Consider the following 52,701-nt stretch of genomic DNA (forward strand, 5'->3'; position numbering starts at 1 on the left):
ACATTAACTGAAATAGATAATTAGATAATTTTAGCTTACACCGTCCGTTATACATTAAACGCGCAGGCGAAAACGTATTCTGCATTTGCGCACACGCATACGCGCAGTAGTCAAGGTCTTACGCGCACGCGTAAAACGCCTGTGCAGAAAGTTTTTAGCTTTGAGGTCCGGATTATGGGTGTCCGAATTAACGACTTTTGACTGTATTATACCTATTTTCAGGCATCCTGTAATTTATTGTTGTAATTTTATACCTTGTTGCATATTTTGCTCCATTCATGTATGTCTATATACATCTAGGTATATATATATATATAATTTATTTCCTAAACAATATTGATAACTTATTTTGTAATCTTCTATGTTTATTTCTACTTTACTTTGAATTCTATTTCATAATGACAATTTCCAATGTTTAATTTTTACAAATAATATAGAACTCAAATGCATAAACATGAGGGTGTCGGGGACGGTTACTCGAGTTTTTTCGGATTTCTCTACAGAAATTGCTTTTTACTCCAAATTGATTCGGCTAAAATGCTTCATAAGAATAATTCTTTGAGTATCAGCATTGGTTCGTAATCCCTTCTATTCGCGGAAATATTTGGCTTGACTAGAATTGCCGGTTTGGCTTTACCTTATAACTCGAGTAAAGACGAAACACCTTCGTATTTACATATTTTTATTAATTATTGTTCATTGAACGGGAGTTGGTCTGTTCCCCTTGAAAAGTCAACTAATTTCCGATCAACGACAATGATTACATGTTTTTAATTTAATTACACCGGTCATGCTTTTGGCCCCGTCTGTTGCAATAGAGCTAATTTTTATAGTATAGAATCATAGAGGTAAGAAAGGAAAAATTGGCCAACTCCACTACAAGTGAAGCACTGATCGGAGGCTTTGGTCTCCAGATGGGGTGTTTTTTGTTTACATTCAGAAACTCCCTTAAAAGCGCCTTGATAGTATTTCGACACACGAGTTCAATACAAATCGGAAAACGGGATACTTCCGCATAAAAGAAACATTCTTTGTGTGATGGATAATAGCAGGTTGTATAGTTTAATGATATTTTTGCAAAAATCACATCTTGGTTATTTTTAGATAACTAGCGAGAGCAATTTTGATGATGAATTTGTTTTGTAAAATTCTAAGCTGTTGAACTACAAAAATATAGATTTTTGCAAAAATGTTATGCTTAAAGAATGAAAAATACCTTACGGTACTTTAAAATTGTATATGTATTTCGATATCCTTGACAAAGTATTCACTACTTTTATTTTATGTTCCAAACGGCAAATTTCCCCCCCCCGTCATTGTTTATATTATTGCGACATGTACTTTTTGAAAATTTTTAGAGGAGAGGCTTTATAGTTGCTCATTTTACACTTATCATTTTAGTTTTATATAACTGAAAAATAATCACTTTGGGTTTACACTTTTTACTTATTTGGGTTAATTAAAAAATAAAACTACCACTAAATGCTGCAATCCTCATCAGAATTAATAAATATAGACACAGATATGCCAATAAGTGAACTTTTCCTTGATTTGTAACCACATATTTGTGTAAAGTGTGTGAAACAGAAGACGGATACATTTGAGAACTCGGCGAATGAAGCAATATTATACGGAGTAAGGCAATCAAGATTGTGATCTGATGACAATGCGGTTAATGTTTAAATGTGAAATGGATAGTTATTATAATCAGAGAATAATTAAATTGGGTAAAATAAAAAAAAGAGGTATTGAGTGCTCTGCCAAAATATATTTACTTGAAGATTTGAATTTAATAATGAATGTGTACATAACGTGTTTAAAGTCAAAAGTTTGAAACTTGAGGTTAAATGTAATTATAAAAGTATGCATGTTAAAATATTTGTAATTAGGCACATACTTCAGGTTAAGTTTAAGTAAGGCATGCCAAGGGCTATCCGCCTAAAGGCAGAGATGCCATCATGGAGGAATTTCGGAGGAAAACGTACCTTTTAGTGGGTATTAAAAGTAGTGCATGTAATTCTTATTCAAATTATATTTATACATATTTCTTATGTAAAAACTTTCGAGTATATGCTAAATTATTGTAAATTACTTTACTTGAAAAATATAGTGAATACAGAGAAATTAAAGATTTGCACATGCCGGAAATGAAAAATATGAAATATGTACGGGTCTTTATGCATATGCTTGCAAAAAGCATGTATCTGCCTTTAACAAAATACGTAAATATTTACTAAATTATTTATAAATGTATTTGAAATGAAGGAGTTATTCATCCATAAACTCCTGTGAAAGTTACTGTGAAGAGATCTAATTATTAAATACATCTAAATTTATAATGATTATATATATTATCTAAATATATAATAATCTTAACATTGTAAACATAAATTGAAATCCTGTTGACAATTACGCTTATAAAACTATTTAAGCACAAATTGTTCATACTAGAAAGCAATCTGTTAAAAGGTATTTTGAAGCAAATTCTATGAGATGCATATTTAAGTAATAAAGAAGAAATTTAGAATACTGTTGAAGTTAAGGGTAAAAAAAATCTGGTAAGAAAGTTAAGCACATGAAAATGAGCACCCACATTTAACGTACTTTCACTATTAAAATAAAAGGTGCTCTAATTAGAAATGCATCGAATAGAGCATTAATTATAAACTGACTTAGATTTTTCGATTTAAAAGATGCCTCAAAAGCTAAAAAATCATATTATATTTGAGAAAGTATTTTAGAAAGAAGCTCTATAAACAGAAAAGAAATAATGCATAATTTTAATATTAATAATACAATAAACTTTGATCTTAATTTTTGTAATCCTTAACCGAATGAAATTGAGTTACCTTAGAAAAATTTTCTAATGTAATTAACGAAAACTTGTGAAAATATTTCATTCAAACTAAACTATTCTGTAAAAAGTATAGCATTTAATTCCGTTCAGAATAAAATATTGCTTTAAAATGTATTCTTTTCACATACTTAGGACTCTGAAATATTGTAAAAAAAAAGAAAGAAAATATATACATTTATATGTATATTTACATCCGATCATGTAAAACCCATTGATCTTAATGGTAAAACACTGAATATTTCGGTCACCATGAAGGGATTGCCAGTGCTTCAAAGCAGTATGTGGGAGGAAACCAGTTAGGGTCTCTCCTTACTTCCTACCTCCATGGGTAGAATATGGTCTTCCAATGCAACTAATTACAGCATTTTCTGAATCCTCTCCATGTGTCTGACCTTGTATTAAGTACTAAATAACACATGTTTAGTTGTGAACTGTCTCTCCGCATTTGATTTCTTATAATTAGCCACTTTTTCCTGACAAATAAGACAGGTTGGAAGAAGCACTATCTTCGGACCTCTTATGTACATAAGAACCCTGACGGGACTCACTAAAGTATATGGAAAGAGCTGGAATAGACCATTTCTTGTTGTATATCAGAATATCCACAAAAGTACCAAAGAGGCAAGGACATAATCGAATGCTGATATCATTGTTATTCTTGTTGGTACAATTGGTACTTAAATCCGTTGTTTCCATGCTTGTGTAAAGTTTGACAGCCTATGTGTTGTATTTTCAAGATTTTCTTGCTTTTACATGCACAAGACCGGATTTGCTATTCTGTGGAAGAGCCACAGTTTGCCGACCTCTGGTGTAAGAAAATACAGTGCCTGAGTAGTGTACAGGCAAATAAAAAAAATCCCATTTTACGGCATCCGAACTGTGTTCCAGCAAAACAGTTAAGTGGTTAAAGTAGAGAAATCATTACTTACAAATTCTCGCATTCTTAATTTGTACCCTTTTCTAGATAATGAGGATGTTTTGAAAAACTGGTTAGGTATATAATAGGTTAGGTATTTATAACTTATAGATGTATTGAAGTTGTACCTCCCTAAAAGAAAGATTTACATTGCTTTATGAGTATTTCCTGTTCATAAAGCTTCTTGTTTTGTGAAAGCATACACATTTGAGGACAAAGTTTTTGCTGTACGAAGAATTTACAGTGCAAAAACAAGAATAACTTCAGGTGTACCATTTTCAAATATATTCTTGTAAGCACTGCCATGGCTATGAGATTAACTACTGCACAGGAATTAAAAATAAGTTTAATGTGCACATTAAATAATGTTACGTTTATATGTGTACATATTTGTGTACATAATTGTAATTAGAGTACATATTGTAATTACAGTTGCAACTATAATTAACTAATTTAATTATAGTTGCAAGTGTAATTAAATTTTACAATTACAGAGTAACTGCAATTAAATTTTGCAATTTCAATGTATGTAATTACAAAGTAATTTCAATTACGTGCTCCAATTTATAATTGTAAATGCCATTTATAATTGTTTTCAACTCTGTTTTCAACCTGATTTTTTATCGTATACTTTTTTTTAGTAAACTATTTTGTAGCGATTTACAACCATAATGTCAAACAATAAAATGATTAAGATTTAAAAAATTAAAATATTGTATTTCAGCAAAATAATCACTTGATACAAATATACATAGAAAGGAATTAACAATCTGTTTTTCATATTAACCAGTATTAAATACACAACAGAAAACACTTTGTCACCTTGTCATTTAAAAATAAACATCTTCCTTAATCATTTTTTTTATACATCCTGAAATATGAAATATTGTTCCTTTCATTATAATCTAATCAGGTAAACTGGTTCCGTTTTAATAGATATTGTTGATTCAATCAAGAATGAATTATAGCCACATATTCTTTTGCTGGATTCCAAAAATCTTACTAAACCTTCTGCAAAAATATCCTTAAACATTTCAATAAATGCTTGTGTTTATTTTCTCAGAAAATATTTTAATATGTTTTGGTGCATTCTTGAAAATCTTAAAATTAAATCTGTTACTTTTCTTTCCCCATTTCAAGTGAAAAGACTTCAAGAATTATGATGCATCTTTGCAGAATGTAAAACTAAATCGGGTGGATCTGAGTGTTGTTTTCTTTTACAGGATTCAAAAAATCTCACTATGCTTTCAGCATTGTTAAGTCCTTCATTTTCTTGTAAAAAAGTCCTTAAACTTTTCATTAAGTGGCAATCATCTTTACTTTCAAAGAACACTTTTAGCATGTTCTGATACATTCTCGAGAAACGTACAATTAAATCTTTTGTTTGCTCATCTGTCATGTTTTCTTCCTCTGTTTGAAAAGATGCGATGAACTTGTTTTTCTTTTTTTTCCTAAAATTACCTTCTTTCCTTTTGTGTGTTTCAATGGTGCTAATTAATGAATTTTCTTCCTCTGTTTTAATAGAAGTGATTAAAGAATTACCATGTACTATTCTTTCTGTATTAGGGGTGATTAAAGAGTTCTGATGAGTACTTGGAAAAAGTGAAGTTAAATCAGGTTCTACATTTTCTTCCTTTATAAGAATGGATGTAATTAAAGGATTATCTTGCTGTTGTTCTTGTGCTTTGATAGTAGTGATTAATGAATCAGTTTCATTCTTTACTCTAGAAAGAAAAAAAAAATGAAATTAGAGAAATAAAGAATATTTTTAATGAGATGACGGAAGGAAGAAATTTACTTACACCAATTTCGTTCTTTGTCCACAGTTCTATAATAGCCATTAGTTCATGACTGGCAACAAAAGTTAATTTTTATCATTCTGCTTTTTAAGGATCCATAAAAATGATACCAGTTTCTTATACGTGGAAAAAGATGCTTTAAGAGAGAGAGATGAATGCAAATTTAAAGTTTATTCTAACAAATAAGAACTTACTTAAGAAATTCTTAAAAAAGTATTTAAAAAAACAAATGAAATACCTCAAAGTGTCACAATATACCACATAAAATGTTTTTAACTACCGTATATTCCACCGTATAACGCGCACCTATAATTTCAAACTACATTTTTTAGTTTCTTGGTATATTCGCCACATACGCAACCTTTTCTTTATGGAGAAATCTGAAAGATAACAGTGTGATGCTTTTATTTTTTGAAGTCGTTCATTTAAAGATTTTTCCCAGGCTTTCGAATAATGAATTTGAACTGAGCGATAAGGGAAGCAATATGTGTGTGCATGTGAGGGGGAGGGGGAATGCATGAGGATGTAAATAGTTCTGAAAAGAGGGTGATTTGTATTCAATTTGTGCACAAGAATGTTATTCTAGGGTTTCGGACATTACTTGAGGTAAGAATGCACTTCTGATCGGAATGAATATACGAAATTAGCAGTTAAACGTTTTTTTCTCTTTCTGTAGTCATTTGAAGTCAGCATCAACGGCAAGGAAGGAAAAGGAGGCCAAATGCGACGCATGCGCAGAAAGTTTGTAGCTTTGAGGTCCGGATTATGGGTGTCCGAATTAACAACTTTTGACTGTATAACAGTTTTAATAGCTATCAGTATGTAAACCACATAATGTAACACCATAAAAGAAAAACATAAGTCATGACATTTTAATTTTGCCATAGAGAAATACATATTTAACCCAAAAGAGAGCTTGTATTTCTACCTTCTACATCAGAATCAATAACTGAAATGTCCAGACCAGAACCAAGAAGAAAAGAACTATAATTAGTTTAATTAAGATACAATAACATGCCGACCAAGTATTAATTTAGAAGTCAAACAACAAAAATTAGCATCATATTTTGAAATATTCACTATTTGAAAATATAACGTTGATTTTGGTTGCTTGACTTCTAAATTAATATATAATTAGTTTGCCATAATTAAGTAACTGTAAGAGTTTGAATATCAGGCACAGCTAATATCTATTTTAGAAATAAACCAACTTACCTCATGAAAGCCTGGTTTGTCTTAGGAACATTAGCTGTAACTTCTGGCATAGAAAAGTCAAATTTTTCATTTCCAGACCTAAGAATGAAAGAAATAAACTGCTATAATATAATTAAAAAAACATGAATAAATAAAACAAATTTAAACAAATAAACAAACACATAACAAAACACATAACAAATTTAAGCATTAAGCTATGTATGACTACCACCCATCTCAGAAAGTGCGAGAGATATTGCTGTATACTGTTTCGCCATACCTTGTGTAGCTATTATATCATGCTGTATAACCACAGTTTAGAAAAATTACAAAGTGTGTTATTTATATCTATCTAAAATGGTACATTACATGATTTGTAAGAATAAATTAGAGGGCTCTGCGAATGAAATTCCTTCCAATTAAAAAATGTAGGAATAAAGAAAATGCAAGAATTGCAAATGCAGAAATGAAAAAGGGATTATATTTTTTGCACGGAATCCAGATGACATAGTTTTCAACATGTAAGAAATTTCACAGGAAGCATGCCAAATGTAGGACCTACGACTACAACAATTATATGGATTTAATTCATCCATGCTCATAAACAAATGAAAAGAAAATACAATAATCAAAACCACACAAATGTTATTTCTTTGCTCACTGAAATAATTGCATTCACAGAGTCTAGAAGCATCATTTATATATTCACTACAAGATTAACAATATTTGCTGATAATGAGTTACAATTGTTATAACAATAAGGTTTTTGACTTTATCTATAGTGTTTACTTACAGCTTGAAGCAATTCAAATAGCAAATCATGCAGTAATGAATACAAACATGAAAAAAGGAAGCTCCCACTTAAAATATTAGGCCCCTAAAAGCAGAATATATTTTTTAAATGTTCAGACAATCTTCCTATGAGAAGAATTCCTTTGAGAAGTACACATCTGAACCACAATTAAAAAACATGTACAAGAACAGAGCTTAGGACTGCTGTTTGCAGAAAGTCCATCACATAACATATGAAAAGTTTCTTATTGGTAGATTATTGATCAGACAGATATTTTATTGTTATACAGAGAAAGCATTCATTCCCTTTCTACTAGAGATAATTCAATTTGGACAATGGCAAAACGGCTAGAAAAGCAAGCATGAGCGTATTGGTCCCATTCTTGGCACTAATATGGTTTACGCTCAAAATACACAGCAGATATTTTCTGATTACCTGCATCCCAATATCACTTCAACTTTTGGTGTAATTTACCATTTGTGACATATTTTTCAAAAACTACACTTCACAACATGCATACATGACAAATACACAGAACCATAAATAAACAAGCAATAATATAAATTTTACTAAATGATCATAAAATGTTCCAAAGCTAAAAGAAAGTTTCAACATTCAAGTAAATGCCATAATAAAAAAAAAAGCAAGTTGAACAGCCAGCACATAAATGAAATGTGCATACACCTGTAAAAATAAAACCACAGGTAACTGACAAAGCATTTTGTAGCAAACGTATGACTATAAAATTTCCAATAATACCATGTAATGATGGTGAATTCAATTTAGATCGCAAGAACATGCTCATACTTTTGAAATGATTCAATTACTTCAGCAATTCCTTGTGAATTGAAATTTACCCTTTCAATATTTCCCAACAATTTAGTGTGAATGGAGGAATAAATTGTTATAACAGGTTTGAACAATTATTAGCATCCCCTCATACACACACACACACACACACACAAAAAAAAAAAAAAAAAAAAAAAAAAGAAAACATTACTTTGGAAAAAAATCATCCGGGCAATGATTCTCCTTTGACACAAATGCAGTTGTATCAACAATTTCTGACCTTCAATAAAAAAAAAAAGTACGCATATTTTACTTCGGAATTAACTTACTATGAAATCATAAACACGAGGTAGTCGATATAAGGAATAAATTATTTCTCACCTTTCGAAAACATCCGCTTGTTTGGAATCTTCCACATCTTGGGAATTTAATTCCATATTTATTTCTTGAGCTCGACATTGTCTCTGAGCTCTAGATCTTCCTTGATATTTTCGCATTTTTTTGCTAACTGACCACAGTACAAATAAATGTAAACAAATCGAGTGCAGAATAGCAATGCAATAGTGTTGCCGTAAACGTCGTTCCGCTGACAGCTGACACTGTTTAGTGAAAACTGTGTATAAAGGAATATATGAAATGCTTCTAAATATTATTTAGATAAAAATATGATTTATAACTTGTATCAAAATCAATTACTTCGTGAATTTTTGCAGAAATAAGATTACAATGCTAAATTTTAACTCATAGCGCCATCTATTGGCGGCTTTCCAAGCTACACATTAAAATTACGTATTTCAAACTAATTTTTTTTAATATAATATTTAAGTAAATTTCATTTCAAACTTGATTCTAACTTTACATTCCAAAACTGACCTATTGCTTTATATTTCTGCCACATTTCACGAAACATAGTTTCTTAATTAGTGATTATAAGTGTAAACAAATTTTTAGTATCGTAATGCTACTGTAGTAGACCACCTTAAGAGCGTTTAATACCCCTTTCTCATGTCGATTTTTAATAACAGATGGCGCTACGAACGTTGAGCGATAAAGACTCAAATCTGTAAGACTACTTACAGCCTGGTTACTATGGCAACGACACTTCCCTTCCTCCTGACTCATTTGGCAGGAAAGTGAGTAAGCCATAAAACACTTAAACACATCCCCTCAGTTGAACAAAAGACCTGCTGAACAGGAATAGAACTTTTCCACTTTTGAACAGGAATAGAACTTTTCCACTTTTGTGTTGAATGAAAGATATCTGCGAGATACGTACAGCAGTCGCTATTTCTTTTCGCAAAATTTGTTCATCACGCTTTTCAATGTTGCGTAATGTTTCATAATTTGCCGTTATTTCTGCGGAAGAAAACAGTTTTTAAAAATACAGTCAAAAGTCGTTAATTCGGACACCCATAATCCGGACCTCAAAGCTACAAACTTTCTGCGCATGCGTCGCGTACACGCATGCGCACAGGCGTTTACGAGAGTGCATAAGACCCTTACAGCTGCGAAAATGTTTGTGCGCATGCGCGTTTAATGTGTAACGGAGTTATACGCTAAGCTAAAGTTATCTAATTCAGTTAATGTTGCAGATTGCGTTGTTCCTTAATCTTCGAATTGGATCCGGCTTATTATTTTTTGCAGACTGTTAGAGCAATTTTATAAAAGTAAGCTTGAACTTTCCATTATGTCAAATACAATTTCCGATATATATTTACTACAAAGCGAAAGTATGTTTTGAAATCCGAAATCTGTTTATCAATTTCACGCTGCTCTGCAGCAGAGGGGGGGGCAGAAACGTCATTATTAGATTATGATAGATTAGAAAGATTATGTCAAATAGAATTTCCGATATATATTTATTAATATGTAATTTGTATCTACAAAGCGAAAGTATGTTTTGAAATCCGAAATCTGTTTATCAATTTCACGCTGCAGATTGGAAGTTGATCTGTCAGCACTATCCTTTTCTTCAGAGCAGATGTTTTTATTTTATTTGGTTTATAATTCCGTACTAAGTGTACAGCGGAACTTTGTAACTAAACAAGAAATTATGTCTGTTTAATAGAATTAAAGAGAAAGTATTATCACATGAAACGAAGCAACTTACATTGAAGGAAATATTTAATAAAGTAAACAAATAAATATTAAGCTTTTTCTTTTTGTAAATTTTGATACCCTTTAGATCATAATTGTTCTTTATTTCATAAATTACGGTTTCATATTTTTAATTTTGTAATTTCTGCATGCCATCTTACCAGATTTAAACTGATGATCTATAATCCGGAAAAATCGATAATCCGGAATCGCCGAAGTCCCGACGAGTCCGGATTAACGACTTTTGACTGTACTAGATTTTTAAGCATTTCGGTAATTTCATCGCGACATAAAAATTATATATAAATGATTTTATACTTGATGATATGTGTATACATAGCATGCACATAATATTCCATTTACTCATCCATCCATAATATTTCATAAACATGTTTTAGCACTTTCCAAAGCTTTATATATATATTTTACTTGTATTATAAAATCGTATAACACTCCTATTATTTTTTTACTTCAAAAGTGGATAAATCATTATGAAATTTTTCTAGTACATAGAGAAATGGTCTATGTATCCATACACATAAACGTAGTAAAAGATACTATTCTTGATTGAATATCTTTGGCAGCAATATCAAGATGCAACGAAAATTCGAAATCAATTAATAACATGCATTTTATTACAAAAACACTAGCAAGACATATTATTTGCACAAAAAACTTAGTGTGGAAATAATTTGCGGCACATTATCTGAGATCCACTTTGAATGAAAACTACATAAAGTGTTATAATAAACAATCAGTTTCAAGATTTCACTTGATACTGAAATGCATAAAATCAAATTGTGTTTCTATGTTTCAGGTTTATAAAATACAGCTGATAATTGAAGGGGTAAAGTACAAGCTGATAATACATGATAAAGGGGAAGAAATTTCTAAATTACAAAATTGAGTATTATATTTTAGTAAAGTAAAATGATACATATTATAGATACATCCTAAAAAACGATAATATATATATATATTGTATATCGTATATATATATATTATATATTTATATGTACTCTTTTCCGGATGCAACTGTAATTACGTACTGAGCTGGTTTATCATCTTCCTGTAGCGATGCATTTGGATTTGCTGTGTATGAATTTGTTTCATTGAACAGGAACAAATAGGAAACAGAATATTGAAAATTGAATTTGTTTTGAGCATTATTAATTTATATATGTTAGATTGACTAAAAAGAGTATATTCATGCATAACGTATAAAGAAGCGAAGTGAATACTTTTTGACAATCACCTTTCTGGGATGATCATTTTTGAAAATAACCAGTACTGTTGATAACATAAACACCAGTATGATCTATCTCCCTAAGGGAAAGGATGCCTTCGTGGAAGACTTTCTCAGGGAAATTGACTCCTATACATGTTACACAGGGTAAAACCATGAAAGCACAGCCAGTCGGACCGAGCTACTGGTATTCAGCTACTTTACTGCTTCGTGCCTCATTTCAGAGCGGATTCGCTATATATGAAACAGACCAATGTGCTGTTACCGTATTTAGCAGCCTGCCTTTTTCCTTGACCTACCATAAAAAAAATAAAATAGCAAAATTATAACAGCGTTTCTAAAAAGATGCTGTGCTATATTCTCATTAAATCTTTATCATTCTGCGCTACTGAAAATGAAGTACGATTATTTCAAATTCAAAATTTTATAACATTACTTTACAGAAAGTGATCTCATGTCTTCTAAAAATGAAACCCCACATCTGTTTCTATCCCAGCGCTTATTTTCTAGACAAAGTAATTTCAGTGTAACATATGTTCAGTTTTATCTAACTTTGAATGAAAAAAAATATATATATACATAACAGGCAAAGATATTAACAGCACATAAATTTACTCAATTATATTGGATTACCAGAGGAGAAAAAAGTAATCCGATGAGATAATTCTCTGAAAATTCATAAACACTAAATTAAGAATAAATTTTATAAAATGTTTGCTAATGAATACATGTATTTGCATAGTAAGTTTCCTTTTTTTTTAAATTTTTCCATCTTTATCACGTTTATCGGAGTGTCGTATTTAACTTCACAATTATGCTCCGAAATTTCATTGCTGTAGATTGGATGATTACCAATATATAATCCTACTAGTAACCAGGGCCAGTATTAGAGGTTTTTGCTGCTCACTACAATATCTGTGGCTCTTACTTCTGCCACGCGCCGCCAGTGGCTGAGTGGTTAAGAATATTGATTACTGGAAGTTAGACCTGGTTTCGGTTCGATCCCAGGCAAATCAGCTGGCTGCATGGTTTGTTTTCCTGTTGTGCAACATGAATACAAACCAGTTTCCTTCAGCAATTAGGCTCACCCGCGCCCGAGCGGTTAAATCGCTGAACACTGGTAGTTCCGACCTGGGTTCGAATCAAGGCGAATGGGCTGGCTACATGGACGTTTTCATAATCTTCCCCATGTGTAACGTGTATGGGAAGCTTTGCTATAAACTAAACTAAGCCTTCAGAAACTTCAGAATTTACCATGTGTGACATATTTTTCAAAAACTACACTTCACAACATGCATACATGACAAATACACAGAACCATAAATAAACAAGCAATAATATATATTTATATATAAATTTTACTAAATGAAATGATCATAAAATGTTCCAACGCTAAAAGAAAGTTTTAACATTCAAGTAAATGACATAATAAAAAAAAGCAAGTTGAACTGCGAGCACATGAATGAAATGTGCATACACCTGTAAAAATATACCATAGGTAACTGAAAAAGCATTTCGTAGCAAACATATGACTATAAAATTTCCTATAATACCTTGTAATGATGGTGAATTCAATTTAGATCGCAAGAACCTGCTCATACTTTTGAAAAGATTCAATTATTTCAGCAATTCTTTGTGAATTGGAATTTATCCTTTCAATATTTCCCAACAATTTAGAGTGAATGGAGGAATAAATTGTTATAACAGAAATGAACAATTATTAGCATCCCCTCATACACACACACACACACACACACATACAAAAAAAAAAAAAAAAAAAAAAACTTATTTTGTAAAAAAATCATCTGGGCAATGATTCTCCTTTGACACAGATGCAGTTGTATCAATAATTTCTGACCTTCAATAAAAAAAATACGCATATTTTACTTCGGAATTAACTTACTACGAAATCATAAACACGAGGTAGTCGATATAAAGAATAAATTATTTCTCACCTTTCGAAAACATCCGCTTGTTCGGAATCTTCCACATCTCGGGAATTTAATTTCATATTTTTTTCTTGAGCTCGACGTTTTCGCTGAATTCTGGATCTTTTATTAAAACCAGGATGTTTTTTCGGTCGTCCTTGATATTTTCGCATACTTTTGGCTAACAATAAATGTAAACAAAACGAGTGCGGAATAGCAATGCAATAGGGTTGCCGTAAACGTCATTCCGCTGACAGCTGACACTGTTTAGTGAAAACTGTGTATAAAGGAATATATGAAACGCTTCTAAATATTATTTAGAAAAAAATATGATTTATAACTGATATCAAAATCAATTACTTCGTGAATTTTTGCAGAAATAAGATTACAATGCTAAATTTTAACTCGTAGCGTCATCTATTGATGGCTTCCCAAACTACACATTAAAATTACGTATTTCAAACTAATTTTTTTAAAATATAATATTTAAGTAAATTTCATTCCAAACCTGATTCTAACATTTTGATTCCAAAACTGACCTATTGCTTTATATTTCTGCCAAATTTCACGCAACATAGTTTCTTAATTAGCGATTCTGCGCGTAAACAAATTTCTAGTATTGTAATGCTGCTGTAGTAGACCACCTTAAAAACACCGTATCTATAACAATCTAGATGGAACAGAAGATGATTATTTATTCACGGATCAGAATAACAATGATGGTAAATATTCTCTAATTCATATAGAATACTAATATTTCTATTAAAAGTGTCTTTTTTCACTATTAAGTACTTTGCCTGTTGATTGATGTATTTCGGTAAGAGCCATGCCCATGTAATAAATTTATGAATGCATGAACTTTAATACATCCATTTTACATGGTTTTAAGTTTTTTTTTTTTTTTTTTTTTTTTTTTTTTTAAGTTATTTGCATACAGCTTAAAGCATTTTACGTTGAAACAAATACCTATCCTTTTTCATAATATATTTCACAATACAAATAACTTTCAACAGTAATCAAATTTTCTTCAGTAGCATTTTTAAAAAAACTAGAACTTTATACATTTTAAAATTATTATAGGAGTTGGAAACCTCATGGTTCTGCGTGCTTACAGCTGTTAATAATGAATAACATAACGTGAACGGCCATGTTACAAATTAGCATTCGCCCCTCCCGCCATAATTTCTTCCTTTGATCCCGAACTGACGACCCGAGAACCGGCATCTTTCGACGAAAACTTCTTTAATTATGCGAAAATATTTCTATCTATTCGTTGTTAAAAAATTCAGAAAAAATAATAATAAATAAGAGAAAAATATAAATATCCAAATGCGAACAACGACAACCTTCGCATAAGCGAATAGGATGAACTAACTAAGTTACCAGGTTTGAACTATTATCGCCAAAGTTGGCGATGTTTATATTTACCGGGTTCTCTGCAGAAGTGCTTCCAAAATACATATAAATATATTGTAAACGTAAGTATAAGAATACTAATTGTTATTTTTTAAATGAATTTTTACTTCCCGTTATGTTTAATACATTGTTTTCTGTGCTAACTTGAATTTAATACAAATTTATTTTCGTATATCACGTTTAACCTGTTAGTTTTACATCTACATACTTATTATCTGTGAATTTTTACTACCATTGTCTGCTAACTTGAATTTACATCACTAAAACCCACATTTACAAAATATCACGCTTATGGCTCGGCTCATCCGCTAGTGAAACTACAACGGCGCCAACGGGTTCTTTCCCGAAGCGCCAACGGGTTCTCTGCGGATGAAAACTCGAAAAAGGAAATCTTCCTCCTAAGTTGAAAATTCACCCCCCCCCATCAACCCAAAAAGTTGTGGCGCCCTCTACTTTCCAATATTGATACTAATCTGAAAACACTAAAAAAAGCCAAAAGTGATATTTGGCAAATATTTATTAATAATATAATAAAGTATAACTTTTTTTTAATTCAGCAGAATTTTGAGGATGTATTCTATGTAGCAGGAACCCTTTTTAAGTACTTCACTGTTTTTGTTTGTGATAAGATACCGCTAAATTTGCTTATGTTAAAAGAAGAGGCAGACATTTGTCAACAAACCGCCTTAATTTCTAAATTTAATTTTCAGCTACATTTTTCCTCAAAATATTTTATATAAACTATTTCAAAGCGATGTGCTTCTTGAATTTCATTATGCGTATTACATTTAGAAATAAATAAAATTCTGGCAAAAAAATCATTTCTTAAAATAAAATCAATAATTCGGGAATGAATTAATGACCCCATCTATTGGTTAAAACTATACTGAAAATCGAAAATTATATTTTAGGCAATATTTATTTTTAATATGACATAATATGCATTTTTAAATTATGGGCAGATAATTTTTTAATTCTAGTGCATAATAAATTAAAATTTGCCAGCGTCAATGTTTTGTCTACGCAGATATTCAGAGAATCTATTTTGCTTCTACAGATGTAATAAATTTCTTATTATTATATTATTTCTGTTCACCACGCAAATGAATTTTGCTTATTACTATTAACCTAAAGCAATGTTTTAGTCTCGCAATGGCCATATATATAGTTCCGCTGGGAAAAAATAAAAGAGGGAAGGAAATCCTACGAGAAAATAGTATATTAATGAAGTAATTATAAATTAAAGGTCAATAAAATGTAAAACACAATTATGAGTACATGTATGCCTTTGTGCTTCGTAACTTTTCACAACCTACATTTAGGAAGTATTGATCTCAAGGACTGAAATATTCGGCCAAATGGTAATGTAACCCAATGTCTTTTCGAGATTTATGTTTATTTACCTAGAAAATATTTAATTTTTTGTAATAAAAATGAATTTTCTCTTTGAAGCAAATCTTTCAAAAAATTGTATGTATTTCTAATGCAGTTAACTTCATATCCTTAGTCGAAAATATATATACAAGTACTGAGACCAATTTCCCCCGAAAGTGCCTAACGTTGTTTTGAAACGATAATGCTCGGCTAATGTTCATTTTTTGCCTAGTTTTAAATAGATCTATTAAGTAATGCAATTACTGGGAGCAAAATGTAAAAATAAATTATTAAAAAACTTCCAGAAATAGTATCGAAAGTGAAACAAAAAACAAAAAAAAAGATATCCGGGGAATCGAACGCCAGTCGCGTGATGGCGGGGAAAGTCTCCATTATACTACCGAAGATATGTATTTTGCCAAATACCTGAGATCGAACCAGGAATCACTACACGCTCAGTCTAACGCTCTCCCAACTGAGCTATTTCGGCACGTTTATTTATAAAACAAACTTATCATGCAAACAATTTCTTTTTTTATTTTGTTTACATGTGTTATCTTATCGCAATAGTTGTTAAAATACAGTGAATTTCCTCGTGTAAAACAGTGTGAGCAGATGAAATAAGCAGATGATGACGGTGTCGTCATCAAATGGTTAAGTCAGTGCTATCATTGCGTTATTTTACTTTCATTTCCGTGTTTCAGAATTGCATTATTAGTATTTCGATTTTTTAAAATCGCGCGTTATTTTGCATTTTTAGCGTTCAAATTTAGTTGACTCGCTTTAATTTTTTATGAATATGGCGACTTGTTGGCCACATTACAGGCAGCTGCAATTTATAAGTGATTATAAATCTTTACCAATGTTATGGGATGTTAATAATGCAGCTTACAGGAATCGTGATGAAAGAACACTTGCATATAGAATGCTTGCTGACAAATATATGATTACTCTTTTGGATGTTGAAAAGAAAATTAAATGTTTAAGAATGATATTTAGACGAGAGCATATTAAAGTGTTACACAAAAATGCAATTGGTGAAAAGTACAAACCATTGTGGTTTGGGTATGAGGCAATGCTTCGGAAATAGATAATAAACTTGATAAAGGTTACCATTCTGAAAATGCTCCTGAGTCAGAAACACAGTTAATAAAGCGTGTGAGTATTTCCGGTACTTGTCCATCTCATTATTTTTAATTTTTCAGCACAACTTCATGAAAATTAATTCTTTCTTCCTAATCAATATTACTGCTGTGATAAATGAAGCAAATATTAATATATTATTACATTTATGTTGTTAACATAGATGTTCAAATTATTAGAGACATTAAAAAAAAAATCTGTCAAATAAAGATTCAGTAAATTTTTATTTTCAATTCATTAAACTGTAGCATTTAATCATTTTTTAAAGTTTGTCTACCAACATACTTTTATACATATGTATCATGACACCCCTTGTAAGAGTGGATTCTACCAGTGATGTTAACCTTATAGCCTATAGAATAAAAGAAATTAGATAAGTTCATAATCATTAAAATTTTTTGTACCTATGGGTAAAGACATCTCATACGAAAGAAGGCTCAGGGCTAGCGTAGCACAAGGGTCAATCTTAGGACCTGTACTGTACCTTTTCTATGTCTCTGATTTTACTAAAGTACAAGATGGAATTAATAATTTCTTAGGCTGCTATGCGAATGACATGGCTTTAGCCATTAAATCCCTTAGCCCTGCATTAGCTATCAAGAAACTTCAAGATATGATGCCACACATCGAGCACTGGTGCGTTAAATGGCACATTGTGATCAACGCCAATAAATCACAGCTCCTTGTTATTAGTAGAAATAAACGTTCCAGATCGCAAATTGATGCTAAACTGAAACTTTTCAATACAAAAATTCCCAAACTTTTCAATAAAAAAAATAAAAAATGAGTCAATAAAGCAAAATATTTACGTGTCATTTCGACAGTAAGCTTACCTAGACCGACCACATAAATAATATTAGGAATAAAGCAATGGGAAATATGAAAAATCTCATGCTGCTTCTAGGCAAGTACTCCTAATTAGACTTAAAGAGAAAATGTCGCATTTACATTGCCATTATTCGTCCTCTATTATGCTATACATCCCCTGCATGGGCTGACGTAAAGAAAAAAGACCTTAATAAAATGCAAATTGTGCAGAATAAGTATTTACGACTTATTACAAATGCACATTATTTTGTCTCAAATGCGACTCTATATAAGGACCTGAAAACTGAGTACATCAGAGGATTTTATTCAGAAATCAAATGAAAATTTCTTCAACAAAGCAATTGATTGTCCTTTTATGAGCAATTTTCAAGTATTTAATTAGATTATACTGCAAGAGGACAGAGATCTAAGACCTTTAGTGGTCCACCTCTGTGACTCAAATTTTCCGACATTAATTTCCTGTACTATATATTTTGTATTATACCATTTTATTTTATTTATTCTACTTTACTGTAATCGAGTAACTATTTAATGAAGTATTTTATTGTATATATTCATTTTATTATTTCCTGTATTCTTCTGTATTTGTATTTATTTTCTTGTATTTTATTATCTTGCTTATTTATGTGTATGTTCTTACCAATTTTGAGATTCCACCTCATATGTCAGGACTAATTAATTATCATAGCTATACTCCGTCTTGCCTCAAGTAGTCTATGGTCTGGTTTTCCATCCTTGTGAGGCATGGTCACCTTCTTTCCCCCCTTTAATTCAGATCCTCCTTTACCACCCGTTAACAACACTCAACTGCCAGGTTCCATTGTGACAAACTTATCAGGAGCCAATAATGTCACGTTTACTAGTGACAATTCGGCAATATTTATATGGACTGTACTGGATATAATCATTATTTCAAAATTAAAAAAAAAAAAGGTTACAATGGGAGGAAAGTGTAAGCTAAAATCATTGGTGCGGAAAGTCTGTTTGGAAAATTTCTGCAATGTTTGGAATATCCCCTTTTAATGTACATGATGTTATCATGAAGTGCAGAGGTTACAACTCTGCAACAAAGATCTTGTAGACCATATTGTCTTGTAGACAGGAACCGTAGAGCACCGCAAAGAGTTCCGAAAGTCGATCAAATAAAATCAGTATGAATTCCGAGAGACCTCCGAATGCAATATCAGCACAATGACAGTTTGTTATGAATTTCAAACTCTTGGTTTTCATGGCAGAGCTGCTGCTTGTAAACCAAATGTTAATGCTATTAATGCAAAGCATCACTGTCAGTGGTGCAAGCATCAACAACATTGGAGCCTTGAGCAATGGGCATCACATGTTATGGAGTGATGAATCAAGGTATATATATACTATCTGGCAATCTGATAGTAGAATTTGGATGTGGAGATTCCTGGGAAAACGCATTTGTGTCCTGAGTGAAATTTATAGGTGGAAGCATAATCATTTGAGGCTGTTTTTCTTGGTTTGCTATGGGTTGTTTGGTTCATGTTCAAGGAACTTTCAAGACAGAAGCTTACATGGGCATTTTGGACAATTCTGTGCTGCCTACATTGTGACAGTAATTCGGAGAGAATCTGTTCCTGTTTCAACATGATCTTGTTCATGTCCATGCTGCATAGCATGTTCAGAGATTGTTTGTGATGTGGGAGTTAAAGAATTAGACTGGCCTGCTCAAAGCCCAGACTTGAATCCATAGAGCACATACAAAGTACAGTCAAAAGTCTTTAATCCGAACTTGTCGGGACTTCGGCGATTCCAGATTATCGGTTTTTCCAGATTATAGATCATCAATTTAAATCTGGTAAGATGGCATGCAGAAATTATAAAATTAAAAATATGAAACCGTAATTTATGAAATAAAGAGCAATTATGATCTAAAGAGTATCAAAATTTACAATAAAAAAAGCTTTATATTTATTTGTTTACTTTATTAGACATTTCTTTCAACGCGCGCATGGATAAAACATACATTACGCACAGTCGAAATTAGAAAATTGCAACCAGAAAACTATTTGATGTGTATTCGTGATGTTTATAATGACGAGGAAATTAATTTAAATCATATCAAAGACAGAATATAAAGAGATGAAGTACTACACTTAGTAAGGAATTATAAGCCAAATAAAATAAAAACATCTGCCCTGAAGATAAGGATAGTGCTGACAGATCAACTTCCAGTTCATTGCACGCTGCATCGTCCCCCCTCCCACACAGAGCAGCATGAAATTGATAAACATATTTTGGAATAATTAGAGAATCAAAGGATATGCCTTTATCCATTTTTTGCAGCAATTCCACTTTTTGTTTGATGGACATCGAAACATGCTTTCACATTGTAGATCCTTTAGTAGCTCCAGAATCGGAAATTCTTTTTGACATAATCAAAAGTTCAAGCTTACTTTTATAAAATTGCTCTAACAGTCTGCCAAAAATAATTAGCCGGATCCAATTAGAAGTTTAAGGAACAACGCAGTCTGCAACATTAATTGAAATAGATAATTAGATAATATTAGCTTAGCTTATGCCATTCGTTATACAATAAATGTGCATGCGTAGACGCAAAGGTATGTGTATGCGTTAATGCATTATGTGTTGACGCATGCGCAGAAAGTTTTTAGCTTTGAGGTCTGGTAATAGATCATTCCGGATTTTGGACATCCGTATTAAAGACTTTTGACTGTATACCAGAACAGTGACTGCAATCTAGGCTACATCACTCAAAGTCAGTGACAAAACTGACCAGTGTTCTGCAATAATATTGTGTAGTTCCTGCTAAAACCTTTTTTTTTTTTTTAAACTAGAGAGCCTTTCCCAGAGAGTGGCAGTTTATTGCAGGAAAAGGTAGTCCAACCGTACATTTATTTTTCACTTATCTTCAAGAGAAACAAAACATACAGATATCTGGATATTTGTTATCATATACAGTACAAAGTCTTTAATCCGGAATGATCTATAATCCGAACCTCAAAGCTACAAACTTTCTGCGCATGCGTAATGTTTACGCATGCACGTAATACCTTTACACATGCGCATAATACGTTTATGCATGCGTGTTTAATGTATAACGGACGGTATAAGATAGGCTAAAATTATATAATTATTTATTTCAGTTAATGTTGCAGATTGTGTTGTTCCTTAATCTTCTAATTGGATCTGGCTTATTATTTTTTTGCAGACTGTTAGAGCAATTTTATAAAATGTAAGCTTAAACTTTCGATTATCTTAAAAAGAGTTTCCGATTCTGGAGCTGCCAAAGGATCTACAAAGCGAAAGCATGTTTCAATGTCCATCAAACAAAAAGTGGAATTGCTGCAAAAAATGGATAAAGGCATGAAGAAAATGACAAAGAGGTTAGTGAAAACGAAAAAATTTTGATTGACAAGTTAGTCGCTATTCTCGGCACAGCAATTACGGGACTTGAACAACGGAACTTTGTAACTGAACAAGAAATTATGTCTGTTTATAGAATTAAAGAGAAAGTATTATCGCATAAAACGAAACAACTTACATTGAAAGAAATGTTTAATAAAGTAAACAAATAAATATTAAGTTTTTTTTTTTTTTTTTTTAATTTTGATACCTTTTAGATCATAATTGCTCTTTATTTCATAAATTATGGTTTCATATTTTTAATTTTATAATTTCTGCATGCCATCTTACCAGATTTAAATTGATGATCTATAATCCGGAATCGCCGAAGTTCCGACGAGTCCGGATTAAAGACTTCGTACTGTACTGATTTCCTCAGTTTCTTATTTGTAAGTTTTATTATTTACAATTTTCTTACAAAGTAGATTTTCTTCTGGTGCTGTTTTATTATTGATAACTGCCTGTGGTGCTAAATATCTTTATGCATCCCTGACTAAAAGAAAATAGACAATTTGTTCATAAGCCAGTAGTTGGATTTTAAAATGCTTTACTCCATTATACATGTTACTGGCATCATATGAAATAGCAGGCATTCTGTAAAAAATCTCAGCATATATAGAATACACTGCATTGTTAAGTAAAATAATGAAATGTTGGAATTAATGTTTCATTAATCTAAAAAATATGTTATTCCTGCATATCATTTTTAGATATTAATAACTGTCCGTGCTTGGAATTGTTGATTTAAATTTTAATCGTATTTTAATTTTCAACTCATCGTGTAAAACCTCTTTATGTGAAGCATTATTTTTTAGTTTTTAAAGCTTCACTCCACTGTTTTTTCATCAATCAGATATCAAATTGGAAGTTGACCTACTATCAAATAGTCAAGAGCAGAAATAAAAGACATTATAGCTCAAAATTGAATAGATCAATCAAAGATAAAAGTCTTATTTCATCATTGAAAAATTATTTAGGAAATGACTTGCTGAAACATGCTGCACAATTTCATCTTTGACAAAGTAACTAAGGTGAATTTGTGAAGATCCCATATTAATAATACGACTGCATACCTGTTTCTATTGCTTTCTTATATAGAGGGTTTTACACATTTTTAATGATTTCAAAGCCATTTAATTAATGTTTAAAAAATGTAAAAAGCACTTTTTGAAATGCTTGTTCCGACAGACTTTTTCTGTACTATGTCTGCATTGTGATTTCCATGTTAGAACAGCTTTTCATAAAATTTCCAGGGATATTGATTTCCATTCCTCTTCCTCTACTTTCTGAAACCATTAATCATGTTCGGTTTGCCCTTAGAAAGAGCTCTTTTCAAGATACCAAAGGCACAACAGTCCACAGGTGAAATGTCAGAGAACTTCATAAGAATACATTGAAAAAGTATATAGGCAATACCTTTATCAGTCTACATTTTTTCAAGGAATGCAGTGGTACTTTTCGAACTATGACCTATTGCTTTGTCTTGATGAAGTTTCATTTTTTGAAAGTCATTGGGATAAGTACATTGAGTTAATTTTTAATATTTTCCCCCACTCTTGTTATTTTTAATTTCCCATTATAAGAGAACCCTACAACAATCATAAACCTCTTATTGAAACTTTCTTTACATTGACAGGACCAGGTTTATATATATATTTTTTTTTCTTTTCAATTTGGATAATAATAGATCTTTTGCAATCATCTAGGTAAACTCCTACTTCATCAAGAGTTACAATGTATTTCCATTTATCTCCTGCTGAATAGTTTTCATACAAGGCTGCACAAATTGTTCTGCGTTTAGTCGCATGTCCCATTATAAGAGAACCCTACAACAATCATAAACCTCTTATTGAAACTTTCTTTACATTGACAGGACCAGGTTTATATATATATATTTTTCTTTTCAATTTGGATAATAAATAGATCTTTTGCAATCATCTAGGTAAACTCCTACTTCATTAAGAGTTACAATGTATTTCCATTTATCTCCTGCTGAATAGTTTTCATACAAGGCTGCACAAATTGTTCTGCGTTTAGCCGCATGTGTTGGCAAAAGCTGGTGAACACTGTGTTTTCTTTTTTAAGGTGTAAATCTTGTTTTAATATTTGTTATTTTATTTGTTGTTGCTACAGATATATTTAAGGACTTTGCAGTTGATTTCTGTATCATATGGGAGGTGGACTTCACACGTAAAGGTTCCCTGTCTCTTATACTCTGATTTGGCTTGCACCACTTGATTTGTTAGCTGTACATTCCTGCTTCGGCTCGATTCGCTGCTGCTATGCCTAACGAGCATCGCTCAGTCGTCATTGGCCAGACTTATGCGATTTGGAGGTGCTCATGAAAATGATACGTAATCTAATCAAGAATTATGGAAGGCTCTGCAAATTGTTGATGAGTTGCAGATTCAACTTAGAGAAAGCAAGTCAGTGAAGGCTGCATTAAGGAAAACTGAAAATATTTTCTGGGCTATTATCAATCAAGAACATGAAGCTCGAGAACAATTCTATGATAGAAATTTTCTGAAGGATTTTGGTAGAAATCATCCCATAGTTAAGGAACTCAATGAGAGAATAAAAGAATGACCTAGAAGACGAGCTGAAAAAATGCAGAATTCTGCTGCTGCTTTTCAGAAAGATGTCCATACCACTTCTAAATCGACTGATGAAGAAGGTTGGATTACTCCCACCAAAACTGCCAAGATTTACTTGACTCCCGCTCCGGAAGCTAAGAATCCTACTAAAACGACTCCCGCGAGAGATGTTGCTAAAGTGATTAGTACGACAAATAACTTCGAAGTCCTGACATCTGTTCCTACTGCCGCCGAGCCCATAGACTGCATTAACGAGACGGAAATAGATAAAAATCACTCGAATTCTGTTCCTGTCACTGACTCAATAAAGGAAAGACTGCCACCCACATTTTACCCCAGATCTGAGGTAGAATGGAATGAGTTACGAAGACTCCTCTCAAAAAATGGAGTGAAAAGTTTCACTGGTATGCTGGCGAAAGATAGAATTACTCTATTCTTCGACTCCTCAGATCATCGTGATAGAGCGCTCGCCATTCTTATGAAAGACGAAGTGCAATTTAGCACTTTCAGCAGTAAGAAGGATTCCCCTCTCAAAGTAGTTATCCACGTACTTTCAGAAGACTCCCCGATTGAAGGTATTGTAGCGGAGCTAAAAAATGATGGTTTTCCAATGTTAAATGTCACTTAATTCACCCAAAAAACTGATGGAATTACGACTAAACTACCAGTTTTCTACACCTCATTCAAGCGAGATGATAAAAGCCAAAGGATTTACCGCAAAAAAGACTTTAATTGACCTACGTGTTAATTTTAGAAGATATCGATGCAATCAGAGAACATTAATGTGCTTTAGATGTCAACGCTATGGCCATGGACAGACCTTTTGTAATAAAATACCAAGATATCTAAAGTGTGGGCAAATGCATCTGACCTACACTTGTAAATTGAGAAAGATGAAAAGCCTACTTGTGTGCACTGCAAGACGAATAACACCGCGTCCTCGAAGTCATGCCAATTCAGACCCAAGATTTGTGAAAGAAAGATTGCTAAGAAGTTCCCTCAAGCTCCCAAGCCACAAAAATCTGATATAATCCCGCTGGTGCCTGAGAAAGCTGTGAAAAATGATGATGTTTCTCATCCAAGTTCACAACCTGATGCTGCAAATTTCATCCCAGCAGATTTCAAATTGGATGAAAATGTTAAACTCCTAGTCTGCAAGTGTATTGAATTTGTAGAAAAGTGCAAAAGAATTAACTTGCCCCAAGAAAAAGTTCTTCTTGCTCTGGGCGTCATGTAACAGATGGTGAAAATGGACTTTTAAGTTTGCTACTCTTAGTAAGATGAATGCTTTGAACTTAATTGTTTTTACTTTCTAGCGATCTAGGGCTCCCAAGAGGGCATCACTTGATGGACTCTGTATTTCTGCAGCACCCCCTGAGTTAGTTCTAGGAGGTGTTGGTTCCTGCATCTACTGCTACCTGTCACAATTGGACTTCTCTCTCTCTCTGCCTTTCACGTCATAGGTTCCTCCTCCCTGCCAAGCCTACTTTCGTCTGGACTCTCTGCCGTCATGCGCCTTACGGCATTATTTATCATCGAGTCGGAAACATCGCATCACAACAGCGATTCTCCGGCAATACCAGCATTGATTGATTGATTGATTTCTGTATTGTTAGATTTTTTTCTTGTTATGAACAATATAACTTTAGAAACAGTACATATCTTTTTCTGGAGTCTATTTGGATTTATCTTTCCACGTAGAAGTAATTATTGATGGTTTTCATCTTTCGGACTAATAATGTTGCTTATTTTGCACTTAGAAATTTTAATACCATACATTTCACAGTGTTTGTGAATTATAAAATAGGAATATATTTCTTTGGCAAGCTCAAAATTGTATCTTTCAATCCACAGCTTTTTTACGTCCAACATTTTGAAAGAAGAATAAATTTAAAGATAATATTTCTCATTTCAAATAAGCTATTGCCAGAAATTTTTATTCCAAAACATTTGCTGTTTTAAATGTTTGTTGAAATTGTTCTAAAAATGTGTAAACACCCTCTACATAAGTTCTTTTAAATGCAATATATGATTAAAAGATGTGTTACTCCAGAGGATGCTTTTAGTAATGCATTTATTTTCAGACACAAGATGCTTTAAAATATTTTCTTTATTGTGTTATTATTGACACAAGAATGAATAGATACCATATTAGAAACGACTTTTTTCAATTGCATTAAAAAAACTCAAAATGAAAGTTCGGATATTTTTTTAGCCATTTCACTTTGGTATTTTGTGTTGATTCAGTATAAATGGCAAATCACTTTTTAAATTGTTGCCACCAAATATTAGAGCCCTATATTATATTTAAAGAAATTAGATAATGAAGAATCTGCATAAATATATGTATGTTTCTCGCATTGTGATAAAACAATGGTATCTAGAACCATCAAATTTTGAATAATGTACATCTCCATCCAAATTTGGAATTAGTTTTATTATCTATTACATATTTTGTAAAGCAGTTACAAATTTCTGATTAAGAAATTCAACAATTTCAAAGTGAGCAATGGAAACACTGTATGGGGGGGGGACATTTTTATTTACAGTGCACGAGACTGTGTATCAGAATTCTAAAGATATGCTCCTGTAAATAGTTTTTGATATTGCTGTTGAATTGAATTTTATGTTTAATTGTGAAGAACATGATATTTAATAATTATACGTAACAAACAAAACGTTAAAAAAACGCCCGTTTGGGTGTAATATAAAATCTGAAAACTTTCTCTTTTTTTTTAATCTGCACAACCATGCTATCAATGTTATTTTTTATTTTATTTATTTATTTATTTTAAATTCTAAATGCAGGGGGGTGAAGACTTGATACAAGTTGTTTGTTTGTGTAGCAAGTATTCCAAGTAAGCAAAAACATTATTTTCAGTTTTTTTTTTAAGTTTATTTTTAAGAGTAATCTCAAATAAATATTTGCCTCAATAAAACAGTGATCCTTCATTCATAATCATATTGCATATTCATATTTAAAAATATCCTATGCTGCTTTGGTTAGTTATGTACGTAGGCTATGTTTTTTTCCAACCTCCAATGGGCTCTGAAGAAAAGACGAGTGAATATACAAAGAAAATTTTATTACCAAAAGTAATGTACAATACAGGTTATTTCTCTGCATAATCGCTTTGACGATTAAAGCATTTGTCATATCTGTGAACAAACTCTGCAATACCCTTTTCATAAAATGGTCCCGCCAGTGACTGGAAGTGAGTTGTGATGGTTTCTTTGAGCTTCATGTCATTTTGGAAGCACTGCCCCCCTCAAGCCACTGCAGTTCAGGGAAAAGATGAAAGTTTTTCAGCGCTAGTTCGGGACTATGTGGTGGATGTTTGAAAATGTCCCACTGAAATTGCTGAAGGAGCCATTGGGTTGCATGAGTGTCGCGAGGGCAGGCATTGTCATGTATCAGAACTATTTCAGAAGTCAACATGCCTCATCATTTGTTTTGAATAGCTCTCCATAAGCATCGCAAAGTTTCACAGTATGAATCTGCATTAATTGTTGTTCCAGGCTGCATAAACTTCACAAGTAGCACATCTTTTCGGTCCCAAAAAACTGTTGCCATAACCTTATGGTTGTTGAAATTTCGTTTGAATTTTGTTGGTCTCTTTGGAGAATTTGTATACGTCCATTGCTGTGATTGTCATTTCATTTCGTGCGTGTTATGTTGAACCCATGTCTCATCGTCTGTCACAATGGATTTTAAAAAATCTTCTCCCTCAGTATTGCAACAGCCAAGAAACTCCGCCGCTGCAGCCATTCGGCAAGTTTTGTGGTCATCAGTCAACATCTGTGGGACCCAACGAGCACAAAATTTTCTGTAGCGCAACTGTTCAGTAACAATACAGTACAGTGAAGATCTTGAAACTTCCGGAAATTTCATCGATAATTTACTTATGATGAACCTTCGATTTTCCTTAACCGTTTGGTCAACTCATTGAACAGTGACATCTGTAGCGACAGACTTGCGTCCTTGATCCCCTTCATCATGCACATCAATTTGGCCATCTTTAAACTTTCAACACCATTCACGAACAATGCCATCACTCATAAAACTGTCTCCATACACTCGACTCATTCTTCAATAAATTTCCGCTGCAATGTTTCCTTCTGCCTGCAAGAAACGAATAACAGCTCGCAATTCATACTTAACTGGAGAGTCAATAGTGATAGCCATGTTTAAATGGCTGCAACTCAACAGGAAATGGTGTGTTGAACTCGACAGTGACAGAGCATGTGGAGAGGGAGATGCGCAGTCACCTACTATGCACACCAACCACCTGCCGCATGCCTGGGCATCATACTGTGCGATCAGAGGTTGAACAAAAAACAACCCTCATAATTTGTTTCATAAAACCCAAATAATATTCTTTTGATGAGTCTTAATCAAAAGACTTATGCATCAAGAATAACAATTATGCAACTTTAGTGTTCCTTATAATTTTTATCTGTGAATTCCAAAATTTAAAATTTTTATATGAATCTATGCATAAAAAATTTATTTTTATTTAACCAGCAAAAAATAATTTGATTTTAACTCTCAGTAATTTTTCCTTTTTTAGATAAAGCAAGAGCCAACAACATCGACGCAGTATGAAGAAGTGCCTGTTATTAATTCAGTATCTAATGAAACAAACTTTGAAGAAAATGATGAACTGATTTCAGAAGATGGATTTAATTTAGATGATACTTTGAAAGAAATTGAAGTTGCAAGTTTATGTGGTTTTTCCAGCTCTTCAAAGAAACAGAAAAATTATAGTTTTACTTCATCTAGTCTAAGCAAGACATCACTTGCAAGCAAAAAATCTGAAGACACTGATGTTAGAAAAAAGGATGAATGTGATATATTTGGAGAATATATTGCATGTAAACTGCGCAGAATTAGCAGTCCACGTGCTAAATCCATAGTTGAACATTTAATTAACAATATAATTTTTCAAGCTGAAATGGGAAGGTATGATGATTAGTCTGTGAATAGATAATTATATGTCTATACTAGATGAATATATCTTGTTGTAAAAAGAATAGAATTTTTTATTTATTTTACAGAGCTTAATTTATCTATCAGGATAGAATGTGATTAATAATTGGAGTTTGCTGTTCTATTTATTAGTACTTAAGTCATAATATATCATTCCATTAAATGTTTACGTGACTGATTGTGATAATCAGTATTGTTCCTATATAATGTTCCTATAAAACATTAAGAAGTTATATTAATTCTACGGTACTTATGTATTAACGCCACCGCAGCTTCAAATTTGGCGGTTTTTAAGTGCTGCCAATCTACACCTAAAATTTTGTGACAAATCATAAATTAAAACACTTTATTTAAAATCAAAGTAGTCAATTGGTTTTCGGTGGAAAATGGGCCGATATAGAGTTTAACATAGATTTAAAACAGTCTCTATTTTCTTTCACCTGATTATGTTGCCATATGAACTCTGCTAAATAAGTTCTAAATGATGTCTTGCTGTCCCCCTATGTCTCTTGTTCCTCCATTTAGCACTACCCCACATTCTCTCAACTGTTTCTGTATGAACTCCTGTATCAGGATCAATAAAATTGTATTTATGATTAACTTTAGTTTGTGGGAATCCTTCTTTTCCTAGTCTATTTGTTTGCTAACCTTTCCAACTGTTATAATAAATTGTGCTACCATCTGCAATGTTTTCAATAATTTTATTAAGGGTAGAGCCAGTTCTATTTGGAACAGTGACAACAAACGAATCTTTTGTTTCTCTACATACCCACTGTTCGGTTAATACTCGACCACAATTATTTTTACTCTTAGTTAACAAATTTCATCAATTTCCACAATGCAGTCTAGTCCACCTACCTTCTTGTTTGGTTTATTCTCCATATCCAAGACACATAATTTATGCATGTAATTGTTCCAATCTATAACAGTTTTATTCGATAAATCAAGTTGCTTTTCACAAAATGTAATCGACATCAACTCCTCGCACAAACAGTATATGAATCTTAAAGCTGAACAAAATGGAATTCTTCTTCCTTCAAACCAGTTGTCTTTTCTAAGTCCCACTTGCTGATCACACTGTCTTAAATTACATTTCCGAAACGTACGTTTACCAAAATAAAGTTTCATATCATGCGAATTGGTACCGTTTTGTTTTTTTGGTAAAATATTTCTCTCCTGAAAAATTAAAATTGCATCTTCTTCTGTGTTTGGCAAATCCCAAAGACGCATTTTCAGAGTACTAAAAAATTGCGTCAAAAATCAGCAAACATCAAGGCAAAAAGGAATCCAAAAGATAACTGCATGCGAAAAACAGGATTGTTCTTTATTGGCGTATCAATGCAACTTCTGCTGCGGTAGCGTTAATACGTAAGTGCGGTGGCGTTAATATGCAAGTACCAATTCTACTCCCAATATTGAAATATTCCAATTTGATGTTTGACAATTAAGTTTGAGTATTTTGTTATGTGAACATTGGTTGGTAATAACAAGAGACTTTTCAAAAACCTTAAAATAATTTAGTTAATTAGTCAAAAGAGCAAATTTGAAGTTCATGAAGATTTTTGTTATTTCATGGCCTTTTTTATAATTAACATATATGTAATGTGGACTTGTAATTAAGACACATGCTTATGGCTCATCTTGCTGCGTAACTTATGTACAACCTTTTCTTAGCTTCCCTTTCTTTGGAATGGGTCTATATGGTAGATAGGTGGGGCATAATTATAATGGATCATTCAAAACATTCTTCATTTTTTCATTTCCATTTAGTTGTCCTGCCTATTTTTTATTGCTGCTAATAAAGAATTAATTTATTTTAGTTGATAAGTATAAATGGTTTTTCCTACTTGTATTTCACTTGTGTGTGACATTATTTTCTTTTCAGTACATGTCAAAAATAGAGAGTCAAACCTTTATTGTATTCTTTTATATCAAAAAAAAAAAAAAGATTAGAACAACTTATAAAATTTGGAAAGTATTTTGAGAATTTGTTCTTTCTGATGACACAGTTTGAGAAATTAAAATTTAGAAATTTCAATCTCGGAGTTAATGCCTGATCCGGATGTCCTTCATCTTTAATTAAATATCTGCTGAAGAAGTCATTGTTGTATTATAAGAACTTTATAATGAACCTCTTATAATAAACAACCTGCTTATAATAAACCTCTAAATTGTGTCATTTCAAAATTAATTTTGTTCTTTTTGTCGTATGATGCAGGCATATACGTAAGGCTTCAGCCAATGATTTAGTTCAGATTAAGCTGATGGTGACATCTGAACTAAATCACTTTGAACCAAGCCATAATCTGGAACACATCATGTGTTTGGCTTTGCTTTTCTAATTTGCTAATGCACACTGCTGCTTCAAATAGACTTAAAAAGTCTGTGAGGTACCAATTTAATCAATAAGGAAGGGGTATGCTTTTCACACCAAGTTATTTGTAGCAAATGTCCAAAAAAAAAAAAAAAAAAAAAGTTCAAACAGCCTCATTGACTGCCAATATTTTTATGCTTCAGTGTCTAAATCATCACATGTTATTTGCTCAGTGTTGAATTTATATTCAAATTGAAGTTATTTAAAGCACATTTTTTCTATATTCAATTTAAAAATTTTCTCTTTTAAATCATTTAAAGGAATAATATGCATTTGTAATTATAAAATATCTCTTACATTTTCTATTTTTATGATGATTATCATTCTTTGCCAACTTTATAATATCTAAAATTAAATAGCATCACATTAAAAATTAATAATGTATCATGAATATTTAACAAAAACAAATGCATGATTTAAAAAAATTACACACAAATTAAAAGAAAAGAAATGCTCATGATAATTTATAAATAATTTTAGAATTTATTGGGGATATTTAATTAATTTTAAGTGTCTTGTTTTAGACTTCTTTTTCTAGAATATTATCAAATTCATTGGCAGTCTACTGTCAGATTTGCAGAAAGATTAACGAAAATTCAGATGAATCACAGATCACATTTTTAAAAAAAATATACTGGAATCTCCTGCTTTTTTGGGAGGTGTGACTTAGTTTTCTCTGTTTTAGTGAAATCTTGCGATGCATATCCGCAAAGACATGAAGAATTTTATTTTTATTAGCTGTTTCCACTGAAGAGTTGTTTTTTCTTCGAGTGTAAATGATTAACAAAATTAAATTTTGCAAGCTGTTTTCGAAGTATACAGTCAACAGTCGTTAATTCGGACACCCATAATTCGGAATGATCTATAATCCGGATCTCAAAACTAAAAACTTTCTGCGCATGCGCCGCGTTGACACATGCGCATAGGCGTTTACGCGTGCGCGTAAGACCTTTTACGACTGCGCATATGAGTGTGCGCAAGTGCAGAATACGTTTTCGCGTGCGCGTTTTATGTATAATGGACGTATAAGCTAAAATTATCTAATTATCTATTTCAGTTAATGTTGATGATTGCGTGGTTCCTTAATTTTCGAATTGGATCCGGCTTATTATTTTTTGCAGACTGTAAGAGCAATTTTATAAAAGTAAGCTTAAACTTTCGATTATATCAAATAGAATTTCCGATATATATTTGTTAATATGTAAAGGATCTAAAGCGAAAGTATGTTTTGAAATCCGAAATCTGTTTATCAATTTCACGCTGCTCGGCGGGGGGGATCGCCGCGGCGGGCGCGTAATGAATTGGAAGTTGATCTGTCAACACTATCCTTATCTTCAGCGCAGATGTTTTTATTTTATTTGGCTTATAATTCCTTACCAAATGTAGTATTTCATCTCGATATGCTCCGTCTTTGATATGATTTAAAACAAGTTCCTCGTCCTTATAATTCGCTTTCGATAGCGAAGAAAGTGACAGAGGTTATTGAAAACGAAAAAATTTCGATTGGCAAATTAATCGGTGTTCTAGACACAGCAATTATAGGACTTGAACAGCGGAATTTTGTAACTGAACAAGAAATTATGTCTGTTTAATAGAATTAAAGAGAAAGTATTATCACATGAAACGAAGCAAAACTTAAACAACTTACATTGAAAGAAATGTTTAATAAAGTAAACAAATAAATATTAAGCTTTTTCTTTTTGCAAATTTTGATACCCTTTAGATCATAATTGTTCTTTATTTCATAAATTACGGTTTCATATTTTTAATTTTAGAATTTCTGCATGCCATCTTACGAGATTTAAACTGATGATCTATAATCCGGAATCGCCGAAGTCCCGACGAGTCCGGATTAACGACTTTTGACTGTATTTGGTGTAAAAAATTAAATGGAAAAAAAAAAAAAACGCCGAAGAAAGAAACTGATACTAAATGTACTTTTTTATTTGAAATGTCTCCTTTATGTACTTAACTTCTGTAACCTATGACGACCATACAGTTAAAATTTCATGTAGCCTAATGGATAAATTGATATTTATTAGATTTCATTAAAATTGTTGGGATGTTTCATAACTAATGTAATTTTGTGGAACTCTGTATTATAAAGTCGGTGACTACAATCCAACATAATAAAGACTTATCAGTAAATACAGTCAACATACATAAGATATTAAAAAATTTTTCGAAATTATCTTGAAGCTGCAAATTCAGAAATATAATGACATGTAATGAATTTAATTCTAAAAGCAGATCACTGGAAACAAAAGTTCAATAGAAGGCCATGTGGAGACTTCTGAAAATATGCACAAATCACTGTTAGTTGAATTTTGACTGCAAGTCCGTTTGAAATAATATGCATATGGTCGGACCATAGATCCCGAACTTTATTTTGAAACAACTAGAGAAAATAGATGGATTAATTGATGGAAGCATCAACTGTTCTTCAGTTTAACTACATTTGACCTCACACCTGTAGGATAGCTTTCTAGACAACAGGGGATCTCAGTGGCATTGAAATTTTATATACAGTACAAAGTCTTTAATCGGGGCTTCGGCGATTCCGGATTAGGGGTTTTTCCGGATTATAGATCATCAATTTAAATCTGGTAAGATGGCATGCAGAAATTATACAATTAAAAATATGAAACCGTAATTTATGAAATAAAGAGCAATTATGATCTAAAGGATATCAAATTTTACAAAAAAAAAGCTTAATATTTATTTGTTTACTTTATTAAACATTTCTTTCAACGCGCGCATGGGTAAAGCATACATTACGCATGGTCGAAATTAGAAAATTGCAGCCAGAAAACTATTTGATGTGTATTCGTGATATTTATAATGACGAGGAAATTGATTTAAATCATATCAAAGACGGAATACAACGAGATGAAATACTACATTTAGTAAGGAATTATAAGCCGAATAAAATAAAAACATCTGCCCCGAAGATGAGGATAGTGCTGACAGATCAACATTCAGTTCATTGCGCGTCGCGACGTTCTCCCCTCCCCCGCAGAGCAGCGTGAAATTTATAAACAGATTTCAGAATGGTTAAAAAAACAAATCATTAAGCCAAGCTGTTCTGATTACTCATGTAATATCTTGCTAAGTAGAAAAAATGCGGTTCATTTAGATTATGTCTGGACTTAAACGACACTTAAAACCTGGTGAATTTCTTTCCGAATATTTAATTGCCATGCGTAAAATAGCCAGTCGCGGTTCTGTTGATGATTCATTAATTCTTAATTATGTAATCAATGGAATACCCGATCATTATTATTTCATCAAATTATTTTGTTTAGGTGTAAAACTATTTCTGAATTCAAAGAGAAATTAACAATGAGAAAATCCGCGTTCCAGATACGAAGAATAAGGGTTATTCAAGTACTAACACACAAAAAAAAGCACGCGCTATACCTAATAAAAGTAACCAACCAAGATGTTATAACTGTGGAAGTATAGGGCGCGTAATGTATGCGCATGCGTAAAGCATACAAAAAAAAAGTTTGTGGTTTTAAGGTCCGGATAATGGACGCCTGGATAACGGACTTAGTACTGTATATATATATATATGTTTATATATATATATATTGTTTGCAAAAGAGATCAGCTAAAAAGTGTTCTGTAAATTTTAACGACATTCCTTGACTTAGTTTTACGTGTTATAATAAAGAACTTTATTGAAAAATGAGCAAAAGAATACCAAAATTACAGCCATACGCGAACACACACACATACATGTGTGTACATGTGTTTGGCTGTAATGATGCAAGTCAGAAATAAATTATTTGTTGGCCCAAAGAGGCGGTAGCTCAGGAGGGCTATAAGTTTTGAAACAGCATTTGGTATTGTTTCATTATAAATGTTCGTTTCCCTTTTTAAATTATTGCCACCAAATCTTATCACACTGTATTGTATTTAAAGAAATTAAATAATGAAGAATCTGCATGAATGTATGTATGCTTCTCGCATTGTGAAAAAATGATGGTACCTAGAGCCGTCAAATTTTGAATAACGTAATACTCCACCCTAACATGGGCACCTGGGCGCCCGAGTTTCGAATCTGTTTTATTATCTATTTCACATTTTGTTTAACTTTAACGGATATTTGATTAACAAACTCAACGATTTCAAAGCGAGCAATGGCAACACTGTACTGGAAAGTACATTTTTATCTCCAGCGTGCGAGATTATCCGTCGGAAATTCTAAAGGTATGCTATTTTTAAATATTTTGCAACATTGCTGTTGAATTGAAATTTATGTGGTTTAAGTAAAGAACATGATACTTAATACATAAAGGTGACACACAAAACATAAACATAAAAAAAAAAAAAAAAAAAAAAAAACCACTTTGGGCATACTATAGCTGAAAGCTTTCAGATTTTATTAATTTTTATTGATTTATTTTAAACAATGTACGTGCATTTAAATTAAATTACAAATTTGAATTTTGAAATAAAATTGAATGTGAGCAATGATTGTATTTATTTAGTAATACGAGAAAAATCTGTTTGATGCCCTCTGTTATTGTAATCAGAAGGTCTGGTTCTAACTCTAATTTATTTTTGTATTTTATTTTAATTGTTGAGATGCAGTCAAAAGATGATCTATTTTTAGATTTTCAGCCAATGAGTTCATGACCCATTGAAACTCTGTTTTAATACTAAGAAGATTTGTAAAAAGGTTACAAAATTCTTTCTCCAAAATGTTTAAGTGTATAGACCTAAGACTTTAAATTTGTTCCACATTTACTTCATTTTTAGAAGCACACTAACACAATGATGGAAACATATTTATAAAGATTCCTTATCTTAAATTCTCCCACCTGATCTCGATTTTCTTTGGAAATGTAGTTACTTTCTCAATCATTGTTAAAATGTCACCTTTTCAATGAAAAAATAGATGATCATGTTTGCTTTTTCAAAAATATCACTTAAGTAGCATACTATGAAAAGTCACTTATCATCACTGAAAAAAACAGGCAAATTTACCTCGCCCTCACGTGATACACGATCATGCACTAAGCAAGCATTCGTGAGCCTACTTCTTTGGCATATCTCCAAGTACAGTGAAAAGTCTTTAATTCGGACTTGTCGGGACTTTGGCGATTCCGGATTATCGGTTTTTCCGGATTATAGATCATCAATTTAAATCTGGTAAGACGGCATGCAGAAATTATAAAATTAAAAATATGAAAGCGTAATTTATGAAATAAAGAGCAATTATGATCTAAAGGGTATCAAAATTTACAAAAAAAAAAAAAAAGCTTTATATTTATTTGTTTACTTTATTAAACATTTCTTTCAATGCGCGCATTCGTAAAGCATACATTATGCTTACATAGTCGAAATTGGAAAATTGCAACCAGAAAACTATTTGAAGTGTATTCGTGATATTTATAATGACGAGGAATTTTATTTAAATCGTATCAAAGACTGAATACATCGAGATGAAATACTACATTTAGTAAGGAATTATAAGCCGAATAAACATCTGCCCTGAAGATAAGGATAATGCTCACAGATCAACTTCTAGTTCATTGCCCGCCGCGATGTATGTCCCCCCCACCCCCGCAGAGCAGCGTGAAATTGATAAACAGATTTCGGAATGGTTAGAAAAAAAGGATATGCCTTTATCTATTTTTTTGCAGCAATTCCACTTTTTGTTTGATGGACATCGAAACATGCTTTCATTTTGTAGATCCTTTGGCAGCTCCAGAATCGGAAATTCTTTTTGACATAATCGAAAGTTCAAGCTTACTTTTATAAAATTGCTCTAACAGTCTGCAAAAAATAACAAGCCGAATCCAATTAGAAAACTAAGGAACAACGCAATCTGCAACATTAACTGAAATAGATAATTTTAGCTTAGCTTATACCGTCCGTTATACATTAGACGCGCATGCGTAAACGTATTATGCGCATGCGTAATCGCATTATGCGTTTACGAAGTGCAGAAGGTTTTTAGCTTTGATGTCCGGATTATAGATCATTCCGAATTATGGACGTCCGGATTAAAGACTTTTGACTGTATCACTTTGGAGACCACTGTTTTAAAACATGAAATTGGCGGGAGGTAATGTGCGGCCACATCAGCCTTTTTACTTTGTTTTCACAATATTCTTTATGTGTAATTTATTTACTTTTTTGTATATTGCTCTCGGATAGCATGTTTTTACTTGTTTAATTTGTCTCTATATTACTCATGATTTTATTTATCTATGCTGCATATAATTTTAGATTGTATAACTTAATTACTATTTTATATATTCCACTTGACCCACCAGGTGCTGAGCGGTAAACTCGCTGAACACTGGTAGTAATTCGGTCCGAGGTTTGAATTACGCGAACGGGCTGGTTGCATGGGCCTTTTCTTGGTTTTCCCCAAGGTTTCGTGGTTTTTGTTGTTGTTGTGTTCATATTATATAGAACAATGGTTGCCAAAGTCTACTTCAAAGAGAGGTTGGACTTTTATTTTCGACCCCAATGTTGAAAGAAGCTGCTCGAGTATATGTTAAAGTAGTAAAAAAGGCTGTTCAAGAATATGATTGAAACAAATCAAGAGGAAATGAAAAGAGAAATTACCTGCGTAATAGAAAACAAATTGGAGGCTACGGAAGACAGAATTGAAGCTGTTGAAAATATAGTGGGACACAATGAAGAAAGAGTTTCTTTTGTAAAAGAACAAATAGAAGAAAGAGTTTCATCTGTAAAAGAACAAATACAAGAGAGAGTTTCTGCCATAGAATAACAAATTGATGACAGGGTTACTGTCATAAAAGAAGTCCCCCCCCGGGTGTTGACTCAGGCGAACGCCTGGAAATTACTGGTTAGGATCTGTACCTAGGCAGTCTCAACCACGGGGGCATAATAACAGACTTCACAGAAGGCCTGATGGCTCTCGGGACAGAGTAAGGCTCAACAGGGACCGTACTGGTGCTGCCTTGTCTGCCCTTGTTATGCAGGGTCGCAACATTGTGGATTGATCCAGGGCGGGGCAGCATTTAATTCCGATAGGCGCCTATTAGGCCGCATTAGGACTGTCATAAAAGAAGTAACTCCCACCCCTCTCCCCTTCCACCAAACCACACGACAGGACTTTCGGTTCGCCGCATATTTAGAGTGCTCCTATGCCGCACGGACACTATGCATTTACAAACATCCATGTCTTCTCTGGAATTCGAATTCGGGCTTTTCAGTACCGCAGTAGGGTCCCCTAACCACTATATCGTATGGGTGACTTTTCGTGGTTTCTTCAAAGTGTATAAGACCCAGTTTCCCGTAGAAGGTTCTCTACGAAGGCATCCCTGCCCTTAGGCAGATAGCCCCCGAGTGCTTTGCCATAATTAAATAAACTATATACAGCTCGTGGATAATGCGATTTTATTTGTTTACTGTGTTTTTACCCTATTTTTAGTTTGTTCGTCGCCCTTAAATAATATTATTGTATTTGAACTTTGCTTTTATATTACTCTTAGATAGCAAGAGTTTACTTACTTATTTAATTTGTATATTATTCCTAATTTGTAAAAGAGTTAACTTTAATTAATTTTTTGTTTGTATACTTCTCTGCATCATTCTTACTCGTAGATAGCATGATTTTATTTATTTACCACGTTTGTAGGTAATAAAAAATTATCATCTTTTCTTAAATAGTATGTTATTTATTCACTCTGCTTATATATCACTCTTATCTAGCAAGATTTTTTGTTTATTTATTTTGTCTCTATATTACTCCTATTTTGTAGGTTACTCTAAAATGGTATGTTTTTTATTTATTTGCTTTGTTTGTTAATGAGTAGTAATGAAATTAATTTTTATTTATTTACATTAATCTGTGTCGGATTTATTTATTTGTCTGTTTGTGTACATTCCTTCTTTGTACATTCTCCTTAGATAGTGGGGTTTTATTTATTTGCTTTGTTTAAATAAGTTGTAAACAGAATGATTTTATTTATTCACTTTGATATTAGATATATAATTTATTTATTTATCTGTTTGTATATTTCTTCTTCTTTCTACATGGCTCTGAGATATCATGATTTTATTTATTTTGCTTTTTTCGTTTTGTAGACTTAGTATATAATTTTTAGATATTCTGAACAATATTTTATTTCAAAAACAAAAAGTCAATTTTAGACCAAAGAAATGGAAAAAAATCAGCGGGCATTTTCTACCAATTCCCTTTCTTCTGCAATTACGTAATCGGCATCAGTGTTCCAGCGAATCGAGGCTATGATTGAATGGAGGAGCCAAGAATGCGTAATCAGCCAGTAGCAAATCTGGAAAAGTAATGAGATGCACAGTCGCTAGACGAAAAATGATACTATGTCCAAACACATAACAACTAATATTTTATGAATTAATGTACAAATTGCATTATTTCATTGGAGGAGAAACAAGTTGAAGCTATTTTTTCATAAACTCAGTTATTTGAAATAGGTTTTTGTTGAAAGAGGGTTCCATATTTCATTGATTTCCCTCTAAAATGTTAATTATTCCTTCCACTTTTTACAAAAGTGTTTAGTTTCTAAAGAAGAGGAATTGATTTAGAATTATGGCCCAATTTTCTATGAACTATATTAGAGATCTTTCGCAGAATTCTACAAAATTTTGATATAGCTTCTACACAGTTATGTAGAGAGATTCTGTAGAGATATAAGTAAATATTTTATGGGGATCTGTGGACAGATTCTTTTAAAATTTGCACAGTTCTTAAAGATTTTACGTAGGGAATTTTATGTAAAATGTGTCGAATGAATTAATATAATTTTATTTAAAATATGAGATCCAGTTTATAGAAAATTATACCATCATTCTAAAAAAATTCTAAACAAGTGTCCTTGCTTCTTTTGGAATTAAATAAAATAAATTAAATTTCATTTTTAAATGGAATTTTTAGTATTGTGTAAATTTTGAAATCATGTATGGAGTGATGGAATGAAAATTTTCAGAACTGGCGCTATTTATTTATTATAAAATATTTCAATATCATACTAATTCTCAAAAAATACTGAATTAGAGATAAGTAGATTTTAAATTATAGCTAAGTTTCGTTAAAATTAAGGAATCATTTTTCTAATCAGTTCTACATATATAATGTTACGAAATGCACAGCCGCGGTAAGATAGCTTCCCCGAAAAGCGGTTTTAGGGCAGAAAAGGCAGGGCTGCCATATTTGCGTGAAATCACCCACTTGGCGAAAAAATTGGCGATATGACATAGACGGATGGAGAAGCTTCCGGAACGAATTCTTACCGGTTTGGCACAAAATGTTCTCGAACACAGGCAGGCCAAAAGCTATATAAATCCTGCTGTTACTCGGAGAGTCAGTCAGTGCCTAATCTAGCAAGTTGATGGTCAGTCTAGTGTGTCTCGTCAGAGTCTCTTAATCGATCACGAATGTCTCGTATTTTATCCACTTTTATCATCAGTCTACTGTCGAGTTGGTGCATCGTTGAGTGTATCGCGAGTTGTAGGGTGGAGTGTCTCGAGAGTACGTTAAGTTCTGAGAGCGACCGAACCGAGTCGGCAGCTGTACTCTGGTGCTTTGCCGTGAAGCTGTTTTCACCCTTATAGCCTGAGAGCGTGAAGCCTACGTTGCTGATTGTTTCAGCGCGTTTGTCGTAGTTTTTCGACGATTGTAAACGTGTTTTTGGAGCTTTCCTGAGTAATACCGGCTAATAAATTGTGTTTCCATTCTTCATCAAGGTGTTGTCGTTAATCACTTAAAATCCACATACAGAAACGCAACAAATAGTGTAGGCTTTGCCAGTAAATGCCATGGCAGAGGAAACGAAAACTTTGATGGACTTGTTAGTTTAGATAAAAGCCGGGCGAGAAGAGAAAGCAGAACAAGAAGAAGTAAAAGCTGCAAGAGAAATTCGAAAAGATGGACGTGAAACAAAATAAGATTAAAAGCGATATCGTGGGACTTAGAGAGGAAACTAGAGCAAAAATAGCAGCTGTGGAGAAAAGATTTGAAGAAAATTGAGAAAGTTCCGGAAAGTAGATGTTTCGAAAGAAAACTGGACTGAACCCAAGAACGAATTTGAAGATTTCAAGGTTCCCCCAATTCCTTCTCATACGGTTATCAAACCAAGTATCTACAATGAAAAATCATCATGGAGTGTACATAAGACCTAGTTTTCGATCGTGGCGGAAACTAACAAGTCGGACTCCCACATGAAGGATTCGCAGTTGACTGCATTACTCCGAGGAGATGCTGCAGACATCTTAGGAGTCCTCTCCGAAGACCAGAGTTTAAACTTCAATGCCCTCTCGAATGCGCTGTAACTGAGATTTGGTGAAAAGTGCGCAAAGGACTGTAATCGCCTGCAGTTGAAAATTCGGCAGCAAAAAATCACGGAAAGCTTTCAAGAACTGGTGACTGATATCGAGAGGTTGACGCATCAAGCATATCCAGAGTGTTAATCTGATGTCCGCGAAAATCTGGCTCTGATGCGTTTCGTCGATGCAGTCAAGGATGTGGAAATTCAGAATTCTCCGATTGGCGGATCTGAAAGACCTAAAATACGCCTTGGTCTACGCCATGAAGTTCGAGTCGGTTCAATAAGCGATTCGAAAAGATCGCATTCTATTAGAGCGGCTCAAATAGAAGATCCAAATTTTGACACCAAAAAACAGAGAAGAAATAAGAGATTCGGGAGGCGTTAAGAGGGCCAATCAAATGCTGGAACTGCAGGTTGGAAGGACATCTCCGCAGGAACTGTCTCGTGAATCAAGACTGGGAGACAGCTCCCGCAAAGGAAAATCAGAGAAACTAAAATGCGGCAATTACCCGAGGAGGATGTTGCGAGGCAGAGATACAGCTTCTCTGAAAGTTCAATGAGCGGCGGAGATAACTTACTGTTCGTCGAAGGGCACGTGAATAAGTATCCTTGTAAGATGATCATAGATACGGGAGCAAATGTAACCATCGTTAGAACAGATGTAGCTCGGGATTTGAACGAAACGTTGCGCTGGACTCCACCTTGTTGGACTTTACAAACAGTGACAGGTGATAAGATTCCGATTGAAGGTAAAATTGTCATCACCGTTACCTTCAGAAGTGAGACCTACCAGCAATTGGCTTTTCGTCGTTAACATCTCGGACGAATAAGTAGTCGGACTGGACTTTCTGCGGAAGTACGACTTTAAACTAGACTTAAAACATAATGAGATGCACTCTGCAAAAGAAGATATAATTGTGTTTGAAATGAAAAACAGCATTCCTTCAGCTCACCAAGTAACAACAAAAAAAAGACGTTACCATCCCTCCGATGACAGAATTATTAATAACCGGCTCCACAGAAAACAATAGCTTCAGATTTGGAATAATTGAATACCTGAAAATAAACCAAAAGATGTATTAGTCACCTCTTAACATTAGCAGACCTTTCGAGAGACTTCATTCATGTGAGATCGGCGAATGTTAGCCACATACCGAGAACCATCCAAAAGGGTGAAGTACTGGCAGCATCCGCTCCAGTTACTCCCGTTTACAAAGCCCCACCTGAAATTCCGACTGAGGCAATTGGGAAATTAATTTAAGAACTTCTGCAGAGTGCAAACTTAACCTACGAACAAAGACGTACGGCAGAGAAAACAATTAAATTTGAATATCTATTTTCTAGAACATCCAGCTATGTTGTTAGCCGCACAAAAAAAGGTTTTGTGCGGCTAACATCCTTGGATGTTGACAATCCAGCGACAACATCGCTGGACACAGCATCGAGTTGATACGAGGGATCACTCTCCGATCAAGCAACATCCCAGAAGTCTGCCATTCGCAAAACAGGAAGAGGTTGGAAATCTTCTGAAGGAGATGCAAGAAAATGACATCATCGAACCATCCACAAGTCGATGGGCATTACCTATAGTTCTCGTCCGGAAGAAAGGCGGTTCGATAAGATTTTCTGTCGGCAACGAGACACTAAATAATGTCACTTAGAAAGACAGTTACTCTCTTCCTAGAATTGACGATACTCTAGATACCCAATTAGGACAAAAGTGGTTTTCCACTCTGGATCTCAAGAGCGGATACTGGCAAGTGAAAATTCATCCCTATGATAGACAGAAAACTGCGTTCACTACCGGCCAAGGAATCTGGCAGTTTAAAGTTATGCCATTACGAATCCTGTTTGGTCTACCTAGATGATATTGTTGCGTGCGTACGGATTCGTTACTAAATGAATGCACAAGTCCGATGAAAAATGAACAAAAATTTATTATTATCACAACAAAAATGCTTAAATTTTCTCAAATTATCATGCAGTATTACAATATCTCACAGTAGTTATCTTTTAACTACTCAAATGTCCATTAGAACGTAATTCAAAACAGCTAAAGAACGCTAATCCGCGAATTCGCTACAATCAACAAGAGCAGTTTTCTAAACAACAATAAATTAAGCAGCAACTACTACAAACTGAGATGTTTTCCTCCTTTTATAAGATTTTAAAATCACGCGCTAGAATTTTCCAGCACTTTCTCGAAATCAAAAAGAGATATTTATTTATTTAACGCACGCGCTCTTGTATTTTTAATTTTTCCGGCTTAGCTTTCTTTTAATATTCGTCACGCGCTGCACTGAGCGAGAAATAAAACCATTTAATTTATAATTGAACTAACATTAGCTTTTTAAATACCAAATTCGTAACACTGCCCCCTTCCCAAGGACTGCACGTCCCGGGCAGTACAATCCCTGGACAGGAAGCTAAACTTACAACTGTGGCATAAACATTACATTACAATATCAAACAATATAAACAATAAATGCAATAACTAACTTAAACAAATCAAATACTAAATGCAAATCAAATACTAAATACAAATCAAATCAAATACACATTTATAAACAAAAAGGACCATGGTCTGATACTATTTACAATTATTTACATTACGTACTATGGCCATAGTAATGAGCTAACCTGTCGTAATGAACGACTTTAGGTTTAGAGTTCGAAGACTTACGAATCCGAACCACGACGTCATTCAGCCTTTTTAGGACTGTATACGGGCCATCCCAAGGTGACTGTAATTTCGGACAAAGTCCTTTCCGTCGAGTCGTATTCCACAACCACACGTTGTCTCCTTCGTGGAACTGATGTTCAGTAGCTCTTGTGTCGTAGCGGGTCTTCATCTTCTCCGTCGCCAAGTTGACTCGCTCTCGTGCAAAGTTGTGCATCACTTCAAACCGGGCCTGGAGATCTTGAATATATCCCTCAGACGATGAAGGAGCATCCGGAGGGCGGCCAAACAATAGATCACAAGGCAGACGAAGGTCACGACCGAAGAGCATCTGTGATGGAGAATAGCCGGTAGTCTCGTGGACAGCACTGCGGTAAGCCAGTAAAAAGAGTGGTAATTTCTTGTCCCAGTCCTGTTGGTTTCTGGAAACCACTAATGAGAGGTTATTAAGGATGGTTCGATTGAACCTCTCTACCATGCCGTCCGACTGGGGATGCAATGGCGTCGTTTGAGTTTTGTCAATGCCGAGTAGTTTGCATAGTTCTTTGATTACTGCCGAGGCAAAATTCCTTCCCTGATCGGAATGTAACTGAAGAGGCACTCCGAACCTGGAAATCCAGTGCTGTATCATTACCTCAGTTACTGTGACAGCCTCTTGATCAGGAATAGGATAAGCTTCAGGCCACTTGGTGAAGTAATCAACGACAACGAGTATGTATTTGTTGCCATCAGCAGTTCGTGGCAGAGGTCCCAGGATGTCAAAGGCGATACGTTCAAAAGGCGCCCCTACGTTGTAACGTTGCAGCTTGCCTCGGCTGCGTCTCTTTGGTCCTTTCCGACCTAAACAGGCATCGCAAGATCGGCACCACTTTTGCACGTCATCCTTTGCATTATTCCAGTAAAAGCGCTCACGAACTCTCTGTAAGGTCTTCATTATTCCAAAGTGACCTCCCGTAGGGCTGTTATGTAGTTCTTTAAGGACATCAGGAATGCGGGATCTTGGAAGTATCAGCTGCCATCGGAACGTCTTCCCATCATCCGATTCGAATTTCCGGTATAAGACGCCGTTTCGAATGTGAAGTGAATCCCAGAGTGCCCAATATTGTTTGGTTGTAGGACTACAGATAGAAATGTCCTGCCAGGTAGGTTTTCTGTTTGATGACTCCATTAAATCAATTATGGGTTTAATGTCGCGGTCTTCCAGCTGGTCTTTCCTGACTTCATCATCACTCCACGGTTCTCGATCAGCCGATGTTGATGTTGTAATTTGTCTTGCGACCGGAGTCAGCAGCTCGTATTTCGCTTCCACCCTGGAACAATATCGGCAGCTTTCTTGGCAAGGTCTTCTAGACAGGGCGTCGGCGTTTCCGTGTGATGATCCCTTACGATGACGGATAGTGATGTCATATTCTTGGAGTCTCTGTATCCACCTGGCTATTTGACCCTCAGGATTCTTGAAATTTAAAAGCCAGGTCAATGATACATGATCGGTGCGGAGCAGGAATTTTCTGCCGTATAGATAGAGATGGAACTCTTCTACAGCTTTGACTATGGCGAGCAACTCTTTCCTGGTGACACAAAAATTCCTCTCCGGTTTAGACAGGCACTTGCTCCAGTATGCCACTACACGTTCTTGGCCGTCTATTTCTTGGGGACAAAACAGCACCAACACTTTCATTACTCGCGTCGGTGTCGAGAATAAATGGTCGGTCAAGCTGAGGATACGTCAGGATTGGAGCAGATGTTAAAGCCTCCTTTAAGTTGTTAAATGCATCGTCGCATTCTTTTGTCCACAAGAACTTTTGGTTGCTCTCTGTCAGCTTGTGTAGGGGTCTTGCGATGGAAGTAGTCCTTCACGAATTTCCTGTAGTAGGTGCAAAGCCCTAGGAAGCTTCTCAGCTGATGGACATTTTCGGGACGTTTCCAGGATTTAACGGCTGATACCTTTTCAGGATCCGTGCGCACACCTTCTGCAGAGATGACATGTCCCAGGTAAGTCACTTCCTTTCGGAACAATTTGCATTTAGCGGGACTCAGCTTCAGATTGGCTTCTTTCAGTTTCTGAAGCACCTTCCTAAGATTTTCTAAATGTTCTTCAAAACTCTTTCCGACGATGATGATGTCGTCCAGGTATATGAGGCAGGCTTCGTAGGAAAGGCCTTTCAAAACAGTTTCCATAAGACGTTCGAATGTTGCCGCCGCATTACACAGTCCAAATGGCATCACCTTGAATTGCCAAAGCCCTTGTCCCGTAGTAAATGCCGTCTTTTCTCGGTCTTCAGGCTGTATTTCTACCTGCCAATACCCACTCTTTAAATCAAGTGTTGAGAACCACTTGCTGCCAGAAAGAGTGTCTAGAATGTCGTCAATTCTAGGAAGAGGGTAACTGTCTTTCTTCGTAACCTCATTCAACCGGCGATAGTCGACACAAAATCTTGTTGAGCCGTCTTTCTTTCTGACTAGGACGATGGGAGATGCCCATGGACTTACTGAAGGCTCGATGACATCGCTTTCTTCCATATCTTTTAACAGTGTTCGCACCTCTTCCTGTTTAGTAAACGGTAGACGTCTTGGATGTTGCTTGATCGGGGGATGATCGCCGGTATCTATTCTATGTTGTGTCAAACTAGTTCGACCCACGTCAGAAGACGAGCGGGAGAAAACAACTTGAAGATCTTTAATGACGCGATCGGCAGCATTCCTCTCTTTATCGTTTAATTGCGCATTCTGCAATAACTCCGATGTAATTCTCTCTGAGGACACGGATTCTTGGATGTTACTCTTTCTTTCAACGGTGGTTACTGAAGTACATGCTGCAACCACTTCACCTTTCTTAATAATTCTCCCCTTCTCAGTTACATTGGCGACTCTCACCGGGATAACCGTTCTGGATAGGTCGACGAGTGTTGAGGCTACTAGTACTCCTTCTCCTTTTGGGCTATTACAGTTATTGGGATATTCTATGATGCCGTAGCGGAAATTTCTGTTTTCGGCTATGGATCCAGGAAGTAAAATTTCTGTTCTTGCCGGTATTGTGATATTGTCTTGTGCTATGATTTTATGGACAGATTTAACTTCATCATTGACTCCAAATAACGCTATGTCCTCAGATGTAGAATGCAATTCGTTATTTTTAAAGTCCAAGGAAAAATTGTATTTCCTTAGAAAGTCCAATCCGAGTATGCAAGAATCAGTGATCTCTGCTACATATGCCGTGTGATGGTAAGCGGCACTTCCAAACGTGATGTTAGCATTTACTTTTCCATCGATGTTGATCTTCTCACCGGACACAGTCTGTAGGGTAACGCAGGGCGGCGTCCAGATAAGTTTGCTTCCCAGTTGTTGAGCCAAATCTTTTCGGATGATGGTAACGTTGGCTCCTGTATATATCGTCATATTGCAGGGAACTCCATTAATATGTCCTATTATGAAAAGTCCATTACTGCCGCCTCTCACTGCAGAAATCTGAAGCGCTTTAAACTGGGGCTTTTCATGATCTAGCAACCTCCGCCCCGCGAGATGGCCACTAATTAGTTTCCCTGCTGTTTGTTAGGAGCGGTCTTAGCATCCGTGCCCTGGGGTGTTCTGCAGTTTCGTCGGATGTGTCCTTCAGCACCGCAGTTCCAGCACTTTACGGTCGGTTTCTTGTCACCAATATTCTGTCTCAAGGCGTTCAGTTGTCTAGTTAAATCGTCTAGACGAGCAGTGACTTGATCGCCTGGCTCCTGGACTTGAGCAGCTCTGACTGGATGGCGGTCTCGACGGGTGGCTTGCTGGGCTGCCTCAAATTTCATGGCATACACTAAAGCGCTTTTCAGATCTTTAACATCCGCCATTCGCAGTGCTTTCTGTATTTCAGGGTCCCGGATGCCATCGATGAAATATTGCAGGGACAGGATTTCCCTTGTTTCTGTCGGGCACTCCGAAAAGGCGTGATGTGACAGCCTTTCAACATCCGTGGCGAGCTCCTGAAGCGTTTCGGTGAGCTTCTGTTGACGAGATTTTAATTGGAGCCTGCTGTAGTCTTTTAAACATTTCTCGCCGAAGCGCAGCTCCAAAGCGCCGGATAGAGCTTCGAAATCTAGCCTTTGATTTTCGGGAAGCGTCTGCAGGATATCCGCTGCGTCTGCTCTCAGAGAAGCGGCGAGATGACAGGCCTTAGCTTGGGAATCCCATCCATTCGCATCCGCAACGATAGAAAATTGTGTCCTATACACCTGCCAGGAGGTCTTCCCATCATATGTAGATAGTTTCAGAACGGAACGAGCAGGCATCGATAAAAATTTGAAACTTTCAGAATTGTTTCCTACCGTCGCTATGCACTTCTTTAGGCTGTCAACTTCTTTGGCGACGGCAGCAGAAACCCTATCATCAATTTGTTGTTCGACGGCAGAAACTCTCTCTTCTATATGTTCTTTTACAGAAGAAATTCTTTCTTCTACTTGTTCTTTTACCGAAGAAACTCTTTCTTCTATTTGTCCAACTTTAGTTTCAACCGCGTCTATTCTGCCTTCCATAGCCTCAAATTTATTTTCTATTACGCAGGTAATTTCTCTTTTCATTTCGTCCTGACCTGCTTTCATCTCATTTTTAAGAGATTTCATCTCTTCCTTAACGGATTCCTGGCCCAATTTCATTTCTTCCTTAACGGAGTTGACGGCCCCTTCCATCTTTCCTTGGCTTGATTTCATCTCTTCTTTCATTTCTTCTTTAAACGAGGCAAAGGCTGTTATCAATTGCCTTAACTGCTCTTCCATCGCTCTTGTTATTGGCATTCAAATCCCACTTCTGACACCAAAAATTGTTGCGTTCGTTACTAAATGAATGCACAAGTCCGATGAAAAATGAACAAAAATTTATTATTATCACAACAAAAATGCTTAAATTTTCTCAAATTATCATGCAGTATTACAATATCTCACAGTAGTTATCTTTTAACTACTCAAATGTCCATTAGAACGTAATTCAAAACAGCTAAAGAACGCTAATCCGCGAATTCGCTACAATCAACAAGAGCAGTTTTCTAAACAACAATAAATTAAGCAGCAACTACTACAAACTGAGATGTTTTCCTCCTTTTATAAGATTTTAAAATCACGCGCTAGAATTTTCCAGCACTTTCTCGGAATCAAAAAGAGATATTTATTTATTTAACGCACGCGCTCTTGTATTTTTAATTTTTCCGGCTTAGCTTTCTTTTAATATTCGTCACGCGCTGCACTGCGCGAGAAATAAAACCATTTAATTTATAATTGAACTAACATTAGCTTTTTAAATACCAAATTCGTAACAATATTATTATAGCGGGCCGTAGTTTCGAGGAACATCTAGAAAATATCAGGAAGGTGTTGCAGAAATTAAGAGATGCCAACTTCAAGCTGAATCCTTCAAAATGCAAGTTGTTCGTTGTAAAGTCACCTATGTGGGTCTTCTCCGCAGAAGATGTCCGCAAAGAGCCAGAGAAGGTGTCGGCAGTTAAGGACTGGGAACGCCTTCTGAATATTCATCAACTACGGAGCTTCCTGGGACTCTGTACCTATTACAGAAGATTCGTGCAGGGGTTCTGCAACATCGCAAAGCCTCTGCATAAATTAACAGTAAATAAAAATTCGTGTGGACTGAGGAGTGCAAAAAGTCCTTTAATCAGTTGAAGGCGGCATTGCCCGTGCTCGCATATCTATGCCCGTGCTCGCATATCCCCAGACTGACAAACAATTTATATTAAACAAAGATGCGAGCAATAAAGTATGGAAGCTGTCCTTTCTGAAATTATTAATGTCAAGAGCGAATAATAGCTTATTGGAGTAAGTGCTTGGCCAAACCGGAAAGGAAGTATTGCGTCAACCGTAAAGAATTGATCGCTATCGTAAAAGCCATAGAAAATTTCCATCATTATCTCTATAGCAAAACGTTTTTACTGCGGACCGATCATGCTTCGCTAATCTAGCTACTGAATTACAAAACTTCTGAAGGACAAATAGTCAATTGGATTCAAAGACTCCAGAAATATGACTAAGCTCCTCCCAGGAAAATGCGGATGCTTTATCCAGGAAGCCTTGTCTTGCTCACTGCATGCATTGTTCAAGAGCCGCGGCTAAGTACCAGTTGGCGAAACCTATCATGCGGCAAATAACATCTTCAACATAGCCGATCCAAATCCGTGGAGTGATGAAAAAGTTAGAGAAGGTCAATTGGCGGATCCTGACACTAAGCCAATAATAGAGCTGAAGGAGTCATCCAGTACAAAAACAAAGTGGCAGGACATTTCCATCTTCAGTCCTACAACTAAAAGGAAGTGGGTTCTCTAGGACTCGCTCCACTTCCGAAATGGAGTGTTATATCGGCTATGGGAAAGTGACGATGGAACTAATAAGAGATGGCAGCTGCTGCTTCCTCAAAACCGAATACCTGATGTTCTGAAGGAAATACAGAGCAGCCCAACAGGAGAGCACTTCGGCTATATGAAGACACTAAATAAGATTCGAGAGCGCTTCTTCTGGAGTTCGGCGAAAATCAATGTGGAGAAGTGATGCCGGTCTTGTGATGGCATGGATCTTGTGATGGATTGTAATCTTGGGTAGCCAAGAAAGGATCGAAGGGACGTAGAAGGGCTGCTGTGATACAATGTTAGGAGCACCTTTCGACCGAATTACCCTTAACATACTTGGACCTTTTCCACGACCACGGATGGCAACAAATACAGCCTCGTTGTCGTGGATTATTTTACGAAGTGGCCTGAAGCATACTCAATTCTAGACCAAAAGTCTGTCACGGCAGCTGAAGTTCCGTTACATAACTGGGTTTCCAGTTTGGGAACCCAGATTCATTCCAACCAAGGCAGGAACTTTACTTCGGCTATGTTCAAGGGATTCTGAGGCTTATTAGAAATCAAGAAGACGCAGATGATCACGTTACATCCGCAGTCTGGATGGCATGGTGCAGAGGTTTAATCTTACAATTCTGAACCACCTCTCGCTCATGGTATCCAAGAACCAAGAAGACTGGGATCGCAAGCTGCCCCTACTTCTGCTTGTTTATCGTACCGGTGCTCCCTAACCCTGCTAGTACGCGAAGAGTCAGTCAGTGCCCAGTTTAGTGAGTTGATCGTCAGTCGAGTGTGTCTTGTCAGAGTCTCCTTGTCTATCGAGTGCCTCGTAGTCTATCGAATTTTATCGTCAGTCTACTGTCGAGTTGATGCATCGTTAACGCTATCTTCGTGTGCATCGCGAGTTGCAGCGTGGAGAGTCTCGAGAGTACGTTGAGTTCCGAGAACGACCGAACCGAGTCGGCAGCTGTACTCTGCTGCTTTGTCGTGAAGCTGCGTTATAGCCTGATAGACTGAAGCCCGTGTTGCTGATTGCTTTAACGTGTTTGTCGTAGTTTTTCAACGACTGTAAACGTGTTTTTGGAGCTGCCCTGAGTAATACCGACTAATAAATTGTGTTTCCATTCTTCATCAAGTGTTGTCGTTAATAAACCTGTACAGAACGCAAAAATAATAATTAAGAGAACACAATTTGAAGGTCTTTTTTCAGTAACTCAACTATTAGAAATCACTTTCCGTTGAAGAAGGAATCCATATTTCATTGATTTTTCTATAGTGGTAACTATGCCTTCCTAGAGAGGTAATTTTGAAATTAAATTTAAAATTATTAAATTAATTTTAAATAATTAAAAAATTTTCTGATTCCGAAAATAAAATTTTATAATTAACAGCGCAAATTTTATCTTTAATTAATTTTATGATTTAATTTAATTTTATACCTTAACAAAATTTACTTTTTCTATTTTATAAGCAGTATTATCCAAAAAAAGGCACAAAATGTTGCATAAATTTAGAAACTAAAAACGCTAAGGCAAAAAAAATGATGGAACAGTTATGAACAAAAAATTTGTATAAGAAAATTTTGAGTTTCTGATGTACTATTTTATATTCCATATAGTACATCAGAAACTCAAAATTTTCTTTTATTACAATTTAAAATCTTGTTGATTTCT

At 34.4% G+C, this 52,701-nt stretch overlaps 2 protein-coding genes across 8 annotated transcripts; one reads left to right on the forward strand and one right to left on the reverse strand.

The window, feature by feature from the left end:
• Positions 1-4,469: 4,469 nt before the first annotated feature.
• LOC118202287 (uncharacterized) lies at positions 4,470-14,002 on the reverse strand. 4 transcript variants are annotated; one of them, XM_035374443.2, is made up of 5 exons: positions 13,647-13,831; positions 8,730-8,961; positions 8,560-8,628; positions 6,788-6,865; positions 4,470-5,497 (listed from the first exon to the last, which is right to left on the reverse strand). In XM_035374443.2, exons 1-5 carry the CDS (start codon positions 13,681-13,683, stop codon positions 4,924-4,926), a joined length of 990 nt encoding a protein of 329 aa, XP_035230334.1. In that variant the 5' UTR covers positions 13,684-13,831; the 3' UTR covers positions 4,470-4,923. The 4 variants fall into 4 exon arrangements, with proteins under 4 accessions (XP_035230334.1, XP_035230336.1, XP_035230335.1 ...); XM_035374445.2 differs by lacking the exon at positions 8,730-8,961 and having other exon boundaries at positions 13,647-14,002; XM_035374444.2 differs by lacking the exon at positions 8,560-8,628 and having other exon boundaries at positions 13,647-13,830.
• Positions 14,003-14,208: 206 nt separating this feature from the next.
• Positions 14,209-31,173, forward strand: LOC118202289 (uncharacterized). Of its 4 annotated transcripts, none has more exons than XM_035374449.2 (2): positions 14,209-14,341; positions 28,936-31,173. In XM_035374449.2, exons 1-2 carry the CDS (start codon positions 14,294-14,296, stop codon positions 29,338-29,340), a joined length of 453 nt encoding a protein of 150 aa, XP_035230340.1. In that variant the 5' UTR covers positions 14,209-14,293; the 3' UTR covers positions 29,341-31,173. The 4 variants fall into 4 exon arrangements, 2 of the variants coding, with proteins under 2 accessions (XP_035230340.1, XP_085676138.1); XM_085820012.1 differs by lacking the exon at positions 14,209-14,341 and adding an exon at positions 16,240-16,396; XR_015041957.1 differs by lacking the exon at positions 14,209-14,341 and adding an exon at positions 16,594-17,567.
• Positions 31,174-52,701: the final 21,528 nt, after the last annotated feature.

The sequence above is a fragment of the Stegodyphus dumicola genome, chromosome 7, assembly GCF_044657685.1.
Source record: "Stegodyphus dumicola isolate Sdum_Otavi_A_Nest chromosome 7, ASM4465768v1".
Taxonomy (NCBI): domain Eukaryota; kingdom Metazoa; phylum Arthropoda; class Arachnida; order Araneae; family Eresidae; genus Stegodyphus; species Stegodyphus dumicola.

Excerpts from the sequence above, each read along its gene's own strand:
- LOC118202289 (XM_035374449.2), top strand. The coding sequence starts at position 14,294 with ATGGAACAGAAGATGATTATTTATTCACGGATCAGAATAACAATGATG. Across the intron at positions 14,342-28,935 it reads GGATCAGAATAACAATGATG|ATAAAGCAAGAGCCAACAAC; the intron begins GTAAATATTCTC and ends TTCCTTTTTTAG.
- LOC118202287 (XM_035374443.2), bottom strand. The coding sequence starts at position 13,683 with ATGTGGAAGATTCCGAACAAGCGGATGTTTTCGAAAG. Across the intron at positions 8,962-13,646 it reads CAAGCGGATGTTTTCGAAAG|TTTTCACTAAACAGTGTCAG; the intron begins GTGAGAAATAAT and ends CTTTATACACAG. Across the intron at positions 5,498-6,787 it reads ACAAACCAGGCTTTCATGAG|AGTAAAGAATGAAACTGATT; the intron begins GTAAGTTGGTTT and ends TTTTCTTTCTAG.